A 72,089-nucleotide genomic window follows, 5' to 3' on the forward strand; every position below is an offset into this window, starting at 1 on the left:
TCTTGAACTCCTGAACTCAGGTGGTCCACCCACCTCGGCCTCCTAAAGTGCTGGAATTACAGGCGTGAGCCCCCCACCCAGCCTGGGTATTGGCTTTTTAGGACAGGACACAAACAAGTGGTCCATTAGGTGTCTGGCAGTCCACAGCAACAGTCATGTTCACAACCCATTTTCAACAGGGAGAAGAGACCAAAATGTGTAACATGATAATCACCTAGTTAAACTTATCAGCTCAGATTTCAAATGCTGTGCAAATTCTACAGAATACAGTGAGGCTTTCAGTGACCAAGGGAAACGTGGGAAGGGTGAGGTCTCTCCAGTTGGACTTTTTGCTGCCTCAGAAATCATGAGTTGCTAAGGTGAGTATCAGCTCTAACCTAGTCAATCCAATGAAGGCACATTGAATCTAATCATTTCCTTCACTTTCAATGTAGGAAGGGATGCTTTATTTAGTGCTTACTTTTTCTCTCCACTTTTGTGCTTTCACATATGTGTGTATCTAACATAATCAAGTATAATTGTCAGTTGAGATCTAATGACAAAAGAAAGACTGAAAGTGGCAAAATGGAAGTAGAAATTTCATGTAAATATTAACAAAATGAGAGCAAAAGAGGTCAAAATAATATTACACAAGCTACATCTTAAGTAAAAAACTGTCATTTTATAAAATGTACTTTAAGTCAAAACTTCAGAAAGACAAAGAAAGACATTAAACAATATATAGATTCATTCACTGGGAACCTATGACAAATTTGTTTATACACGTGTATTTGTGTGTGTGGAAAGTATATAAAGAAATTACCAACAAAATTGAATCACACAGAGCAAGCAATATAATTACAGTAGGATATTTCAATACCCCACTTTCTATAACAATAATGAAACAAGACAGAATATTAGTAAGGGAACAGAGGACTAGAAGGCAGTAAAACGCAATAATTTCTAATAAAGGTAGAGAGAACACTCCTTAACAACATCAGGATACACAGCCTTCTCAATGTCTCATACAACATTCCCCTTCATAGACCACCTGTTAGGTCAAAAACAGAGTCTTAATACACTTTTTTTTTTTTTTTTTTTTGAGATGGAGTCTCCCTCTGTCGCCCAGCCTGGAGTGCAGTGGCATGATCTCAGCTCACTGCAAGCTCTGCCTCCCGGGTTCACACCATTCTCCTGCCTCAGCCTCCCAAGTAACTGGGACTACAGGCGCCTGCCACCTCGCCCGGCTAGTTTTTTGTATTTTTTAGTAGAGAGGGGGTTTCACCGTGTTAGCCAGGATGGTCTCAATCTCCTGACCTTGTGATCTGCCCGTCTTGGCCTCCCAAAGTGCTGGGATTACAGGCTGGGATTACAGGATGAGCCACCGTGCCCAGCCAACACATTTTTTAAAACTGAAATTTTATAGGTTACTTTCTATGACAAAAATCTAATTAGAGTATAAAACAATATATAAATGATTGATAAATTTACAAATATATAGAAATTATGCAACGCACTCTTGAGCATGTACGTGCTGAAATAACTGGGCTAGGTGTGGTGGCTCATGCCAGTAATCCCAGCACTTTTGGAGGCCAAGGCGGGTCAATTTAACTCCATCTCAAAAAAAAAAAAATCAAAAATTAAATAATATTGTGAAGATAGCTATACCATTAAATGTAATCTACAGATTTAATGCACTGTTTTTCAAATGTATCATTGCATTTTTGAAGAAATAAAAACACCAAATCCAAAAGTATATGGAATCTAAAGAGAAAATAAAGTACTCAATGATCTTCAAATATATATATGTATATGTATAAATGTACATAAATACATATATGTATGTTTATTGTGTGTATATATATATTTTTTGAGATGGAGTTTCACTCTGTCTCCCAGGCTGGAGTGCAGTGGCATGATGTAGGCTCACTGCAACCTCCACCTCCTGGGTTCAAGCAATTCCCCTGCCTCACCCTCCCGGGTAGCTGAGACTACTGAAACGTGCCACCATGTCCAGCTAATTTTTTGCATTTTAGTAGACATGAGGTTTCACCATGTTGGCCAGGATAGTCTCGATCTCCTGACCTCATGATCCGCCCACCTTGGCCTCCCAAAGTGTTTGGATTATAGGTGTGAGCCACCACACCTGGCATAGAAATATTTTATTGTAAATTTTGTTATGTGTTTTTGACACATAACACACATAAAAATAAACAATAATATCTAAAGGAGATACAGAGTTATTACAGTTTTTAAATTATCTTCAAATCCAAAAGTGTTTTTCCCACACAAAAATAATATAGATTCACAAATAAATAGATGTTGAAATTAGGAGAATTTTTATGATGACTCACTTAGAATCATAAAACTGTTACAGGCCGGGTACGCTGGCTCATGCCTGTAATCCTGGCACTTTGGGAGGTCAAGACCGGTAGATTTCCTGAGGTCAGGAGTTTGAGATCAGCCTGACCAACATAGTGAAACCCCATCTCTACTAAAATTGCAAAAATTAGCCTGGTGTTGTGGCGCACACCTGTAGTCCCAGCTACTCAGAAGGCTGAGGCAGGAGAATTGCTTGAACCCAGGAGGTGGAGGTTACAATAAGCCAAAATCATGCCATTGCACTCCAGCCTGGATGACAGAGCAAGATGCCATATGGAAAAAAAAAAAAAAAAAGGATGGGTGCAGTGGCTCAAGCCTGTAATTCCAGCATTTTGAGAGGCCGAGGCGGGTAGATCACCTGAGGTCAGGAGTTCAAGATAAGTATGGCCAACATGGTGAAACCCCATGTCTACTAAAACTACAAAACAAAATTAGCCGGGCCTGGTGGCCTGCACCTATAACCCCAACTACTCGGGAGAGAGGTTGAGGCAAGAGAATCGTTTGAACCTGGGAGGCAAAGGTTGCAGTCAGCCAAGATTGTGCCACTGCACTCCAGCCTGGGCTACAAGAGCAAGACTGTCTCAAAAAAAAAAAAAAAGTATTAAAAAAATAAATAAATAAAAATACTACACGGGCTCAGGCACAGTGGCTTATACCTGTAATTATACATCTTTAGGAAGCCAAAAGCAGCCACATCACTTGAGAACAGTTAGAGATCAGCCTGAGCAACATAATGAGACTCTACGTATAAAAATACAGAAATGTTAAAATGTGTCCATTATGTTGAAGCATAAAATGATGCTGGACAGCATCATAAAAACATATATAAATATAAAGCTCTCCATCTAGAATTCTTTACTATCAAAATGATGGCACAGGCTGGGTGTGGTGGCTCATGCCTGCAATCCCAGGACTTTGGGAAGCTAAGGTGGACACATCACTTGAGGTCAAGAAGTTCCAGACCAGCCTGGCCAACATGGTGAAACTCCGTCTCTACTAAAAATTTTTAAGAAATTTAGCAGGGCATGTGGTGGGCACCTATAATCCCAGCTATTTGGGAGACTGAGGAAAATTGCTTGAACCCGGGATGCAGAGTTTGCAGTGACCTGAGATAAGGCCACTGCACTCCAGACTGGGCAACGGAGAGGGACTCCATCTCAAAATAGTAATAAATAATAATTATTACTATAATAATTATTATTTTAATATCAATAACAAACTGGAAAATATAGAGGCATAGTTTTTGTATTCATTTGAAGTTGTTGTGAGATTAAAATATATGTTTTAACTTTAAGATGTATGTAATCTCCAGTTTTCAAGATGATTACAAAGATGTAGGCCGGGCGCGGTGGCTCAAGCCTGTAATCCCAGCACTTTGGGAGGCTGAGACGGGCGGATCACGAGGTCAGGAGATCGAGACCATCCTGGGTAACACAGTGAAACCCCGTCTCTACTAAAAATACAAAAACTTAGCCGGGCGAGGTGGCAGGCGCCTGTAGTCCCAGCTACTCGGGAGGCTGAGGCAGGAGAATGGCGTGAACCCGGGAGGCGGAGCTTGCAGTGAGCTGAGATCCGGCCACTGCACTCCAGCCCGGGCGACAGAGCGAGACTCCGTCTCAAAAAAAACAAAACAAAACAAAACAAAAAAAAACAAAAAACAAAGATGTACAGAAAGTATGCAAGGGAAAATAAAATATAATCAAAGCATGGCAGTACAAAATTAAATGAAAATTAAGAAAGTCAAACAGGAAATGAGAAAAATATAACTACTAGAAACACAGAAAACAATAACAATATAACTGGTAATAACAACTTCATTCCTTTAAGCAATTATTTTAAATATGAATTAATTAAACTACTTAATAAAATGAAATGTAATCTTAGGAGTTTGCAAGGCCAAGGTAGGCTGATCACTTGATCCCAACAGTTCAAGACTAGACCAGGCAACATGACAAAACTCTGTCTCCAGAAAAAAATACAAAAAAGCTAGCTGGGTGTGATGGCACATACTTTTAACCAAGACACCTAAGAGGCTGAAATGGGAGGATCACCTGAGTTTGGGAGGTTCAAGCAGCAGTGAGCCGTGCAAATCAGCCTGGTTGACAGAGTAAGACCCTATCTCAAAAACAAATGAGGTCGGGCACGGTGGCTCACGCTTGTAATCCCAGCACTTTGGAAGGCTAGGCGGGCAGATCATGAGGTCAGGAGTTTGAGACCAGCTGGCCCAACATGCTGAAACCCTGTCTCTACTAAAAATGCAAAAAATTAGCTGGGCATAGTGGCATGCACCTGTAGTCCCAGCTACTCAGGAGGTTGAGGCAGGAGAATCGCTTGAACCCAGGAGGCAGAGGTTACAATGAGCCAAGATGGCATCACTGCACTCCAGCCTGGGTGACAGAGCAAGACTCCATCTCAAAAATAAATAAATAAATAAATAGATAAATAAATAAATAAATAAAATTTTAAAAAATAAAAAAAAAAATTGAAATAGAAAATAGAGAGTAAAGTCTGGGCATGGTGGCTCACGCCTATAATCCCAGCACTTTGGGAGGCTGAGGTGGGCAGATCAAGAGGTCAGGAGATCAAGACCATCCTGGCTAACATGGTGAAACCCCGACTCTACTAAAAATACAAAAACAAAATTAGCCAGGCGTGGTGGTGGGAGCCTGTAGTCCCAGCTACTTGGGAGGCTAACGCAGGAGAATGGCGTGAACCCGGGAGGCAGAGCTTGCAGTGAGCCGAGATCGCGCCACTGCACTCCAGCCTGGGTGACATAGCGAGACTCCGTCTCAAAAAAAAAAAAAAAAAAAAAGCTAAATATAGTCAGATGAAAGAGATATAGAAATAAAGAGTTTAATGTAGTTTAGTGTAAATGTTATTGTTCATATTTACATTTTTGTGACTTGCAGAGCAACTACTGGATCTGCAGGAAAAGAAACAAGTTGCGAAATAGAATGCTCTGCAAGCACTGGTTTCGATAGAACATTTAAAAACTAAGACCCGGCCGGGCGCGGTGGCTCAAGCCTGTAATCCCAGCACTTTGGGAGGCCGAGGCGGGTGGATCACGAGGTCAGGAGATCGAGACCATCCTGGCTAACATGGTGAAACCCCGTCTCTACTAAAAAAATACAAAAAACTAGCCGGGCGTGGTGGCGGGCGCCTGTAGTCCCAGCTACTCGGAGGCTGAGGAGGGAGAATGGCGAACCCGGGAGGTGGAGCTTGCAGTGAGCCGAGATCGGGCCACTGCACTCTAGCCTGGGCCACACAGCGAGACTCCGTCTCAAAAAAAAAAAAAAAAATATATATATATATATATATAAACTAAGACCCTACAATACACACTTTATTTTTCCCATTTTTCTGCTTTTGGGTTTCAGGAACTTGTGAGCACCAGCTCTAAAAAGGCAGCAGGATTCACCAGCCAAAACTCTGATCTCTTCTAATCAGTTCTGTGAGACAAGAGTCCAGGGTAGGGTCAGACCTAAATAAGGCCTCCAAAAAGGGTGAATCAGATCTTAAATCCCAGAGTTTCTGTAATTTTAATCTTTTCTAACTACTGCCCTATCAACTTTATACTATATATTAATACGCAATGTAAGCAAATCCCTGAAGGTTTTCTAGGGCATTTTTTTTTTTTTTTGAAACAGAGTCTCACTTTGTCACCCAGGCTGGAGTGCAGTAACATGATTTCAGCTCACTGCAACATCTGCTTCCAGGATGCAATTGATTCTTCTGTCTGAGACTCCCTAGTAACTGGAACTAGAGGTGTACACCACCATGCCCGCCTATTTTTGCATTATTAGTAGAGATGGGGTTTCACCATAGTGGGAGGCTGGTATTGAACCTCTGACCTCGTGATCTACCTGCCTCAGCCTCCCAAAGTGCTGGGATTACAGATGTGAGCCACTGTGCCCCGCCTTTCTATGGTAGTCTTATTAGAAAATAAATATGTACACTTAGCAACGTAAAAGGAATAGAAATTATACAGCCAGGCATGGTGGCACACGCATGTAACCCCCGGCACTTTGGGAGGCTGAGGTGGGTGGATCATGAGGTCAAGAGTTTGAGACAAGCCTGACCAATATGGTGAAACCCCCTCTGTACTAAAAATACAAAAATCAGCCATGCGTTGTGACAGACACCTGTAATCCCAGCTACTCAGGAGGCTGAGGCAGGACAATTGCTTGAACCAGGGCGGCAGAGGTCATAGTGCACTGAGATCATGCCATTTCACTCCAGCCTGGGGGACAGAGACTCTATCTTAAAAAAAATATATATATATATATAAAAAACAATTTTTCCATTTGTAAATATCCCTTTAGGTGCAGACATCAGAAGTCACAACAATCTAAAGTGGCCTAAATAAAGCCCAAGGTTTTGGACACATCTATATATTATACCAATCGTATGATGCATAATTCAACTATTTATCCAGTTCCTAGTCTAGACTAAAAATTTCTGAATTATAGGAACCATGACTGCTTCATGTATTTTTATAATGGCCATAAGAAATGGAAGCAACTAGTTTATCTGTTTGGGTCTCCAGATCTCCTCCTTGTTTATCATCCAAGTACCAGGAAACTGGAGGAACTCTCATCTGGGTACCAACCAAAGACACCGCTTGTATGAGGAGATGAACAAACACAGGACGACTCATTTCTCTTACACTGAGACAGAAGCAGAATTAGCCACTCTTGTCAGCCTAACACAATTCTGCTCTGGATATCCTCAAATGCCTCAAAGACACCTAGATGATTATTTATTTATTTATTTATTTTTGAGACAGAGTCTCGCTCTGTTGCCCAGGCTGGCTACACGCGCCCGCCACCATGCCCGGCTAATTTTTTTTTTTTTTTTTTTTGTAGTTTTAGTAGAGATGGCGTTTCACCATGTTAGCCAGGATGGTCTTGATCTCCTGACTTCCTGATCTGCTCGCCTCGGCCTCCCAAAGTGCTGGGATTACAGGTGTGAGCCACCGCGCCCGGCTGTTTCTCCTTTTTGTCATTAAAAAAAAAAAATCAGCTGAATTTGTCTTCAGTGGTTGAAGTGAAATATATCCTTTTTTTTTTTTTTTTTTTTTTTTTTAAATAATGGAGTCTCACTCTGCCTCCTAGGCTGGAGTGCAGTGGTGTAATCTCGGCTTACTGCAACTTCCGCCTCCCAGGTACAAGTAATTCTACTGCCTCAGCCTCCAGAATAGCTAGGATTACAGGAGACCAAAACCATAACCAGCTTTTTGTTTTCTGGGTTTTTTCTGAGACAGAGTTTTGCTCTTGTTGCCCAGGCTGGAGTGCAATGGTGCAATCTCAGGTCACCGCAACCTCCACCTCCCAGGTTCAAACAATTCTCCTGCCTCAGTCTCCTGAGTACCTGGGATTACAGGTATGCACCACCACGCTTGGCTAATTTTTTTTTTTTCAGTAGAGATGGGGCTTCTCCATGTTGGCCAGGCTGGTCTCGAACTCCTGACCTCAGCCTCCCAATAATTTTTGTACTTTTAATAGATACAGGGTTTCACCATGTTGACCAGGCTGGTCTCAAACTTCTGTCGTCAGATGATCTGCCTGCCTTGGCCTCTCAAAGTGCTGAGATTACAGGCGTGAGCCACCAACCTGGCTTAAAATTAAATATTTTTAAATTAAACTTTACTTAAGAGTATCTCCCTCCTACAAGCTCTTGAACTTTGAGCCACCCTCAGTCTGAGTCAACATACAAAACCATGTTATGTCCCCCCTAAGAACATGCTGATTACAGGGTAAGGCATCCTCTAATCTAAAATCTGATTTTCAACCCTCCATTTGCCATTCCCCTCCCACCTCATTTCTAGCCTTGTTTGCTCCTTTCTGGGAAATTTTTGGAATTCTGTTTTTTTTTTTTTTTACATAAATCTAATGTTTTTATTTTACAAAGTTTAGAAATAGTCTCAAAACAATAACAACTTCATCATCAGTAAGACTTTCCCAGTTTCCTTTCATCTTAACCTTAACTGTACCTGCCTGTGGGACCCCAGCTTTCTAGGGCTCTGTAGCTTCTCTCCGGATAAAGGCTTCTTCTATGGCTGGGTGAGCAGGCTGGGACATCTGCATGGGCGGCTCCTCAGAAAGAAGTAACTGGGACTTTTTTTTTTTTTTTTTTTTTTGAGACAGAGTCTTGCTCTGTCACCCAGGCTGGAGTGCAGTGGCCGGATCTCAGCTCACTGCAGCCTCCGCCTCCCGGGTTCACGCCATTCTCCTGCCTCAGCCTCCCGAGTAGCTGGGACTACAGGCGCCCGCCACCTCGCGCGGCTAGTTTTTTTTTTTGTATTTTTTAGTAGAGACGGGGTTTCACCGTGTTAGCCAGGATGGTCTCGATCTCCTGACCTTGTGATCCGCCCGCCTCGGCCTCCCAAAGTGCTGGGATTACAGGCTTGAGCCACCGCGCCCGGCCCAGAGGGTAATCTTAACCTAAAAACATTCTGGTAAGTTCTCTGGAAAAATAAAAGAAAAAGAGGCACAAATATTTTTTACAATACAGTGTCAGGGGATTATTCTTTGCTTTCTTCTCATGGGACATATTTAAAAACAGAAAACATATCTCTTCAATAGTGCTGTGCAATGCTTTAAGAAATGATTGAGGAACATGGGGTACACTTGAGGCCCTGCTGGGGACAAATGTGAAAAATGCCAGGGAAAATCAGTCCCTTGTGGGTTGTGAAAATAATTAAGTGGCAGGCAATTAGACTGAGAAGGCTCTACTCTTCGGATTCCGACTTGTAAAAAAAATGTAAACTCAAGTGGATTTGTTAATAAATTACTACATTTGGGGAAATAAATTGCACGCTTAAACAATTATACACTGCCAATTAAGCTCTGATTGCATAACCAGGAAATTTCCACCTTGATTGTACAAATTAAGAAGCTGCTGGGCGTGGTGGCTCACGCCTGTACACCCAGCACTTTGGGAGGCCAAGGCGGGAGGATCATGAGGTCAGGAGATCGAGACCATCCTGGCTAACACGGTGAATCCTCCATAGTCTGGTGAGAGAATTTTAAAATTCTCTGCCTCCAATACCCCCAGTTCTCCTCTTTGGTGATTGAATGGTCCAGGTAAGTGGGTCCTGCTCCCTGTGCCACCCAATTGGATGAGACCCCTCCACAGGGATCGTCAGACACCCTATACAAGAGCAATTCTACTGCCGTCAGTTTGGTGCCTCTTGAGGTCAGAGATTCCATATACATATACATATACACCAGTATATGTATCTCTTTTCCTTTCTCCTCTTCCCATTGCAATTTGCTTATTATATCAACATGCTTATTATATCAATCCAGTTATTACATTGATTTGCTTATCATATTACTTGCTAATTATATCTGCATTTCCATTTATGAGGCATAAAGCTTATTTACCCTTAAAGGTATTGTGTGTGTGTCTTTTCTTCTCACCTTGAACGTTTCCCACACAGAATATTTTTGTCGTCACAAACAGGATTCGAAAGCCAAACTGTGCTGCTTTTTGGCAGCAAGGACAGGGCTGGAAACTCGAAGAATTCCCATACCCATGGATGGGAACTCCCCAATGTCGCTGTCAGTTTCTACAGGATTGAATAAAGGGGGACAAACACAGAAATGAAGACAAAGACAAAAGATCTGTTTTAAAAGAAGGGGTTAGGTGGGGTGCGGTGGCTCACACCTGTAATCCCAGCACTTTGGGAGGCCGAGACGGGCGGATCATGAGGTCAGGAGATCGAAACCATCCTGGTTAACACGGTGAAACCCCGTCACTAATAAAAATACCAAAAAAAATTTAGCCAGGATGCTGATGGACGCCTGTAGTTCCAGCTACTCAGGAGGCTGAGGCAGGAGAATGGCATGAACGCAGGAGGCGGAGCTTGCAGTGAACCGAGATCACACCACTGCACTCCAGCCTGGGTGATAGAGCGAGATGCGGTCTCAGAAAAAAAAAAAAAAAAAAAAAAGAAGGGGCCGGAGGCTCCTCGCTTGTAGTGAGCAGAAGGCAGCCCTGAGTTTCCACAGGCCTTAGTATTTATTAGGTAGAATCAATAGGGAGGGAGAGGTAATGGTTGGTCAGCTGCTTGATTTATCACAGGTACATGTAATTGCTTCCTTCATGCAACAGGCTTCAGATGTTCCTATAGATAACCACAAGGAACACTGCGCCTGGGGCGTGACTGCCCTCAGCACCCCTTCTGGCAGCAGATGCAGTTTGTCAGTTTTCTTGACTGAGTTGGTCAGGACCCTCATTTTCTCTACCTCCAATACCCCCAGTTCTCCTCTTTGGCGATTGAATGGTCCAGGGAATCTAGCCTTTGTGAGAATTGAGAATCTAAATTAGTGCAATTTAAACCATTGACTGTGCGTGAAGTGCTGCAGAAGATTCCAGTAGGCAAAGGAGATGCTGAAGGGATCTCCCGGAGTGAATGGTGTTTGCTTACTGCTTATGAGTTAATGTATCAAGATAGGGGATAGTTGCTATAAGAGAAATGTGAGCTGGAAAAGGAAAATGCTAATCTGATTTTCAGACTGGCCCTGGCCCAATGCCAGGCCTATGTCTTGACTGATCAGGCTCAAAGCTATCAGCCTGTTGCTGAAGGTAGCAACTGTCCAAATCACAACGTGTCCGGATTACAACGTGTCTGGATTACAACGTGTTCAAGCCTTGCAATGACAGGCATTATAATGTATGGTGGTATAATTGATAGTGATTAGTGGCCTAAATGCTCCACTTAAAAGATACAGAATGGTAAGAATAGATAAGAGTTTACCAACCAAATATCTGCTGTCTTTAAGAGACTCACCCAACACATAAAAACTCACATGAAGTTAAGGTAAAGGGTTGGGAAAAAATAGTACAGGCAAATGTACCCCAAAAGCAAGCAGTAGTAGCCATTGTTACATCAGACAAAATAGACATTAAAGCAAAAACAGTTAAAAAAAAAAAAAAGACAACGAGGGACATTCTATAATGATAAGAGGACTAGCCCAACAGGAAAATATCACAATTCTAAATATATATGCACCTAACACTGGAACTCCCAATTTATTAAACAATTACTACTAGACCTAAGAACTGAGATAAATGGCAACACAATGGGGAGCTTCAATACTCTGCTGACAGCACTAGACAAGTCATCAAGACAGAAAGTCAACAACGACAACAAAAAAATGGACTTAAATTATACCCTAGAACAAATGGACTTGACAAATATTTACAGAACATTCCACCCAACGACTGCAGAATATACATTTTATTCATCAGCACATGGAACAGTCTCCAAGATAGACATATGATAGGCCATAAAACTAGTCTCAATAAATTTAAGACAATCAAATTTATATCAACTGCTCTCTCAGTCTACAGTGGAATAAAAGTGAAAGTTAACTCCAAATGAACCATGAAAATCATGCAAATATATGGAAATTAAATAAATACATGGAAATTCAATAAAAATAAAATTTAGGATCAACCTGTTTCTGAATGATTGTTGTATGAAATCAAGATGGAAATTTAAAAATTCTTTGAGTTGAACGATAATAATGACACAATCTATCAAAATGTCTGGGATATAGCAATAGTGGTGCTAAAAGGAAAGTTCACAGCATCAAGTGCCCATATCAAAAAGTTTGAAAGACCATAAGTAAACAATCTAAGATAATACCTCAAAGAACTAGAGAAACAAGAACAAGCCAAACCAAAACCCAGCAGAAGAAAAGAAATAACAAAGATCAGAGAAGAGCCCCATGGGGAGGGATGGCTCTAGTCTCTGTGGACCACCAGACTTAGCCTATCTTCCTGCTAGTTCTGAGGACATCCAGCAGCTCAGTTGAGTGGATTTCCCCCCAGCAAAACATCCCCCCCCCATCAAAGGACAGTCAAAGTGCTTCAGTAAGTGGGTTCTGCTCCCTGTGCCACCCAACTGGATGAGACCCCTCAACAGGGGTCATCAGACACCCTATACACGAGCTATTCTACCGGCATCAGTTTGGTGCCTCTTGAGGTCAGGGATTCCACAGGAAGGAGCCAGCGCTCCTCTTTGCTATTCTCCAACCTCCTTGAGTGACAGCTCCAGGCACAGGACTGAACCAGATGAATAGGGTCTGAAGTGAACCCCTAGCAAACTGCGGCAGCCCTACAGAAGAGGGACCTGACCATTGAAGGAAAAACAAACAGAAAGCAACAACAGCATCAACAAGAAAAAAATGTACCTACAAAAACCTCATCCAAGGCTGCACGTGGTGGCTCACACATGTAACCCAATACTTTGGGAGGCCCAGGGGAGCAGAGCACTTGAGGTCAGGAGTTTGAGACTAGCCTGGCCAACATGGTGAAACCTCATCTCTACTAGAAAATACAAAATTAGCCAGGCGTGGTGGTGCATGACTGTAGTTCCAGCTACTAGGTAGTCTGAGACATGAGAATCATGAACCTGGGAGGCAGAATTTGCAGTGAGCCATGATCATGCCACTGCACTCCAGCCTGAGCGACAGAGAGACTGTCAAAAAAAAAAAAATCTAAGGGTCAAGCAGCCTCAAAGATGGAAACTAGACAAATTCACGAAGATGAGAAAGAATCAACAAAAAACCGTTGAAAGGCCACAGTGCCTCTTCTCTTCCAAATGATCAAAATGTCTGTTCAGCAAGGTGCAGAACTGGACAGAGGATGAGATGCATGAATTGACAGATGTAGGCTTCGGGAGATGGTTAAGAACAAACTCTGCTGAGCTAAAGACACACGTTCCAACCCAATTCGAAGAAGTTAAGAACCTTGATAAAAGGTTAGAGGAACTGCTAACTAGAATAACCAGTTTGGAGAGGAACATAAATGACCTGATGGAGCTGAAATGTTTGGTATGAGACCCAGTCATGAGGGCCCTTTGCCAATGGGTTCAAGGAATACAAAAAGGTTAACTTGTTCTTCAATAACTAACATATAGGAATAGATTGAAAGCCAGATTTCTCTGAAACAATACTGGATGAATGCCTCGAGGGGGTCACACAACCCGTTCTGAGACTTGGTGACCATTCATTGTTTGTGTCCATGTTCAATTGGGTTCAAAATTAATATTTAACTTTTCCTCCACAAATTCCCCCCGCTTTTTTTTTTGAGACGGAGTCTTGCTCTGTCGCCCAGGCTGGAGTGCAGTGGCACGATCTCAGCTCACTGCAAGCTCCGCCTCCCGGGTTCACGCCATTCTCCTGCCTCAGCCTCCCCGCTAGCTGGGACTACAGGCGCCTGCCGCCATGCCCGGCTAATTTTTTTCGGTATTTTTTTTAGTAGAGACGGGGTTTCACCGTGTTAGCCAGGATGGTCTCAATCTCTTGACCTCGTGATCCTCCCGCCTCGGCCTCCCATAGTGCTGGGATTACAGGCGTGAGCCACCGCTCCCGGCCAAATTCCCCTGTCTTGATGAACGGGCTCTGTCTAGACCAAAGGCAAGGTAAATTCCTTAGGCTGTTACACAATCTCCGCCTCCTGGGTTCAAGAGATTCCCCTGCCTCAGCCTCCGGAGTAGCTGGGACTACAGGTGTGTGCACCAGCACACCCAGCTAATTTTTTGTATTTTTAGTAGAAATGGGCTTTCACCATGTTGGCTAGGCTGGTCTTGAACTCCTGACCTCAAGTTATCCGCCCACCTTGGACTTCCAAAGTCCTGGAATTACAGGTGTGAGCCACCGCGCCTGGTATTAAATGATTTCTATTTCCTGTAACAATTTGAAATTACTTAAAGGTTGTTTCAAATTGAGAAAAATAAAAAGAATGTAGATAAAAATATAAAAAGTTACAAAATTACAAGAGATTATGAAATATATGTGTAAATCTCGAGCTGTCAAAAGTGACAAATTTGATTTATGTATAAGGTTTTATTAAAATTAGCTTTAGTATTGGGAATACATTATTATCAAAGTAAAAGTTGATTTTCTCTTGAACCAAAATTTTATGTATTATTAATATGACAGAAAAATACTTCTGTTCACCTTTTGAACACATTGAAAAAGAGAGTAAAAAAGATATAGAATTTTCCCATACTCGGGCCGGGCGCAGTGGCTCACACCTGTAATCCCAGCACTTTGGGAGGCCGAGACGGGCGGATCACGAGGTCAGGAGATCGAGACCATCCTGGCTAACACGGTGAAACCCCGTCTCTACTAAAAATACAAAAAACTAGCCGGGTGCCGTGGCGGGCGCCGGTAGTTCCAGCTACACTGGAGGCTGAGGCAGGAGAATGGCGTGAACCCGGGAGGCGGAGCTTGCAGTGAGCCGAGATTGCGCCACTGCACTCCAGCCTGGGCGATAGAGAGAGACTCCGTCTAAATAAATAAATAAATAAATAAATAAATAAATAAATAAAAATAAAAAGAACTTTCCCATACTCTAGGGTGGGCCTGGCTCAGCTCAGGGAGGAAGCCCTGCCTGAAAAGGCTGCAGCTTTCATCCCTCAGCCCAGCATCTGATCACATCTTCTGTCACTCAGCGGCTGAGTGGGCGGGGCCTTAAGCATTATCCAATCAGGGACGCTGGGCTGGAAACCGTCCAATCAGGCAGGCAGCTGGAACAAAGAGGACGGCTTCCGGGTTTGGCGCGGCCTTTGTCTCTCGATGCATCGGGAGCTCTAGGTTTCTTCTTCGCTACTGTGTGTCCTCTGCTCCTAGAGGCGCAGCCTCTGTGGCCCTGTGTCCTGCAGGTATTGGGAAATCCACAGCCAAGATGACGGGACTCCCTGGGAGCCTAGGAATGGTGAGCGTGCCGGTTTGACATCCTGAGAGAGGGGAGGGACTGGTTGATGGGAAGTGGCTGTGACGGCACTCAGGCCTCCCCGAAGTCAGCTCCACAGTCTGCGCCCTGAGTTCTCCTGGCCCAGCTCGGCCTCAGTCCCCTCCAGTCATAAGATGGCTGCGGCGCTGTCAGCCAGTCCGGGGCTCCTGTCTCTTCCCTGCGCAGTGACTGTGCCCTGGCCTGGCACCCTCTGGGCAGCAGCTCTGCACCCGCAGCTCCGGGTCTCTCCCAGATTGTCAGGAACCACGAGAAGGTCATCAGGGGAGATCTTGACTCGGGGTGCGCGTTCACGAATGGGAAGAGCTTTGGTCCTTGGGGTTCACAGTTTCTCTTTTCTCCTGTTAAAAATTTATGGGGCCGGGCGCGGTGGCTCACGCCTGTAATCCCAGCATTTTGGGAGGCGAAGGCGGAGGGATCACTTGAGGCAAAGGATTGTCAGGCAAACTAAGTTCCTCTTCAAAGACTCAACTTCCTGGTCAGAAGTTGTAAAAGTTGGAAATCAACCCTACCCCTTCTCCCCGCTTTTCCGTTTCTCGCAAATCGCGCGTTTATCCTATTTGGAAAAAGTTTGGGTCTAGCCAACCGGGATCAGTTTAGATTGTGCGGTCTCACCCCAGCCAATAGGGGAAGGACACAAAACCAAAAACTACGTTGGGGTTAAAAACCCATTCCTGGTCGGGCGCGGTGGCTCAGACCTGTAATCCCAGCACTTTGAGAGGCCTAGGCGGACGGATCACGTGGCCAGGAGTTCTAGACCATCCTGGCCAGCATAGTGAAACCCCGTCTCTACTAAAAATACAAAAATTAGCCAGGTGTGGTGGCGGGCGCCTGTAATCCCAGTTACTTGGGAGAGTGAGGCATGAGAATTGGTTGAACCCAGGAGGAAGAGGTTGAAGTGAGCTGAGATCGCGCCATCGCACTTCAGCGTGCGGGACAGAGCAAGACTCCTCAAAAAAAAAAAAAAAAGTAAGAATCTTAAAATTTTCTTCCTTTATGTAAACACTGTGTTTAAGTAATTTCACTGGATTTTTCAAACAGTTTCAAGAACGAAGTGAATAACACTGACACGGAAATTAAAGCTTGAACCTGGTAATCCAAGCTAAGGCTAATATGAAGCCTGCAAAAGGAGGGGTTTAAAAAAATTTTTTTTTTGTTTTGACACGGAGTTTAGCTCTTATTGCCCAGGCTGGAGTGCAATGGTGTGATCTCGGCTCACCACAACCTCTGCCTCCCTAGTTCAAGGGATTCTCCTACCACAGCCTCTGGAGTAACTGGGATTACAGGCATGCGCCTTCACCCCCGCCTAATTATGTGTGTTTACTAGAGATGGGGTTTCTCCATGTTGGTCAGGCTGGCCTCCAATTCCCAACCTCAGGTGATCCACCCGCATTGGCCTCCCAAAGTGCTGGGATTACAGGCTTGCGCCACCGCGCCCGGCCAACAGGAGGTTATTAAAGGCCCAGTTAGTTTTTTCTGGGGAGCCTCCCTTGCAATTGTCCCAGCCTGCTCACCCCAGCTATGGAAGGAGACTTTATCTTGAGAGAAGCTACAAAGCCCTGGAATGCTAGGGCCCCACAGGCAAATGCCGTTAAGATTAAGGCGGAAGGAAACTGGGAGGGTCTTACTGATAATAAAGCTATTGTTTTGAGGCACTTTTTAGACTTTTTAAGATAAAAAAGTTAGATTTACATTAAAAAATGAATTAGTATTGGAACAGGAGAAAGTACCAACTAATTATAAGTTCTCTGTGGCTTACAAAAATGTAGGCAGAAAAGGGCTTGCTTTCCTAGAGAGGAGCAAACAAGATTAGATAAAAGGTGGGAGGGGAATGGCAAATGGAGGGTGAAAAAGTCGTATTTTAGCTGAGAGAATGTCTTACCCTGAAATCAGCATTTTTTTAGGAGGGTCGTAAAATGGGGTTGTATGTTGACTTAGACTGACAGAAGCTCAAAGTTCGGGAGCCTGAGGGAGGGAGATAAATAAAGTTTGATTAATAAATATTTTATTTTAGGCCAGGCACAGGGGCTTATGCTTGTAATCCCAGCACCTTGGGAGGCCTAGGCAGGCCGATCACCTGAGGTCAGGAGTTCGAGAACAGCCTGGGCCGCATGGTGAAACACGGTATCTACTAAAAATACAAAAATTAGCCGAGTGTCATGGTGGGCGCCTATAATGCCAGCTGCTCAGGAGGCTGAGGCAGGAGTATTGCTTGAACCTGGGAGGTGAAGGTTGCAGTGAGCAGTGAGTCGAGATGGCGCCACTGCACTCCAGCCTGGGCAGCAGAGTGAGACTTAATCACAAAAAGAAAAAAAAGAAAAGAAAAAAAAAAGAAATTTGACCACTGAAGACAAATTCAGCTGATTTTTCTAATGAGAAAAAGGAGAAAATGTGCAGAGTGTGTGTCTGGCTGTGTGATAGGTGAGAAAAGACAGCACCATCTAAGTCATAATGGGAAGGGTGTTTCTTTCCATGAACTGTTTCTGGAGTACACAACAAATGGAGAATTTTATTAATCACAAATATTTTCCATGATTATCTATGTATTTCATCTTTCCCCATCTCTTTCTTTGTTGTATGCATTTCTTCCATTTGGCTTTTCCTGGGCTGCATCTTATATATGAAACCGGTAAACGTAACTACAGTGTTTCATTGAGTTCTGTGAATAGCTCTACCAAACTATTGAACTTCAGGGACATTTCAGGAGTCCCCAGTTTTCAAACATTAATTCAAAAGAATAGATGGGCCCCTAGGGTTTGTGACTGGCATCTGCAGTGAGGACAATGTTGTGGGACCAAGGGTCTGTGATGACTCTGGGTGGTGTTAGAATTCAAATGTTAGACAATGAGTTGGTGTTGGAGAATTGTTTGATGTTCAGCAAACTCTACAGATATGGTGCTAGAAAAAAGTTATCATGGAGGCCCGGCCTGGAACAAAGCTCTGGGTGTTTGGGATTGTGAATCTCTGCTCTCCTGTACACAGGCTGCCACACTGCCCATTGTTCTGTGATTCCTGGTCTTCTCCCAGGGTGACAGAGGACTGAAAACTTAGAGAAAAGGAGTTCCGATTTAAGACCCCCTTTTATTGCAGCTATCACCACAGTATTCTCACCCACTCACAGACACACACACAAGACATTGACGTGTCCACGCTCCTCCCAGGACTAGGCATCACCCTCTCAGAAACTTCACCACAGCATTTTTGGTCCTAGCGTTTCTTGTGTTTCTTGTCAAGAACCCACAAGTCTCTGTAAGTCTCCTGGCATATCTCCACCCCCAGACACCAAATCTGCAGCAGCAACCTGTTTTCTCCACCAACTTAGGATCTGGGCTGCCTGTTTATAGTCTCATCTGCCTGCATGCACACAGAAATCAATCAGAGTATAGCCCCACCTGGGCCACTACCTGTAGTGAAAATCAGTCCATTCACCTACCTTGCACTCTCTTCCACCCAGGAATTATTTTTTGTCTTTTAGATTTTATTTTTATTTTTGGTTTGGTGTACACATGTGGATTTTTTTTTTTTTTTTTTTTGAGACGGAGTCTGGCTCTGTCACCCAGGCTTGAGTGTAGTGGCGTGATCTGGGGTCACTGCAAGCTCCGCCTCCCGGGTTCATGCCATTCTCCTGCCTCAGCCTCCTGAGTAGCTGGGACTACAGGCGCCCACCACCACGCCGGGCTAATTTTTTGTATTTTTAGTAGAGATTTCACTGTGTTAGCCAGGATGATCTTGATCTCCTGACCTCGTGATCCGCTTTCCTCGGCCTCCCAAAGTGCTGGGATTACAGGCATGAGCCACCGCACCTGTCCTGAAGTCTACTTCTTAAGGGATATTTGTGAACAGAATAATTGCTATTGTAATTTTTTATTTATTTATTTTTATTTTTATATATTTTTAGCAGAATCTTACTCTGTTACCCAGGCATGAGTGCAGTGACATGATCTCGGCTGACTGCAATTCCTGCCACTCAGGTTCAAGTGATTCTCCTGCCTCAGCCTCCCGAGTAGCTGAGATTACTGGCCCCGGCCACTGTGCCCAGCTAATTTTTGTATTTTTAGTAGAGGCGAGGTTTCACCATCTTAGTCAGGCTGGTCTTAAACTCCTGACCTCGTGATCCACCCTCCTTGGCTTCACAAAGTGTTGGGATTACAGATGTAAGGCACTGCACCCAGCTGTATAATTTAAATTTTTTTTAACCTTCTTTAGTGTACATATTGATTATCTAATAAAACTACCCTAGAAAACCTTAAGGGATTTGTTTAAATTGTGGATTAGTATACAGTATAAAGTTGACAGGGCAGTAGCTAGAAAAGATTAAAAGTATAGGAACTCTGGGATTTAAGTTTCTTTTAGGTGAGCTTAGAAAAAACAAAACTGGAAGTACCCCAGTTGCATAGAGAACAGAATTCTACATAAGGTCCTCACACTGCCTGAGACCTGATCAGATTCACACTTTTTGGAGGCTTTCTTTAGGTCTGACCCTACCCTGGAGTCTTGCCTCACAGAACTGATTAGAAGAGATCAGAGTTTTGGCTGCTGAATCCTCCTGCCTTTCTAGAGCTGGTGCTCACAATTTCCTGAATTCCAAAAGCAGATGAATGGGAAAAATAAAGTGTGTATTTTAGGGTCTTAGTTCTTTAAATTTTCTGTTAAAACCAGTGCTTGCAGAGACATTCTGTTAGGCAACTTTTTTTTCTATTCCTGCAGATCCAGTAGCTGCTCCACAAGTCACAGAAAAGTAAATGTAAACAATAAAATTTTCTCTAAATTACCTTAAACTCTTCCTTTCTCTTTCATCTTTCTATATTTTGCTTTTATTCTTTACAGTGTTTAAAAAAAAAGTTGATGACAGAGAAACAGAAGTAGAGATAAAAATGCTGGGCCCTTTACCTAAATCCTAAAATGTATTAAATCCTTAGTACCAGCTTTCAGGGTGTTATGAAAATTAAATCACATAATGTGTTATGCCCAGCAAAGTGCTCTGTATCATTCTCTTGAGCACAAAGTACCTGCTTAATAAACATAGCATTAGTACATGTGCACATGTTGTTTTTTAAATAGACTTATTCTGACATTGCTGCCTTCAGTTCCTCTGTAAACTGTAAAGAGCCAGCAAAGAATATAAAACTTTAGGATGGAGATGGGTTGTCCGTATTTGTATCAGAAGTATTTGGTTGTGACAAGAGTGCTGAGTGTAAGGGACCCTGTGCTGTGCCTGCTTCACTAATTAATGCTAATAATGAGCCAAGGGGAAGCAACATCAGCATTGACAGGAAACTTGTTTAAAACACCCATTCATGGACCCTTTTCAAACCTGCAGAATCACATTACATATAGTGGAGCCAAAATTACCAAGTGATTCATAAGCTCGTTAGAGCTTGAGAGGCAGTGCTTATCTTGGTGGTTATCAGCCCAGGCTTCTCATTAGGATCACATGGCCAATTTGCAGAAATCTCTTGTTCCCTCCCCACAGCTTCTGTTTATTCTGCGTGGAAGCATCCATGTTATTTTAGTGAAGGGCCTCATGTGACTCTTAAGGTGAGACCAGAATCAGGTATGAGGGCTTCAAAATACATTCATGAGAGTTAAGTTCTACCTTTGCACTAAAGGGTGGTCACAGGGGCAGTTCTGTTTGGGTTTGGTACAGACAGGTCAGTGTGGCCCATAATTCCATTACTGGAAATTGCTGGTGTCTGTGGCAGGGAGAGCACCTGAGGACAGGAAAGGAGAAACTTATATTTCTGTCTTCGTGGAGCAGTTCATTGTTTCCTGAATCTCTTCTGTTTCAAAGGATGGAAATAGGTGGGCTTTTTCTGTCTTTTTCTGCCAGTTGATGTCATGCCAGCAGGTAATCATGTGGTACTAACACCTTTTGCCGAGACCAGCTTGGTCGGGGAGACCCTAACCCAGGGGCACTAGAGGAATTAAAGACACACAGAAATATAGAGGTGTGAAGTGGGAAATCAGGGGTCTCACAGCCTTCAGAGCTGAGAGCCCAAAACAGAGATTTACCCACATATTTATTAACAGCAAACCAGTCATTAGCATTGTTTCTATAGATATTAAATTAACTAAAAGTATCCCTTAAGGGAAACAAAGGGATGGGCTGAATTAATTGCAGCAGAAACACGCCCTTAAGACACAGATGGCTCAGGCTTCTGTTTGTGGCTTAAGAATGCCTTTAAGCAGTTTTCCGCCCTGGGTAGTCCAGGTGTTCCTTGCCTTCATTCCTGTAAACCCACAACCTTCCAGCTTGGGCGTTACGGCCATTATGGACATGTTACAGTGCTGCAGAGATTTTGTTTATGGCCACATTTTGTTTATGACTTGGCTCCCAACACCTTTAAAGGCATGTTCTCAAGATGCAGGTTAATTTTTCTAGAGAATCTCATCTGAGAAGGAATTCTATTTGATTTCAAGTTTTAAATTGATCTGGTATTCATTGCAGGGCTCCAATTGCATCTAAATAGATGTGAGAGTTGAAAGACCTATAAGGGGCTTCTCTCGCTTTACAATGTCTTATTATTTATTTATTTATTTATCCTCTGGTTGATGAAATGCCAAGGTGAAAGGGATAGCCAAATGGACTAAAGCACAAGTGCCACTCTAGTTATTCGGCAGAGTGCCCATTAAAGGTCCACTACAATACCACCACACATCGCTCAGGGATGAACAAGGGCTGACTGATTGATAAGCTCTTGAAAATTCTTAAGCTCACTGCATCCCTTCAGGTCTCCAAGGAATGCTAAGTTTCCTCCCTGCGGTGAGAGACAGGAAGTGAATTTAGTGTCTGGAAGCTGGATGGCCCTCGGGGGCTGACCACAGGGACCTCGAGATACAGCAGAGAGAACCTGGCATGACGTATTACTCCAGACTGTAGAATCCTGGAAAAGAGCTACCATGTAGCTCATGCCTGGTTGACTGGAGGACCACCTTAGTGGAAGGGGGACAATCAGGGCCTCTGGCCTGCCATGTGCACAAGCATAACAATTGCTTTCGTTTAATGTGCAGATGGAATATTTGATCCATTTCAACCAGGCATTTGCATCTTGGTATGTTGTCATAATTGTCAAAGTTTGTTTTAAGTCTTTAACTTCCATGATCCTCTAGTAAAATGAATGTTTTATCACCTATTTTTATTAGTTTTTAGCCCAAAAAAGCTAAACACCATTTTATATTTAATAATGCTTTTTGTATGATTTTTATACCAGATAAGCTAAATTTTACCTTTATATTAATGTGTTATTAATGTTAAATTTAATTTTAATAAAACCTTATAGATATATTTATCCAATTTTTATGTTTGACCACAAGGTAAGATTTTATAGACTCTTTTTAACCTTTTATAATTTTTGTCAGAGCAGGTTGATGCTTTAAGAAAAACCTGTTGCATTTTTACTTTAATGTCCATCCAGTTCACAGAAAAATTGGATGATACCTTTTTAACTTTAGCTAATATGTTTATACACAGAATTTTCTTTACAATTAACGTTTTAAAACTTGCTTAAACTTTTAAAGCAATAATTTTTTTTACCTTTTAATGTAGGTAAAAATCCACATTTTTATGCCTACTTATAATCTTTTTACCACAGGTATATTTTACTTTTTTTATACACCTTGCACATAAACTGTTTTTTCAGTAGTACTCAGGAGGCCTTATTACTTTTAAATTATACAAATTTTTTGCATAAATTTTTTTTTATAACTCTTTTCTTTTTTTTTTTTTTTTTTTTGAGACGGAGTCTCGCTCTGTCGCCCAGGCTGGAGTGCAGTGGCTGGATCTCAGCTCACTGCAAGCTCCGCCTCCCGGGTTCACGCCATTCTCCTGCCTCAGCCTCCCGAGTAGCTGGGACTACAGGCGCCCGCCACCTTGCCCAGCTAGTTTTTTGTATTTTTTAGTAGAGACGGGGTTTCACCGTGTCAGCCAGGATGGTCTCGATCTCCTAACCTCGTGATCCGCCCGTCTCGGCCTCCCAAAGTGCTGGGATTACAGGCTTGAGCCACCGTGCCCGGCCTTATAACTCTTTTCTTTTACGACTTTTGCAGACAATTTTTTTTTCTTCTGTCGCCCAGGCTGGAGCGCGGTGGCTCACTGCAAGCTCCGCATCCTGGGTTCACACCATTCTCTTGCGTCAGCCTCCCGGGTAGCTGGGACTACAGGCGCCTGCCACCACGCGTGGCTAATTTTTTGTATTTTTAGTAGAGATGGGGTTTCACTGTGTTAACCAGGATGGTCTCGATCTCCTGACTTCGTGATCCGCCCGCCTCGGCCTCCCAAAGTGCTGGGATTACAGGCGTGAGCCACCGCGCCCGGCCGTAGACCATTTTTTGACATGTCTCAACTTTCTGACTTATTACAAACATTTTTTTCTTTCTTTTTTTTTTAAATTAATTTATTATTATTATTATACTTTAAGTTCTAGGGTACATGTGCATAACGTGCAGGTTTGTTACATATGTATACTTGTGCCTTTTTTTCTTTAAACAACCAGTAATTCATTTCAGGACAAGAATTTACCATATAAAATTCTTTTATATAAACCCTGCCCTCCCCCCTTTTTTCCCTTTCTTGGAATTTTTTTTTAACATAGTTCCTAGTGGGGTGGGCTTATTTGTGCCTGACCCATGCTTCTTCGAGACAATACACCACACTCACACCACACGCACACCAGAAAACAAAAAACAGGTAAAAAGGGCACATACACATTTCTGCAGTTTACACCAAACCAAAATCAAAACCAAAATCAGAGTATCCAGAAACCCAAGCCAGGTCAAAACCAAAATGAAAGTATCAAGCAATCCAAGTCAAGTCAAAAACAAAAACCAAAGTGCCGGTCCAGGCCCACCGTGGATGATCAGGCTAAGCTTCTACTCAAATGGAGAAGGCACCAAAGTGCCAATAAAGGCACACCGTGGGTGATCAGGCCACGCTTCCACTCAAATGAAGTGGGCAAGTTCCAAAGACTAGTCTTACCAAGTTTCAGATGTCCGGACTCCAAGTGCCAGTTCCTTCCCAGTGTTCAGCCACTGTGTTAATCCTCTGCTCTGGCGAGGCATTCCACTGTGGCAATTGCCTACCTGGGAGCGCGCTTTGGATGGCCTCACTCAGTCTGGCCAGAGTCCCCCACAGGGATGCTCCAAGGGCAGGCCTAAGCCTCCTAAGGGGCTGCCTCGGCCAGTGATTGATTTGAGCGACCGGGGGTACATGACAGGGGCTGCATGCACCGGTGATCAGAGTGAAACAGAACAGGGCAGGAATTTTCACAATGTTCTGCTATACAATGTCTGGAATCTATGAATAACATCAGTTTCTAAGTTATGAGTTGATTTTTTAACTATTGGGTTTAGGCCAGGCAGGCCCAGGCCTGGTTTCAGGCCTGGTGCCAGGCTGTCTGCCTTTGGTTTTACTTCTTTGCTTTTTCTTAAAACAGGTACTGAGTATAAAACAATATAAAACAATATGAGAGGGTCTCTCTCTTTGCTCAAGTGTACATATTAAAGTTTGAGAGGTGCCTTCTAACTCAACATGTCTTTTCCATCTGAAAAATATTCATAGCTGGTTCTGTATGATGTAAATATAGCACTCAAAAATGTACATGTTCATGTTCATGCCCTTAATTTTATACTTTATTATCTAGAAAAAATATATATGAACTAATGTTGTCGATCTTAGGCTGCCCTTTTTTCTCAGAGTTGGAGAATATAATAGAGAATATTTTTGTGTTGAAAATTATTTTATTGGAGAATTTTAGTCAGTTCTATAAGTAAGAACCAGTTCTTTTTACTCTCCCATTTCACCTTAAATCAAATTAAAAATTCCACCAATGGTGACATGGTAAAAACGTGTGTGTTTGTGTGTTTTTCAGGAACCATTGCAATTCAGAGATGTGGCCATAGAATTCTCTCTGGAGGAGTGGCATTGCCTGGACACTGCACAGCAAAATTTATATAGGGATGTGATGTTAGAGAACTACAGAAACCTGGTCTTCCTTGGTGAGGATAACTTAAATACATAATTCATTAAAAAAAACCCAAAGAGTTTTATTTCTCTTTTTTTTTTTTTTTTTTTTTTTGAGATGGAGTCTCGCTTTGTCGCCCAGGCTGGAGTGCAGTGGCCGGATCTCAGCTCACTGCAAGCTCCACCTCCCGGGTTCACGCCATTCTCCTGCCTCAGCCTCCCGAGTAGCTGGGACTACAGGCGCCCACCACCTCGCCCGGCTAGTTTTTTGTATTTTTAGTAGAGACGGGGTTTCACCATATTAGCCAGGATGGTCTCGATCTCCTGACCTCGTGATCCGCCCGTCTCGGCCTCCCAAAGTGCTGGGATTACAGGCTTGAGCCACCGCGCCCGGCCTATTTCTCTTTTTTGTGGAATGAATTTAGTACTTTATTCCTTGCATAAAAGAGTTTCAGATGCCCTTTTTCCAGAAAATCTTCAGAATTTTTTTATTTAGGAAAGAATTTCTTCAAGATGTTTCATCTTAATCCAAACTTTCCACATTGCTGAGCTGAGCTTTATTCTTCACTCTAAATTAGTGGTAATTTCAGAATTTTAGTGGCTTAAAACATTGTTGCCCCCACCTGAAAATCTCATTGCCACCACCAATTTTTGATTCAGTAGTACCAGCTAGTAAATTTAAAAAGCCTACATGCAGGGCCGGGCGCAGTGGCTTATGCTTGTAATTCTAACACTTTGGGAGGCTGAGGCGGGCAGATCACCTGAGGTCGGGAATTTGTGACCAGCCTGACCAACATGTAGAAACTCCATCTCTACTAAAAACACAAAATTAGTCGGTCATGGTGGCATAATCCTGTAATCCCAGCTACTCTGGAGGCTGAGGCAGGAGATTCCCCTGAACGCAGGAGGCAGAGATTTTGGTCAGTCGAGTTTGAGACATTGCACTCTAGCCTGGGCAACAAGGGCAAATACCACTGTAATTTTGATAGGAAGTTTATTGAATCTATAGATCACTTTGGATAATATGGCAATTTAAAAATCTATTTGGATCTTCTCTAATTTTCTGTTTTGTTTTTAAAGGTTTTTTACCTTAGTAATTTTTTTCTAAGAAATTTATTATTTAATGCTATAGTAAATAAGACTTTTTCCTTTCTCTATTTTATCAGATAATTTAAGTGTTTGAGACCATATACTTGTATGTTAATTTTATGTTTTGCTAATTTACTGAGTGTATTTGTCAGTTTAGAAAGGTTTTAAAGTACTGTTTATGGTTTTTAAAGTACTGTTTATGGTTTTTAAAATGTAAGACTATGATCTACAAACAGAAACTTTTTACTTATTTTACTCCATCTCCAGAAGAAAAAGAAACCTACAAGTTGAAAGTATTTCCTAAATATTTAGAAATTTGTTATAAATTAGTATTTTGGTATGAATTTACTAGAATATTTTATTACATGCTTTCTGCTGAGCACATTACTAGCTTGTAATTGGAAAATATAAGCAAGATTCATGCTATTTGTTTTTAATGAAACAGGTATTGTTGTCTCCAAGCCAGACCTGATCACCCGTCTGGAGCAAGGAGAAAACCCTTTGACTGTGAAGAGACATAAGATGACTGCCAACCCCTCAGGTAGGTGCGAGTGAAAATGAATACAACAGATGATACAGATAAGGGTCCCAAGGTCAAAGAGAGAGCTGGCCCTTAAAATGTGATCTGGAAAGCTGTGTTCCAAAGGAAATAGTTCCTGGGCAGCTGTATTGATTGATTGATTGATTTTATTTAATTTTTCGCCCACAAAGGGACATCTTCTGTCTCATGCTTTTAAATTCTCTAAGAATTCTACTATTCTTTCCGTGAGCTTCCTTCAAGTTCACAGTGAGAGCTAAATTCTTCTTTATGGTACCTAAGAAAAGCAGCTGCTTTTCCATTGTTTTGGAGACACACAAATATCTGTGATTTCGAGAAACTAAAACTTTTTTAAGTTGTCTTTTTGCATCAGATCTGAAATGTGTGAGAGTATTAGTTTTTGTTGCCTTTTTGTTCATTTTTTCTGCACATCTGTTTTTATTACCAGATAGTCTTGAAATATAGTTCGAAATTGTAAGTATGATATCCTTCTGCTTTGATCTTTTTCCTCAAGATTGCTTTGGCTATCAAAGTTATTTTAGTTTCATTTAACTTTTAGAAATGTATTAGGATTATTACTATGAATAAAATACCACTGCAATTTTGATAAGAAGTTTATTGAATCTATAGATCACTCAGAATAATGTGGCAATTTTAAAATTTATTTGAATCTTCTCTAATTTTTCATAGTTCTTTTTTTTTGAGACGGAGTCTTGCTCAGTTGCCAGGCTGGAGTGCAGTTGCGCAATCTCTGCTCACTGCAACCTCTGCCTCCTGGGTTCAAGCTATTCTCTGCCTCAGCCTCCCAAATAGCTGAGATTACAGGTGCCCGCCACCTTGCTCAGCTAATTTTTTTTTTGTATTTTTTGTAGAGATGGGATTTCACCATGTTGGCCAGGCTGATCTTGAACTCCTGACCTCATGATCCACCCACCGCAGCCTCCCAAAGTGGTGGGATTACAGGCGTGAGCCACACTCCTGGCCCGTAGTTTTTTTATTGTAAAGATTTTTTACTTCCTTGGTTAATCTTTTTCTGAGAAAGTTACTACTTAATGCTATAGTAAATAAGAATTTTTTCTTCCTCTATTTTATCAGATAGTTTAAGTGTATGAGACCATACATATGCTTGTATGTTAATTTTATATTTTGCTAATTTACTGAGTGTATTTATCACTTTAGACAGGTTTTAATGTACTATTTATTGATATTTAAATATAAGATTGTATGATCTACAAACAGCAACTTTTTACTTATTTTTCTTTAATTTCAATGGATTTTTTTCTTTGATTAATTCTTCTTTCACATGCTTCCAGTGCTACATTAAAAGAGAAACATTGACAATGGACACAACATAGTTTTGTATTGGTGCCTAAATTTGATGGCGCAAACACCTCTTCAAGTTTTTATAAACTGATTTTAGAAGGTAAAGATCTTTTGTTGGGCCCTTAGGGTGATGAGACACCCTCTGAATTTGTAGTGAGGAGGGGTTGTAGATTGGTCACAAGGCTGCTGGGTCTGCACTAGGGTCCACCTTTAGTTAGCTTGTTGCAGGGTCTTGGGACTACCCAAGAAAACTACCCAATAATATTCTCATTTTATTTTTGGACAGACTGCATGCATATCCTTCAGGGCTTTGCTCCATAGGGAAGACACTAGCGCATGTTTTTGTAGTCAGGTCTGCATATGGTGGGCCTTATGTCTGGATATCGATGAGTATGGCTTTTATTGAGTACCAGAGAGCATTCCCTCAGATAACTGGGTGGGTTTCTTTTTTTTTTTTTTTTTTGAGATAGAGTCTTGCACTGTTGCCCAGGCTGGAATGCAGTGGCACAATCTCAGCTCACTGCAAGCTTCGCCTCCTGGGTTCACGCCATTCTCCTGCCTCAGCCTCCCAAGTAGCTAGGACTACAGGCGCCCGCCACCATGCCCGGCTAATTTTTTTGTACTTTTAGTGCAGACGGGGTTTCACCATGTTAGCCAGGATGGTCTCGATCTCCTGACCTCGTGATCCGCCTACCTCGGCCTCCCAAAGTGCTGGGATTACAGGTGTGAGCCCCCGCGGCCGGCAACTGTGTAGGTTTCTATATAGGCAGAACTGACCATAAACGTTATCTTGTCTAAGTGAGTAGTCATGGAGATAGTCTTTTTTTCACCACGTGTTTAATGATGAACATATATTTCCTTTTGTGAGAGAAACGCTTCTTTTATTTGAAGGTCATTTTCAAAAAGATTTGTAATTCTGGTTTTTTTTTTTTTTTTTTCAGTTTTCTTTAAAAAAAATTGTTTTAAAAACACATAACAAGGCCGGGCGCGGTGGCTCAAGCCTGTAATCCCAGCACTTTGGGAGGCCGAGAGGGGCGGATCACGAGGTCAGGAGATCGAGACCATCCTGGCTAACATGGTGAAACCCCGTCTCTACTAAAAATACAAAAAAACTAGCTGTGCGAGGTGGCGGGCGCCTGTAGTCCCAGCTACTCGGGAGGCTGAGGCAGGAGAATGGCGTAAACCCGGGAGGCGGAGCTTGCAGTGAGCTGAGATCCGGCCACTGCACTCCAGCCTGGGCGACAGAGCGAGACTCCGTCTCAAAAAAAAAAAAAAAAAAAAAAACAAACACATAACATAAAATTTACCGTCTTAATTCAATCGTACATTTTCAGGGCCAGGCATGGTTGTGGCTCCCATCTGTAATCCCAGGATTTTGGGAGGCCAACACAGGAGGATCTCTGAAGCCCAACAGTTTGAGACTGGCCTGGGAAAGATATGGAGACCCCTCTCTATAAAAATAATTTAATAATTGCCAGGCATGGTGGTGTGCAGCTGTGGTACCTGCTACTTGGGAGATTGAGGGGGAGTCAAAGTTGTGCCACTACATTTCAGTTTGAATGACAGAGTGAGACCCTGCCTCAAAAAAAAAAAAAAAGCTATTCATTTCAGGCATGTTAAGTATATTCTCATTGTTATGTAAAAGACTTCTAGACACTTTACATCTTGTAAAACTAAAGCTCAATACCCATTAAGTAACAACTGCTCATTTTACCCTCTCTCTAGCCCTTGACAGACAAACTTTCTACTTCCTGTTTTTATGATTTGACTACTTAAGATATCTCATATAAGTGGTATCATATGGTATCGATAATTTTGTTACTGGATTAATTCAAATGACATAATATTTTTAGTGTTCATCTTAAAATGTGACAAGATTGTTCTTTTCAAGGTGGAATAATATTCCATTGTATGTATATATTACATATTTTGATATGTTTATAAATCAAGAGACATCTGAGTTGCTTCAGTCTTTTGGCTTTTGTGAATACTGGTGCAATAAACATGGATATTCAAATATGTCTTCCAGGTCCTGTGTTGCTTTTTTTTTTTTTCTTTCTTTCCTTCTTTTTTTTTTCTTGAGAAGGAGTCTTGCTCTATTGCCCAGGCTGAAGTGCAGTGGTGTGATCTCAGCTCACTGAGACCTCTGCCTCCTGGGTTCAAGCAGTTCTCCTGCTTCAGCCTCCCAAGTAGCTGGGATTATAGGCGCCCAGCTAATTTTTTATATTTTTAGTAGAATGGGGTTTATTATGTTGGCCAGGAAGGTCTCGAACTCCTGACCTCAGATCATCTGCCCACCTTGGCCTCCCAAAGTGCTAGGATTACAGGCTTGAGCCACTGGGCCTGGCCTGTGTTACATATTTTGTATATAGATATAATAAGTGAGCAACATTTATAACATTTTAAAATAATGGCTGCATGTTTGTTTTCCAGCAGCAAGCAACATGGGTTTCATTTTTATTGCAACATCAACAAATTAGGAGTTTTTAAAAAAATTTACAGTGGCCATTCTAATGGATATGAGGTGATTTTGTTTGTCATGTGTGTTTTTTTTTTTTATTTCTCTACAAATCAGTATTTTTGTGCATTCTTTCAAATGCTTTTTCCCATTTGTGTAGTTTTTTGATGATTTTTTTTTTTTTTTTTTTTGAGACGGAGTCTCCCTATGTCGCCCAGGGTGGAGTGCAGTGGCCGGATCTCAGCTCACTGCAAGCTCCGCCTCCCGGGTTTTTACGCCATTCTCCTGCCTCAGCCTCCGGAGTAGCCGGGACTACAGGCGCCCACCACCTCGCCCGGCTAGTTTTTTGTATTTTTTAGTAGAGAAGGGGTTTCACCGTGTTAGCCAGGATGGTCTCGAACTCCTGACCTCGTGATCCGCCGGTCTCGGCCTCCCAAAGTGCTGGGATTACAGGCTTGAGCCACCGCGCCCGGCCTTGATGAATTTTTTTTGTTCATTTCTATTTTTTTTTTTTTTTTTTTTTTTGAGACCGAGTCTCGCTCTGTCGCCCAGGCTGGAGTGCAGTGGCACGATCTCGGCTCGCTGCAAGCTCCGCTTCTCGGGTTCACGCCATTCTCCTGCCTCAGCCTCCTGAGCAGCTGGGACTACAGGCACCCGCCACCGTGCCCGGCTAATTTTTTGTATTTTTAATAGAGACGGGGTTTCACTGTGGTCTCGATCTCCTGACCTTGTGATCCGCCCGCCTCGGCCTCCCAAAGTGCTGGGATTACAGGCGTGAGCCACCGCGCCCGGCTGTTCATTTCTAAATCAAGTTATTCAACTTTATTGTTTAAAGAGTTGTTTATTTATTGTGATTATTAACTTCCTTCACATGAAATTTGCAAATGTTTTCATCCATTTTCTAAGGGAAGTTGCCACTTTGGAATTTTCTTTTGATGTATAGAAATTTTGATGTCTAGTGTAGTCAGACTTTTCTGTTCTTGTATTTGTTGCTCATGCATTTAATGTCGTATCTAAGAAAATGGTGCCAAGACCAATGTCGTGTCTTTTTCCTGCATTTTTTCTTTCTTTCTTTTTTTTTTTCTTTTCGGTGAGACGCAGATTTACTCTTTTTTCCCAGGCTGGAGTGCAATGGCACAATCTCGGCTCACTGCATCCTCCGCCTCCGAGGTTCAAGCGATTCTCCTGCCTCAGCCTCCCGAGTAGTTGGGATTACAGGCATGTGCCACCATGCCGGGCTAATTTTGTATTTTTAGTAGAAACGGAGTTTCACCGTGTTGCCCAGGCTGATCTTGAACTCCTGACCTCAGGTTATCTGCCCGCCTCTGCCTCTCAAAGTGCTGGGATTACAGGTGTGAGCCACTGCGCCCGGCTTTCCTGTATGTTTTCTAATAGACTTGTTAGTTATGTCTAAGTATTTTGTTTAAAATATATTTTTGGGCCAGGAGCAGTGGCTCACGCCTGTAATCCCAGCACTTTGGGAGGCAGAGGTGGGAGGATCACGAGGTCAGGAGATCGAAACCATCCTGGCTAACATGGCGAAACCCTGTCTCTACCAAAAATACAAAAAAAATTAGGCAGGCATGGTGGCGGGCACCTGTAGTCCCAGCTACTCGGGATGCTGAGGCTGGAGAATGGTGAACCCGGGAGGCGGAGCTTGCAGGGAGCCAAGATCGCGCCACTGCACTGGAGCCTGGGCGACAAGGCAGGACTCCGTCTCAGAAAATGTATATATATATATTTGTATCATTCAAGAAAATAATCCAACTGTATTTTATCAGTGTTGATATTCAGTTTTCAGCATCATTTTTTTGAAGAGATTACTTTTCTCTATTTTGTACTCATGGTAACTTTTTGAAAGATCATTTTATCATATGCAGAAGGGTTCATTTCTGAGCTCTCTAGTCTGGTCTTTCATCTGTTTATCTTTGTGTCAGTATCACATTGTTTATGTTACTGTAGCTTTTAACTGTAGGTTGTATTGACATCTGTGAAGAATAAAATTTTTTGACCCCTGAGCAAGAATATGTTGAAGAGTGTGTTTTATATTCACATATTTTTGAATTTGCCAGTTTGCCTTTTGCTTTTAATTCCTAGTGTCATTCAATGTTTGTTAGAAAACACACAATGTATAATTTTAGTGTTTTAAAATTGATTTATTGTTATTTTAAGATAAGATCTTACCAACACCGAGGCTGGAGTGCTGTGCCATATTTTTGGCTCACTATAGCCTCAGCTTCCTGGGCTCAAGTGATCCTTTCACCTTTGTTTTGTGAGTAGCTTGGACTACAGTCGTGCACTACCATGTCTGGTTAATTGTTTGCTTGTTTGTAGTGTTGGGATCTCACTATGTTGTCCAGGCTGGTCTCAAACTTTTGTCCCTAATGGATTCTCTTACCTAGGTCTCCCAAAGTGTTAGGATTATAGGCAAGATCCACTGCACCCACACCCAGTCAGTACTTTTAAATTTAATAAAACTTGGTATGTGTCCTAACAGAATATACCAGATGCAAACAAGAATATTGTGTATTATCTTGGTTTTGACTGGAGAGTTTTGCATGTGTCTGTGAAGCCTAGTTGGTCTATAATATTATTTGCATGTCCATGTTCTCCAGACCTCATGCTGCAAAATGAATCCTCAATGTTGGATGTGGGATCTGGTGGGACATGTTTGTGTCATGGAGGCAAATTGCTCATGAATGGCATGGTACATTCTCTTTGTAACCAAAACTTTACACTCTATTAATTCAGTGACAGCTGGTTCATTAAAAGAACCTGACTCCTTCACCTCACACTTCCTGTGTCTCTTACCATATAGTATGTCCAGTTACTCTTTACCTTCCATCATGATTGTAAGTTTCCTGAGACCCTCACCAGAAGCAGATGCTGGCACACACTTCTTATAGTCTGCCAAACCGTGAGCCACATAAATTATTTTTCTTTAAAAATTATGCACTCTCAAGTATTCCTCTGTATGCAAAATAATATGGTCTATAATGTTTCCTAAGTTTTCTGTTTCTCATTTTTTCTCTGAATTTTCTATTTATTATTGCAAATGGGGTCTTGATGTCTACAATTATTATGTTGCTATGTATATCTTGCTTCACTTTTGTCAGTATTTGCTTTTTATATTTTGGAGCCCTGATGCTATGTACACATATACATATAGATAGATAAATAATATAGTTACAGATTCCTGGTAAATTAACTCACTTTGCCATAATATAATATCATTCTTTGTCTAATGGTAGTACTTGACCCATAGCATATTATGTCTAATACAATCATGACCACTTCACTCAATTGTGGTTACTATTTTTATGAAATACACATTTTTTTCCTTCTGTTACTTTCAGCCTATTTGACTCAATGCTACAATGAATCTCTTGTATGCAGCATACTATATGCTTTTAAAGAAACCACCGAGGCATTCTATAGCTTTTTTTTTTAATGTATTTATTTATTTTGAGATGGAGTTTCACTCTTGTTGCCCAGGCTGGAGTGCGATGGCGTGAGCTCACTGCAACCTCCGCCTCCCGAGTTTAAGCAATTCTCCTGCCTCAGCCTCCCGAGTAGCTGGGATTACAGGCACCTGTCACCACACCCGGCTAATTTTTTTGTATTTTCAGTAGAGATGGGGTTCCACCATGATGGCCAAGCTCGTCTTAAACTCCTGACCTCAGGTGATCTACCCACCTCTGCCTCCCAAAGTGCTAGGATTACAGGCATGAGCCACCACGCCCGGCCTCATTTAATTTTGAGATAGGGTCTCACTCTGTCAACCAGGCTGATTTGCATGATTCACTGCTGCCCAAACCTCCAAAACTCAGATCATCCTTTCATTTTAGCCTCTCAAACAGCTGGGTTACAAGGATGTGCCATCACAGTCAGCTAGGTTTTTTGTATTTTTTGTAGAGACAGAGTTTTGCCCTGTTGCCCAGGCTGGCCTTAAACTCACGGGATCAATTGATCAGCCTACCTTGGCCTTCCAAAGTCCTAAGATTACATTTGATTTTATTAAGTAGTTTAATTAATTCATATTTACAATGATTAAAGAAATGAAGTTATTACCAGTTAGATTGTTATTTTACGTGTTTCTAGTAGTTATATTCTTCTCATCTCCTGTTTTACTTTCTTAATTTTCATTTAATTTTGTACTGTCATGCTTTCATTATTTTTTAATCTCCTTTTGCATACTTTCTATAAATATTACCTTTGTGATCATCTTGAAAACTGGAGATTATATACATCATAAAATTAAAACTATATTTCAATCTCATAACTTCAATTGAATACAAAAACTATGCCTCTATGTTTTACAGTTTGTTATTCATATAAAAATTATTTTATATGGTATATCTATTAGATTTATGCAGATTTACATATTGTTTCTTATATTTTATAAAATCACTTTAAAAGTTTTTATGGCCGGGCGCGGTGGCTCAAGCCTGTAATCCCAGCACTTTGGGAGGCCGAGGCGGGCGGATCACGAGGTCAGGAGATCGAGACCATCCTGGCTAACACGGTGAAACCCCGTCTCTACTAAAAAATACAAAAAACTAGCCGGGCGAAGTGGCGGGCGCCTGTAGTCCCAGCTACTTGGGAGGCTGAGGCAGGAGAATGGCGTGAACCCGGGAGGCGGAGCTTGCAGTGAGCTGAGATCCGGCCACTGCACTCCAGCCTGGGCGACAGAGCAAGACTCCGTCTCAAAAAAAAAAAAAAAAAGTTTTTATGTACCATCTTTTTTTTTTTTTTTTTTTTGAAACTGAGTCTCTATTGCCCAGGTAGTACAATTTTGCTGATGGCATTATTCCCATTTGACAGCCTTTTTTTTTTTTAAATAACTTTAGCAATATCACAGTTTTTTTCTGAGGTACAAAAATGTTTTAAATAAATTCACTGGTGTTGGGCGCAGTGGCTCATGCCTGTAATCCCAGCATTTTGGGAGCCCGAGGCGGGCAGACCACCTGAGGTCAGAAGTTCGAGACAAGCCTGGCTAACATGGTGAAACCCTGTTTCTACTAAAAAAGAAAAAATTAGCCAGGCATGGTGGCGCATGCCTGTAATTCCAGCTACTCGTGAGGCTGATACAGGAGAATCACTTGAACCCTGGAGGCGGAGGTTGCAGTGAGCTGAGGTTACATCATTGCACTCCAGCTTGGGCAACAAGAGTGAAACTCTGTCTAAAAAAAAAAATTCACTGGTTATCTTATGTGACTATGCTTATAAATGGAACATCATTATGTGATTTTTGAAATTTTGTTTATATGTGTGTTTGTTATAAATACACTTGTGTGTATCTAAGTTTGTTTATACAGTTTTTCATGTTTACATCATATTTTCTTTTAATAAATTTTTCAGTTATTTTTTGTATTTTTTATATCCACAATTTTTGGTTTTTGGTATTTTAGTATTTCTTTTTATTCTCATTTTTCTGATTTTCAGTAGTTGTCTGGGTTTCTCTTTTTTTTTTTTCTTATACCGAGTCTTTTTCTGTCACCAAGGCTGGAGTGCAGTGGTGTGATCTCAGCCAGGCTGATCTTGAACTGCTGACCTCAAATGATCCACCCACCTCAGCCTCCTAAAGTGCTGGGTTTACAGGCATCAGCCACCGTGCCTGGCCTTTTTAATTTTATTTTTGAGACAGTGTTGCTCTGTTGCCCAGGCTGCAGTGCAGTGGTACAGTCTCCACTCACTACAACCTTCCCCGCCCAGGTTCAAGCAATTCTACTGTGTCAGCCTTTCAAGTAGCTGGGATTACAGGCACATACCACCATGCCCAGCTAATTTTTGTATTTTTAGTAGATACAGGGTTTCACCATGTTGGCCAGGCTGGTCTCAAACTCCTGACCTCATGTGATTTTTCTCACCTTGATCTCCCAGTGTGTTGGGATTACAGGAATGAGCCACCAACACTGGGCTGTTCAATTCATTTGGAATTTTAAAAATTACTTTATATACTTTTTGTGGATGCTTTTGAAAATTTTATAATTTTTTTGATGGGGCCATGTTGTTTTACTATTTGGTATACATTACAATCTTTGATAGAGATTTGGAAATTAACAAAAAGCTACCTGTTACAATCTTTATAATATAGCTTTGTCCTGGTGTAGTCTGAAATCAATTGTCTTGGCTAGAGATTCTGGGAATTTCTCAAACATGTTTTTAGGATGAATCTTGTCTAAAATTTTGTGTTTATTGTTTAGTTAAATCAGCTTATTTGTATTTCCTCTTAATAGTCAGTAATCACTTGCTATCACTTGCTACACCCATTCCCTGTTTGGGGTACTGCAGTTTCTCTGCTTCTCTATAATTTACCTTTAGACGCAGCAAACTGTCATTCCAATGTATATCACCATTGTTTTCAGCATTTTATGTCATGGGACACATTATCTGGTGTCTAAAAAAGCCCCTAGAAGACAGAAATAAAGATGTATGTACCAATGTACATACACTGTTTTTTAAAAAGGAAACCAGGAGTTGGCACAATTTACATTTTTGTGTGTGTGTGTGAGACAGAGTCTCACTCTTACCCAGTCTGGAGTGCAGTGGCATGATCTTTGCTCGCTACATTCTCTACCTTCACAGTTTGAAACAATTCTCCTGCCTCAGCCTCCAAAGTAGCTAGGATTACAGGTACCTGTTACCACGCGTGGCTAATTTTTTTTGTATTTTAGTAGAAATGGGGTTTTATCGTGTTGTTCAGGCTGGTCTCAAACTCCTGACCTCAGGTGATCCTCCTGCTTTGCCCTCCCAAATTGCTGGAATTACAGGCATGAGGCATGAGCCATTATGCCTTGTTGGCAATTTATTCTATTATTATTATTATTATTATTATTTTGAAACAGAGTCTCGCTCTGTCGCCCAGGCCAGAGTGCAGTGGTACAATCTTGGCTTACTGCAACCTCCGCCTCCTGGATTCAAGAAATTCTCATGCCTTGGCCTCCTGAGTAGTTGGGATTACAGCTGCCGATGACCATGACTGGCTAACTTTTTGTAATTTTAATAGAGATAGGTTTCACCATCTTGGTCAGGCTGGCCTTGAACTCCTGACCTCAAGTGATTCACATCAGCCTCCCATAGCACTGGTATTACAGACGTGAGGCACTGCACCAGGTTGGCAATTTACTTTTTTTTTTTTTTTTTTTTTTTTTTTTTTTGAGACGGAGTCTCGCTGTGTCACCCAGGCTGGAGTGCAGTGGCGCGATCTCGGCTCACTGCAAGCTCCGCCTCCCGGGTTTACGCCATTCTCCTGCCTCAGCCTCCGAGTAGCTGGGACTACATGCGCCCGCCACCACGCCCAGCTAGTTTTTTGTATTTTTAGTAGAGACGGGGTTTCACCATGTTAGCCAGGATGGTCTCGATCTCCTGACTTCGTGATCCACCCGCCTCGGCCTCCCAAAGTACTGGGATTACAGGCTTGAGCCACCGCGCCCAGCCGGCAATTTACTTTTAAAGGCACAGTGTTATGCTGGGGAGCAAGAAGAGCTGTTGCATATAAGTAACAGACTTTTCTTTATCTTGTTTGTGACTGTTTGCTTTATGCTCACCCGGGGCCTTTCACACACTTAACTCATTTATAAATTTTTCACAAATGTATTTTGGGCAGTATGCTTTTGTTACATTTATATGTCCAGGAAGAAATTACAGCTTGAGGTATTTTGCTATGTCATCTTGCTTATGTAGTTTTTATAACTTTATAAGTTAGATTTGTAAAGTGTATTTATCTGAGTCTACCAATTGCAGTAATGTGTTTTTGTTGTTTCTTTCAGTTATGTGTTCTCATTTTGCCCAAGACCTTCAGCCAGAGCAGAGCATAAAAGATTCTTTCCAAAAAGTGATACTTAGAAAATTTGAAAAATGTGGACATGGCAATTTACAGTTTAAAAAAGGCTGTGAAAGCGTGGATGAGTGTGAGGTACACAAAAGAGGTCACAATGGGCTTAACCAATGTTTGACAACTACCCAGAGCAAAATGTTTCAATGTGGTAAATATGGGAAAGTCTTTCATCAATTTTCAAATTCAAAGAGACATAAGAGAAGACATACTGAAAAAAAAACTTTGAAATATGTAGAATGTGACAAAAATTTTAACCGGTCCTCAACCCATACTACACATAAAAAAATTGATACTGGAGAGAAACCCTACAAATGCGAAGAATGTGACAAAGCCTTTAAGTACTTCTGTACCCTTACTACACATAAAAAAATTCATACTGTAGAGAAACCATACAAATGCGAAGAATGTGGCAAAGCCTTTAAGTACTCCCATACCCTTACTACACATAAGATAATCCATACTGGAGAACAACCCTACAAATGTAAAGAATGTGGCAAAGCTTTTAACCATCCTGCAACTCTTTCTTCACATAAGAAAATTCATACTGGAGAGAAACCATACAAGTGTGATAAATGTGGCAAAGCCTTTATTTCATCCTCAATCCTTCGTAAACACGAGAAGATTCATACGGGAGAGAAACCCTACAAATGTGAAGAATGTGACAAAGCCTTCACCCGTTCCTCACACCTTACTATGCATAGGATCATTCATACTGGAGAGAAGCCATACAAATGTGAAGAATGTGGCAAAGCTTTTACATGGTCTGCAGGCCTCCATAAACATAGGAGAACTCATACTGGAGAGAAACCCTACAAATGTGAAGAATGTGGCAAAGCCTATACTACATCCTCAAATCTAACGGAACATAAGGCAGCTCATACTGGAGAGCAACCTTACAAATGTAAAGAATGTGGCAAAGCTTTTAACTGGTCCTCAGACCTTAATAAACATAAGAGAATTCATATTGGACAGAAACCAAGAATGTGACAAAGCTTTATTTTATTATTATTATTCATTTATTTTTGTTTGAGAGCGAGTTTCGCTCTTGTTGCCCAGGCTGGAGTGCAATGGTGCAACTTTGGCACACCACAGCCTCCGCCTCCTGGGTTCAAGCGACTCTCCTGCCTCAGCCTTCCTGAGTAGCTAGGATTATAGGCATGCGCCACCACACCTGGCTAATTTTGTATTTTTAGTAGAGACGGGGTTTCTCCATGTTGGTCAGGCTGGTCTCAGACTCCTAACCTCAGGTGGTCTGCCTGCTTTGGCCTCCCAAAGTGTTGGGATTACAGGCATGAGCCACTGTGCCTGGCCGACGAAAGTTTTTAAGGAAGTTCTTAACCCTTATTACGCGTAATTCATACTGGACAGAAACCCTACAAATGTGAAGAATGTGGCAAAGCCTGTAACAAGTTCTCAGTTCTTTTATTTTTATTCATTTATTTATTTTTTGAGATGCAGTTTCACTCTTGTGACCCAGGCTCGAGTGCAATGGTATGATCTCAGTTTACTGCGACCTCTGCCTCCTGGGTTAAAGCCATTCTCCTTCCTCAGCCTCCTGAGTAGCTAGGATTATAGGTGCCCACCACCACGCCCAGCTCGTTTTTGTATTTTCAGTAGAGACAGGCTTTTGCCATATTTGCCAGACTGGTCTTGAACTCCTGACCTCAGGTGATCCACTCACCTCGGCTTCTAAAGTTCTGGGATGACAGGCATGAGCCTCAATTCCCAGCCACAAGTTCTCAATTCTTAAGAGACATGGCGATAATTCATGCTGAAGAGGAACTCTACAAACCTGAAAGATGTGACAGTGCTTTTCCCAACACCTCCAACTTTTCTACGCATTAAAAAAAATTATACTCTGTGAAACCATAGAAATGTATGAAATGTGACAGAGCCTTTATATGGTTGCCACACTTTATTGTAGGTAAGGTAATTCATACTTCCAAAACATGCACAAGTATGAAGAATGTGGCAAAACTTTTAATCAGTGCTTACACGTTATTTCATAGGAAAGCTATTATCCTTGAGAAAAATTGTACAAATATAAAGAATATGGAAAAGCCATTAATGCCCATCACATCTTAGTCAATGTAAGATAGTTCATAGTTATTAAAAATAAAAGAGAAATTACTGTGGAAAAAAATCTTTCAGAAAATATAAGCCTTTAAGGTGAAGAAGAGTATTGATTCTGAAGACAAGCATTACAAATATAAAGGGGTCTGTAGTACCTTTGCTTGTATTACAGATCTTTTTTTTTTTTTTTTGAGACAGAGTCTCGCTCTGTCTCCCAGGCTGGAGTGCAGTGGTGGGATCTCGGCTCACTGCAAGCTCCGCCTCCCGGGTTCACGCCATTCTCCTGCCTCAGCCTCCCCAGTAGCTGGGACTACAGGCGCCCGCCACCTCGCCCGGCTAGTTTTTTGTATTTTTTAGTAGAGACGGGGTTTCACTGTGTTAGCCAGGATGATCTCGATCTCCTGACCTCGTGATCCACCCGTCTTGGCCTCCCAAAGTGCTGGGATTACAGGCTTGAGCCACCGCGCCCGGCACTGTATTACAGATCTTGTTGCACGCATTTTGTATGAGAAGGAAACCCTAAAGCGGTTGCCAAGCTTTGTTCAACATCGGGGAATGTATATTGAAGAAGATTCCTGCAAATGTAATGAATTTGGAAACACTTTTTAGATAATTATTTGTGACCGGGCACGGTGGCTAATGCTTGTAATCCCAGCACTTTGGGAGGCCGAGGTGGGAGGATCACCTGAGGTCGGGAGTTTGAGATCAGCCTGACCAACACAGAGAAACCCCATCTCTACTAAAAATATAAAATTAGTCATGCGTGGTGGCACATGCCTGTAATCCCAGCTACTCAGGAGGCTTGAACCTGGGAGGCAGAGGTTGAGAGTCGAGATCATTGCACTCCAGCCTGGGCAACAAGAGTGAAACTCCGTCTCCTAACAAACAAACAAAAACTATTTGTGTATAACTAAAAGTAGATTTTTAGAAGCATTGTAATTACATTAAAAGTATACTTGTTCCAGCCGGGCACGGTGGCTCACACCTGTAATCCCAACACTTTGGGAGGCCGAGGCAGGTGGATCATGAGGTCAGGAGTTCAAGACCTGCCTGGCCAAGATGGTGAAATCCTGTCTCTGCTAAAAATACAAAAATTAGCTGGGCATGGTGATGGGCGCCTATAATCCCAGCTACTTGGGAGGCTGAGGCAGAGAACTGGAATTGCTTGAACTTGGGAGGCGGAGATTGCAGTGAGCTGAGGTCACACCATTGTCCAGCCTGGGTGACAGAGCAAGACTCCATCTCAAAAAAAAAAATAAAGTATACTTGCTTCCTTAAAAAATTTTTTCTGAAAAGTGAATAATGATGTAATCCAGCTTTCAAATTACTTTATGCTATTATTTTGTTCTTACTGTATTCACATGTGAAAGCATATGTTCAATTTTTGCTGCATCAGATATATTAGCGATACTTTTTTATTAGTTGGGCGTTTATGACCTTTTCTATACAAGTAAGGACATTAAAATGTAAGATGTATGATGAAAATATAAGTGGAGAGGCTCTTTGTAGTTAACCTATATTAAGTAATGTATAAGGTAGGTGTTCAGAGTAATCCTTTTCTACATTATAGTGAGAAATAATTATAGAGAAAAGTATATTAAACTAAATTAGTATATTGTACTTGTACTTTTATGTAACAAAATGCAGTACATTTAAAAATTGTTAGATTATGAGTGAACTTAATTTAATTTGATGTTCTTTTACTATGTTAAGACTATTGTGCATTTAATGAAGCATTATTATGCCACTAACTAACCTATCCCACCTTACTCAAAGGTGTAGGTAAAAGATGGTAGCAATATACTATTTGGTACATAATAAAGTAATATCTTTACTAATCACTTTGCCAGTGGCTTTAAACAGCAAATGAATGTAAGAATATTGTTCCTATAGGTTAAATTTTTATTTTCAGGAGAAAAGAACAATTATTGGAACAAAACAAATTATTTTAATAAGGTGGTTAATAAAAAACTAAGCACCTCCAGAATGCTGAAAGCAAATCTATGCTTTCTGCTTTGTCTTTTATTTATTAATGTAAAATTTTATGGCTTATGTGTCAAATTTTTTTCAGAATCTGCCTATTAAATTATAGGCAGCTTTGTCTCCAGAAACAACACTCTTAAGTATAACAATAAAAGCCCTCTTCAAACAGAAAACAAATAATCATTGTTAACACTTATTTTAATGAAAATTCAACCAAAATCAAGTAATTGGATATATTTTTATTATCCTATGTGTGTGAATGTATAAAATGATGCATAAAGGAAAAATAATTTAAGCCAGAAAAAAAGATGTTAAATAAAAATATTTGTAATGAATAAAACTCTAAATTAGTTAATTATTATTTGCAGGTGATATCTTTGTTTATGTAGATAACAAAAGCAGCAGAAAATTTTCACGGAGTCTCTATCGCCCAGGCTGGAGTGCAGTGATGCGATCTCAGCTAACTGCAAGTTCCGCCTCCTGGGTTCACTCCGTTCTCCTGCCTCAGTGTCCCCAGTAGCTGGGACTACAGTCGTCTGCCACCACGCCCAGCTAAATTTTTTTTTGTTTTTTGTAGAGACGGGGTTTCACTGTGTTAGCCAGGATGGTCTCGATCTCCTGACCTCGTGATCCGCTTGCCTCAGTCTCCCAAACTGTTGGGATTACAGTCGTGAGCCGCGACACCCAGCCGTGAGAAGCTTTTAATAAGCATTTAAAAGAAACTAGGGTTACTTGTTATGTTTAAAATATATGCTATTCTCACACAAAATGAAACTGCTGCAATCCAACTTGAGAAGCCAAGTTTTACATTGTTAAACACAGAAAATATAAATGTATACTTTGCAGAATAGGGTTAGGCACTCTGATATGTGAAAGAAAATATTAGGAAATAAACTATGTTATTCTTTAGATATAGGCTGAAGAAAGTAGATGAAAATCCTGTAATTCCTTCTTGCCTGCAGCAAACTTAAATTTATAAGTAACTATTTGGGTAAATATAGAGTGCCTATTAATTATGTAATTTACTTCAGGCATAACATGCAAATTCTAACATATTGTCCTAAATATGTAAATCTAAAATTACAGACAAATTTGAAATAGAAAACAGAAGGTATAGGGAGAGTGACATCAGTAAGATGAAAAGATTAAAAATGCCCTATTTTGATATCCCCTTACAGCAAAAAAATAATCAGCCATCCCTGACAAAAATGCCTTTATTGGCTGGGCACGGTGGCTGATGCCCTTAATCCCAGCACTTTGGGAGGCTGAGATGGGCAGATCACGAGGTCAGCAGTTTGAGAAACAGCAGCATGGCAAACATGGTGAAACCCTGTCTCTACTAAAAATAAAAAAATAAAAAAAAAATAGGCGGTTGTGGTGGCACACGACTGTAATCCTAGCTCCTCAGGAGGCTGAGGCAGGAGAATTGCTTAAACCCAGGAGGCAGAGGTTGCAGTGAGGTGAGATGGCGCCATTGCACTCCAGCCTGAAGGAGAGAGTGAGTCTCAGAGAAATAAATAAATGCCTTTATTAGAGAACCAGGCATTATGGCTCACACTTGTAATGACAGCTACATGGTACATCAATGATGGAGAACAGCTTCAGGCCAGGATTTCGAGACCAGCCTGTGTTATGTAGCAAGATGTCATCTCTAAAATAAGTGCCTCTATGAGAGATTTGAGATCCAGGGATGGAGTTGTGAAACTCTGTTAAAGCTTAAGGTTGAGAAGTGTTCTATTCAGAAGGCAGGCCCTCATTCAGATGGAAAACTACCTGACCACTGTTCTTGGCTACAGACCAGGAAAGGGTTCACCCAACTTGGTCCCACTAAGAATTCTGAACTTACTCTGTAATCATCCGAAACTCCTCCCAGCCACAGTCTGGCAGACGTCTTCCCATTCCAAAGACCTGGAGGAAGGCACATATTTATAGCCATGCAGGCAGGCCTGCAGACCTTGGCCTGTACAGGGGTCCCTGAAGTGGTTCAATTACTCAGTTTCCGCAGACCCAGCAGCCTTGTGACCAAGCTACAACCCCTCTTCACTACAAATTCAGAGGGCATCTCATCACCCTAAGGGCCCAACAAAAGACGATCTTTATCTTCTAAAATCAGTGTGTGAAAACTTGAAGAGGTGTTTGCTCCATCAACTTCAGACACCAATACAAAGCTATATTATGCCCATTGTCAATGCTTCTATTTTAATGTAGCACTGGAAGTATGTGGCAGAAGAATTAGTCAAAAAATGTTTTTAAATCCATTGAAATGAAAGAAAAATGAGTAAAAAGTTGCTGTTTGCAGATTATACAATTTTATATTTAGAAAACCATAAATAGTATATTAAAACCTGTCTAATAAATACACTCAGTAAATTAGCAAAATACAAAATTAACATACAAGTATAAGTATGGTTTCATTTACTTAAACTATCTGATAAAATAGAGAAACAGGCTGGGTGTGGTGGCTCATGGCTGGAATCCCAGCAGTTTGGGAGGTCGAGGCGGGTGGATCATCTGAAGTCAGGAGTTTGAGACCCCAGCGTGGCCAATAAGGTGAAACTCTGTTTCTACTAAAAATATAAAAATTAGCTGGACAAGGGGCCAGAGATTATAAGGGGCCTAGAACGGTCTTAAGAGGACCCAAGCCTCCATCTGGAGGGCCAAGGCCCTCAACTAATAAGCCCCCTAAGGAGTACAGGGGGGCAAGGGCAGAGAATGCTAAGATTGAGAAGGGAGGACAAGATGTTACCAATGTGGAAAAAACACACCACTTCAAGAGGGAGTGTCCTGAACTAGAGAGAGAGAAACTCTCACACTCAGGACTTTTGAGGAACAATAGGGGAGTCAGGGGCCCCACCTTTTTTATTTTGAGTCCCACCAGGAGCCCTTGATAAATTTGGAGGTGGGACCTAAATGTGAATTTATCACCTTTCTTGTCGATTCAGGGGCTTCACCCTCCTCTGTTTGTTTCCCTTCACCTGGTCTCACCTGCTCTTCCAAAGAACTTTTAATCTCTGGGGTAAAAGGAGAAGGATTTACGCAAAAAAATTTTAGAAAGCACAGAAGTCAGATATCAAGATTGATTTACCCATATTCAATTTTTATTAATTCCTGAAGCAGGAACTAATCTACTAGGAAGGGATTTAATGTTAAGGCTAGGCATAGACCTTCCAGTGGGCCCTAAAGGAATCCTCACTTTCACTACACTTAACTGCTGTGGATGAGAAATATATTCATCCTGATGTCTGGTCAAAGGAAGAAAATAGAGGGATGCTCTAAATCCCTCCAATACATATCAAACTAAAAACCCCTGGGGAAATAGTAGGAGAAAGCAATACCCCATTCCTTTAGAGGGCAGAGTAAGGCTGAAGCCTGTAATTGAGGGTCTCGTTAAAGATGGGCTTCTTGAACCCTGTATGTCTCCTTACAATAACACCAATCCTGCCTGTCAAGAAATCAGATGAATCATATCAATTGGTGCAAGAACTTAGAGCTATTAATCAAATAGTCCAGACCACTCACCCCGTTGTTCCCAACCCTTACACTATTCTTAGCAAAATTCCATATGATCATCGATGGTTTACAATGACAGATTTGAAGTATGCCTTCTGGGCATGCCCATTGGCTTAGGATAGCTGAGATATATTTGCTTTTGAGTGGGAAGACCCCCTATTCGGGGCAGAGACAACAATATTGATGGACGGTCTTGCCCCAGGGTTTCGCAGACTCCCCCAACCTGTTTGTTCAGATCCTAGAACAAGTACTAGAAAAAGCCACAGTCCCTAAACAAATATGTCTGCTTCAGTATGTGGATGATCTTCTTATATCTGGTCAAGTCGTAAAAGAAGTAGGTGACTACACATATTCTCAATCACTTGCAGTGTGAGGGGTTGCGGGTTTCAAAAGGGAAACTTCAGTATGTAGAACCTGAAGTTAAATGCTTAGGCTACCTAATCAGTGCAGGTAAATGAAAAATAGGACCTGAAAGAGAATTGTTTCCCTATCCTTGCCTCAAACTAAACAAGAACTCAGGACATTTTTAGGACTAATTGGATATTGTCATTTATGGATTTGACTCATATGCATGAAACAGTAAAGGTTTTTTTTTGTTTTGTTTTGTTTTGAGACGGAGTCTCGCTCTGTCGCCCAGGCTTGAGTGCAGTGAGGCGATCTCGGCTCACTGTAAGCTCTGCCTCCTGGGTTCAGGCCATTCTCCTGCCTCAGCCTCCCGAGTAGCTGGGACTACAGATGCCTGCCACCACACCCAGCTAATTTTTTGTATTTTTAGTAGAGACAGGGTTTCACTGTGTTAGCCAGGATGGTCTCGATCACCTGACCTCGTGATCCACCCACCTCGGCCTCCCAAAGTGCTGGGATTACAGGCATGAGCCACCGCGCCCGGCCGAAACAGTAAACTTCTATGAGAAACTTGCCCAGTGGAAGCCTGATAATTTCATCTTTCCATGTTCAACAGCCACAAAAGGAACATTTTTAATATTGCACATCATAAATCCTTGCTGGGAATCCTGCATGATATATAAGAGCTATGACATAGAGAATGCAGAGATGGCTCTGGAATACAGGAAATAATATTTTTCAGAGACACTTGACTATCATAAGAATTTTAACAAGTAGTTAAATCAAACTTATTAGGGAGGAAAAAATATATGTAGAAAGGTAAAGGTTTGCGAGTACTAAAAGCAAGGCAGTCCAGGAGGCAGAGTGGACACAGCTCTTCATCTGAGACATATTTACCTGAAGAAAAGCCTTTTTTTTTCTATCTCCTACTTCTCTGGAATTCCTTCTCAGATGAGATTTTCTGGGCAAATTACACCTGCATCTGAAGGATACGCCTTTAAAGGTGTCAGTACCACATGTCCACCTGCTAGCATGACATCAACTGGCAGAAAAAGACAGAAAAAGTCCACCCATTCCTGTTCTTTTTTTTTTTTTTTTTTTTTTTTTTTTGAGACGGAGTCTCCTCTGTGGCCCAGGCTGGAGTGCAGTGGCGCGATCTCGGCTCACTGCAAGCTCCGCCTCCCGGGTTCACGCCATTCTCCTGCCTCAGCCTCCCGAGTAGCTGGGACTACAGGCGCCCACAACCGCGCCCGGCTAATTTTTTGTATTTTTAGTAGCGACGGGGTTTCACCGTGGTCTCGATCTCCTGACCTTGTGATCCGCCCGCCTCGGCCTCCCAAAGTGCTGGGATTACAGGCGTGAGCCACCGCGCCCGGCATCCCATTCCTGTTCTTTAAAACAGAAGAGGTTCAGGCACAATGACATGCTACATGAAGATGAAAATATAAGTTTCTCCTTTCCTGTCCTCAGGTGCCCTCCCCTGCCAGACACCAGCAATTTCTGCTACAGTAAAGGAAATATGTGCCACACTGACCTGTCCCTACCGAACCCAAATAGAACCAGCCCTCTGACCATCCTTTAGTCCAAAGGTGGAACTTAACTCTCATGAATGTATTTTGAAGCCCTCATACCTGATTCTGGCCTCACCTTAGAGTAACATGAGGCCCTTCATTAAAACATGATAGATGCTTCCATCGAGAATGATAAACAGAAGCTGTGGGGAGGGCACAAGAGATTTCTGCAAAATTGGCCACGTGATCCTAATGAGAAGCCTGGGCTGATCACCACTAACCTAAGCATTGCCTCTCTAGCTTTAACGAGCTTATAAGTCACTGGTAATTTTGGCTCCACTTTATGTATGTGATTCTGCAGGTTTGAAAAGGGTCCATGAATGGGTGTTTTAAACAAGTCCCCTGTCAATGCTGATGTTGCTTCCCTTTGGTGCATTAACAACATTAGAGAAAGCAGTCACAGCACAGGGTCCCTTACACTTAGCACTCTTGTCACAACCAAATACGTCTGCTACAAATAAGGACAACTCATCTCCATCCTGAAGTTTTATATTCTTTGCTGGCTCTTTAAAGTTTACAGAGGAAACAAAAGGCAGCAATGTCTGAATAAGTTTGTATTTAAAAAACAACATGTAAACATGTACTAATGCAATGTTTATTAAGCAGGTACTATGGGCTGAAGAGTAAGATACAAAGCACTGTGCTGGCCATCCCACATTATGCAATTTAATTCTCATAACACCCTGGGAGCTGGTACTAAGGGTTTAATAATTTTTAGGATTTAGATAAAGGGCCCAGCATTTTTATTTCTTCTGTTTGTCTGTCATGAAAGGTAAATAATAAGGCTAAATATAGAGAGATGAAAGAGATATAGAGTTTACCGTAGCTTAGAGAAAATTTTATTCTGTTTATATTTACTTTTTTGTGACTTATGGAGCAACTACTGGACCTGCAGGAATAGAAAACAAGTTGCTAAAGAGAATGTCTCTGCAACCACTGGTTTTAATAGAAAATTTAAAAACTAAGACTCTACAATACATATTTTATTTTTCCCATTTATCTGCTTTTGGGTTTTAGGAAATTGTGAGCACCAGCTCTAGAAAAAGGCAGCAGGATTCACCCGCCAAAACTCTGATATCTTCTAATTAGTTCTGTGAGGCAAGACTCCAGGGTAGGGTCAGACGTAAATAAGGCCTCCAAAAAGGGTACATCTGAACGGGTCTGGGACGAGGTGAGGACCCTATAGAATTCTGTTCTCTATGTCACTGGGGTACTAACAGTTTTGTTTTTTGTAAGCTTACCTGAAAGAAACTTAAATCACAGAGTTTCTGTAATTTTAATCTCTTCTAGCTACTGCCCTGTCAAATTTATACTATATACTAATATGCAATTTAAACAAATCCCTTCAGGTTTTGTAGTGTAATTTTATTAGAAAATAAATACCACGCACTTAACAACATAAAAGAAATACATTTTATTTGGCCTGATGCGGTGGCTCATTCCTGTAATCCCAGCACTTTGGGTGGCTGAGGCAGGTGGAACACAAGGTCAGGAGTTTGAGACCAGCCTGACAAAGATGGTGAAACCTCGCCTCCACTAAAAATACAAAAATTAGCCAGGTGCAGTAGCAGGTGCCTGTAATACTAGCTACTCGAGGGGCTGAGGCAGGAGAATTGCTTGAACCTGGGTGGCAAAGGTTGCAATGAGCCAAGATTGCACCACTGCACTCCAGACTTGGTGACAGAGTAAGACTCCATCTCAAAAATAAAAAAGAAATTATAATAACAATTTTTCTATTCATGAATATCCCTTCAGGTGTAGACATGAGAAGTCAGAACAATGTAAAGAAATAGCCTAAATAAAGCCTAAGATTTTGGGCATATCTATTTATTGTACCAACCATATGATGCATAATTCAATTATTTACCCAGTTGCTAGTCTAGACTAAAAGTTTCTGGATTGTAAGAACCATGACTACTTCATGGCTTTTTTTTTTTTTTTTTTTTTAATGGCCATATGAAATGGAAGCAACTAGTTTATCTGAGTCTCCAGATCTTCTCCTCGTTTATCATCCAAGTACCAGAAAACTGGAGAAACTCTCATCTGCGTACCAACCAAAGAAACCTCTTGTATGAGAGGATGAACAAACACATGATGAATCATTTCTCTTACAATGAGACAGAAGGAAAATTAACCATTCTTGTCAACCTGACATAATTCTGCTTGGGACATCCTCAAATGCCTCAAAGGCACCTAGATGATCATGAGAGAATTCCCAGTGACCAGGGGCTGATGGCCCAATGATAAGCCAGGCTAGAGAGACTCAGGCTGATTCTAAGTAGAAAATGGAACGTCCTGGTGGAGCTCCAGAAACTAGATCACCTGTTCCAATTTGCCAGCTCCATGGTATAAAACCTTTTTTTGGAACTTTTTAAATTTTTTGAACTCTTGGACATCTGAATTTTGCATACTGTATGCACTTGAAAGCATGTTTATGGGTGAAAATGCAGAGGAGGGAAATATGTTATAAAAAATCCATGAATGAACAAGACCTATGCAACAGAACAGAGAGCCCAGAAATAATACCACCCTCTTGCAACCATCAGATTTTTGCCAAAGCTGACAAGAGGAATGTGGGAAGAATTCTCTGTTTCATAAATGGTGCTGGAATAACTACCCAGCACTATGTAGAAGACTGAAATGGGACCTCCTCATTACACCATATACAAAAATCAACTCAAAATAAATTAAAGACTTAAATGTAAAACTTAAAATTATAAGAAACCCTGCAAGATGGCCAGGCGCGGTGGCTCAAGCCTGTAATCCCAGCACTTTGGGAGGCCGAGACGGGCGGATCACGAGGTCAGGAGATCGAGACCATCCTGGCTAACACGGTGAAACCCCGTTTCTACTAAAAAATACAAAAAAAAACTAGCCGGGCAAGGTGGCGGGCGCCTGTAGTCCCAGCTACTTGGGAGGCTGAGGCAGGAGAATGGTCTAAACCCGGGAGGCGGAGCTTGCAGTGAGCTGAGATCTGGCCACTGCACCCCAGCCTGGGCGACAGAGCAAGACTCTGTCTCAAAAAAAAAAAAAAAAAAAAAAAAAAAAAAGGAAACCCTGCAAGATAACCTAGGAAATACCATTCTAGACATACAAACTGGCAAAGACTTCATGATGAATCTATCAAAAGCAATTGCCACAAAAGCAAAAATTGACAAATGGGACCTATTTAAACTACCGAGCTTCTTCACAGCAAATAAACTATCAACAGAGTAAACAGACAACATACAGAACAAGGAAAATATTGGCAAACTCTGCCTCTGACAAAGGACTAACATCCAGAATTTATTAAGAGCTCAAACAAGTTTACAAGAAAAAAACCAAACAACCCCATTAAAAAGTAGAAAAAAAATGAACATATTCTTTTCAAAAGACAAATGTGCAGTTAACAAGCATGTGAAAAAAATGCTCATTGCTAATTATTAGAGAAATTAAAAGAAAAACCACAATGAGGTACCACATCACACCCATCAGAATGGCTATTTTTTAAATGTCAAAAAATAACAGATGCTGGTAAGGTTGCAGAGAAAAGGGAATGCATATAGTCTGCTGGTGGCAGTGTAAATTAGTTCAACAACTGTAAAAAGCAGTGTGGCGATTCCTCACACAACTAAAAACAGAATTATCATTTGACCCAGCAACCTCATAATTGGGTATATATCCAAAGAAAATATAGTATGGTTAGATGTTGTGGTTCATGCCTGTAATCCCACCACTTTGGGAGGCCATGGCAGGTGGGTTGCCTGAGCTTAGAAGTTTGAGACCAGCCTGGACAACATGGCAAAATCTTATCTCCACGGAAAATATATACATATAAAAAAAATTGGCCAGGCGTGGTAATGCACGCATGTGGTCCCAGCTACAAGGGAGGATGAGGTAGGAAAGAATCACTTGAGCCTGGGAGATTGTGGCTAAAGTAAGCCAATATCATGCCCTGGCACTCTAGCCTAGGCAATAAGCCTGTCTCCAAAAATAAAATAAAATAAAAGATTTAGTAAAAACAAAATACGGTACGGAAACATTACAAAATACTGGATAGCTATTTTTAAAAATCATGTCCTTTGCAATAACACAGATGAATCTGGAAACCATTATTCTTAGAAAACGAATGCAGAGGCCGGAAGTGGTGGCTCACGCCTGTAATCCCAGCACTTTGGGAGGTTGAGGCGGGTGAATCACCTGAGGTCAGGAATTTGAGACTAGCCTGACCAACATGGATTAACCCCGTGGTGGCTCACGCCTGTAAACCCAGCACTTTGGGAGGTTGAGGCAGGTGAATCACCTGAGGTCGGGAGTTTGAGACTAGCCTGACCAACATGGATTAACCCCGTCTCTGCTAAAAATACAAAGTGGGCTAGGCATGGTGGCGCCTACCTGTAACCCCAGCTACTCGAGAGGCTGAGGCAGAAGAATCACTTGAACCTGGGTAACAAATGTTGTGATGAGCCAAGATGGTACCATGGCTCTCCAGCCTGGACAACAAGAGCAAAACTCCTTCTCAAAAAAACAAAACAAGACAAAACAAAAAACAACAACAAGAAAGAAAACTAATGCAGAAACACAAAAACAAATGCATGTTATTATTTTTAAGTAAGAGCTAAGCAATAAGAGCACAGAACACAAAAAGGAGAACAACAGACACTGAGGCCTAGCTGAGGCTGGAGGGTGGGAGGACTCAGAGGATCAGAAAACATAATTGTTTGGTGTTATGGGTAGTACCTCAGTGACAAAATAATCTGCACACCAAACCCCCATGACATGATTTTAGCTGTAAAACAAACCCACATGTGTACACTGAACCAAAAATAAAAGCTAAAAGAAAAAAAAAAAAAATCCCCTGGTGGGAGAGAGTGCAATGTAAGTGAATGGACAGATTTTTGCTACAGATAGTGGCCTAGGTGGGGCTGTACTCTGATTTATTTCTGTGTGCATGTAGGCAGATGAGATTGTGAAAAGGAGGGCCAGAACCCTAGGTTGGTGGAGAAAACTGATTGCTGCTGCAGATTCGGTGTCTGGGGATGGGGATATGCAAGGAAACTTATAGATACTTTTGACTTTTTGTCTAGAAACGCTTGGATCAAAAATGTCATGGTGAAGTCCCTGAGGGTGGTGCCTAGTCCTGGGAGGTGTGTGGACACATCAATATCTAGTGTGTGTGTTTGGGAGTGGGTGGGAATCCAGTGGTGGCAGCTGCAAGAAAAGGGGGTGCATCATCAGAGCTCCTTTCCTCTAAGTTTTCAGTCCTCTGTCATCCTGGGAGAAGACCTGGAATCACAGGACAATGGGTGGTGTGACAACCTGGGTACAGGAGAGCAGAGTCTCCCATTCCCAGACACCCAGAGTTTTATTCCAGGCCAGGCCTCCATGGTATCTTTTTTCTGGCATCGAATCTGTAGAGTTTGCTGAACATCAAACAATTCTCCAACACCAACTCGTTGTCTAACATTTGAATTCTAACACTACCCAGGGTCAGCACAGACCCTGATTCAGGGCTCGGTCCCACAATATTGTTCTCACTGCAGATGCCAGTCACAAACCCTATGGGCCCATCTATGGTTCTGAGCTACCGTTTAAAAATTGGGGACTCCTAGGCCGGGCGCGGTGGCTCAAGCCTGTAATCCCAGCACTCTGGGAGGCCGAGGCGGGCGGATCACGAGGTCAGGAGATCGAGACCATCCTGGCTAACACGGTGAAACCCCGTCTCTACTAAAAAAAATACAAAAAAAAACTAGCCGGGCGAGGTGGCGGGCGCCTGTAGTCCCAGCTATTCGGGAGGCTGAGGCAGGAGAATGGCGTAAACCCGGGAGGCGGAGCTTGCAGTGAGCTGAGATCCGGCCACTGCACTCCAGCCCGGGCGACAGAGCGAGACTCCGTCTCAAAAAAAAAAAAAAAAAAAAAAAATTGGGGACTCCCATAACCTCCCTGAAGCTCAATAATTTGGTAGAGCGCCTCACAGAACTGAGCAAAACACTGTAGTTATGTTTACTGGTTTCATACATAAGATGTGGCCCAGGAAAAGTCAAATGGAAGAAATGCATAGAACAAAGAAAAGAGATGAGGAAAGATGAAACACAGAATTATGAAAAATATTTGCGATTAATACAATTCTCCTTCCTTTGTGTGCTTCAGGAAGAGTTTATGGAAAGAAACACTCTTCCCATTATGATTAAGATGATGCTCCCTTTTCTTACCTATCACACAGCCAGACACACACTCTGCACATTTTCTCCTTTTTCTCATTTAAAAAAAAAAAAAAAAAAGCTGAATTTGCCATCAGTGGTCAAAATCAATCTTTTTTTTTTTTTTTTTTTTTTTAGATGGAGTCTCGCTCTGTCACCCAGGCTGGAGTATAGTTGGGCCATCTCGGCTCACCGCAACCTTCACCTCCCAGGTTCAAGCAATTCTCCTGCCTCAGCCTCCCAAGTATGTGGGATTACAGGCACCTGCCACAATGCCCGGCTAATTTTTGTATTTTTAGTAGACACAGGGTTTCACCATGTTGGCCAGGCTGGTCTTGAACTCCTGACCTCTGGTGATATGCCTGCCTCAGCCTCACAAAGTGCTGGGATTGCAGGCTCGAGCCACCGCAACCGGCCTAAAATAAAATATTTCTTAATCAAACTTAAGTTTATCTTCTCTCAGGCTCCTGAACTTTGAGCTACCCTCATTCTGGGTCAACATACAATCCCATTTTATGTCCCTCCTAAGAACATGCTGATAGCCGGGCGCGGTGGCTCAAGCCTGTAATCCCAGCACTTTGGGAGGCCGAGACGGGCGGATCACAAGGTCAGGAGATCGAGACCATCCTGGCTAACACGGTGAAACCCCGTCTGTACTAAAAAATACAAAAAAACTAGCTGGGCGAGGTGGCGGGCGCCTGTATTTAGTCCCAGCTATTCGGGAGGCTGGGGCAGGAGAATGGCATGAATCTGGGAGGCAGAGCTTGCAGTGAGCTGAGATCCGGCCACTGCACTCCAGCCTGGGTGACAGAGCGAGACTCCGTCTCAAAAAAAAAAAAAAAAAAAAAAAAAAAAAAAAAAAAAAGAACATGCTGATTTCAGGGTAAGAAATTCTGTGATCTAAAATCTGACTTTTTCACTCTCCATTTGCCGTTCCCCTCCCACCTCCTTTCTAATCTTGTTTGCCCTTCCTTAGAAAAGAAAGCCCTTTTCTGCCTATATTTTTTGCAAGCAATAAATTATATTATAGTTATTTGGTGCTTTCTTTCGTTGCAATACATTTTTGGAATTTTTTTTTTTTTTTTTACCTGCATCTTGAGAACATACATGCCTTTAAGGGTGTCAGTACCACATGTTTACCTGCTAGCATGACATCAACTGGCAGAAAAGACAGAAAAAGTCGACCCATTTCTGTCCCTTAAAGCAGAAGAGATTTAGAAAAATGTGCTGCTCCATGAAGATAAAAAAGTAAGTTTCTCCTTTCCTGTCCTCAGGTGCCCTCTCCTGCCACAGACAGCAGCAATTTCTGCTACAGAACCTGCAGAGATAAACAGAAGAAATTAAAATGCTGGACACTTTTTTTAAATTCTGGAAATTATTAAATCCTTAGTACCAGCTCCCAGGGTGTTATGAGAATTAAATCACATAATGTGTTATGCCCAGCACAGTGCTCTGTATCACAATCTTGAGCACATAGTACCTGCTTCATACAGTAATACAAATATGCACCACTCTGACCTGTCCATACCAAGCCAAAACAGAAAAGGTCCTGTGGCCATGCTTTAGTGCAAAGGTGGAACTTAATTCTCATGAATGTATTTTGAAGGCCTCATACCTGATTCTAGCCTCACCTTAGAGTCACATGAGGCCCTTCATTAAAACACCATGGATGCTTCCACCCAGAACAATAAACAGAAGCTGTGGGGAGGGGACAAGAGATTTCTGTGTATTGGCCATGTGATCCTAATAAGTCTGGGCTGATAACCACTGAAGCTAAGCATTGCCTCTCAAGCTTTAAAGAGCTTATAAATCACTTGGTAATTTTGGCCCCACTTTAGGTAATGTGATTGTGCAGGTTTGAAAAGGGTCCATGAATCAGTGTTTTAAACAAGTTCCCTGTCAATGCTGATGTTACTCCTCCTTGGCTCATTATTAGCATTAGTTAAAAAAGCAGGCAAAGGCGTTTAGCACTGTTGTCACAGCCAGCTACTTCTGGTACAAATAAGGACAACTCATCTCCATCCTAAAGTTTTATATTTTTTGCTGACTCTTTAAAGTTTGCAGAAGAAACAGAAGGCAGCAGTGTCTGAATAAGTCTGGATTTAAAAAACATGTACTCATGTACTAGTGCAATGTTTATTAAGCCGTTACTATGTGCTCAAGTATGATACAGAGCACTGTGCTGGGCATAACACATTATGTAATTTAATTCTCATAACACCCTGGAGCTGGTACTAAGGATTTGATAATTACCAGGATTTAGAAAACAGGCCCAGCATTTTAATTTCTTCCGTTTTTCTGTCATCAACTTTTTTAAAAAATTGTATAGAATAAAAGCTAAGTATAGACAGATGAATGAGATATAAAAAGAAAAATTATTTTATTTTATTTTTTTTTATTTTTATTTTTTTTTTTTTGAGACGGAGTCTCGCTCTGTCACCCAGGCTGGAGTGCAGTGGCCGGACCTCAGCTCACTGCAAGCTCCGCCTCCCGGGTTCACACCATTCTCCTGCCTCAGCCTCCCGAGTAGCTGGGACTACAGGCGCCCGCCACCTCGCCCGGCTAGTTTTTTGTATTTTTTAGTAGAGACGGGGTTTCACCGGGTTAGCCAGGATGGTCTCGATCTCCTGACCTTGTGATCCGCCCGTCTCGGCCTCCCAAAGTGCTGGGATTACAGGCTTGAGCCACCGTGCCCGGCCTAGAAAAATTATTTTAGAGAAAATTTTATTCTGTTTATATTTACTTTTTTTGTGACTTATGGAGCAACTACTGGATCTGCAGGAATAAAAAACAAGTTGCTAAATAGAATGTCTCTGCATCCACTCGTTTTCATAGAAAATTTAAAAATGAAGACCCTCAAATATATACTTTATTTTTTGTACTTATCTGCTTTCGGATTTCAGGAAATTGTGAGCAGCAGCTCTAGAAATGCTGCAGGATTCACCAGCTAAAGCTCTTATCCCTGCCAATCAGTTCTGTGAGGCAAGACTCCAGGGTAGGTCTGGACCTACATAAGACCTCCAAAAAACGTGAATCTGAACAGGTCTGGGGCAGGGTGAGGATCGTTTGTAGAATTATGTTCTCTATGCCACTGGGATACTTCGTTTTGTTTTTCTAAGCTTACCTAAAAGAAACTTAAATCCCAGAGTTTCTGTAATTTTAATATTTTCTAGCTACTGCCCTGTTAACTTTATACTATATGCTAATATGTAATTTAAACAAATCCCTTAAGGTTTCCTAGGATAATTTTAGTAGAAAATAAATATGTAAAATTAGCAAGGTAAAAGAAACTGTACGGCTGGGCGCAGTGGCATTCCAGCATTTTGAAAGGCCAAGGTGGGTGGATCATGAGGGCAGGAGTTTAAGACCAGCTTGACCAAGATGGTGAAACCTCGCCTCTACTAAAAATACAAAAATTAGCTGGGCACCATGGCTGTGGCCAGTAATCTTAGCTACTTGGGAGGCTGAGGCAGGAGAATCACTTGAACCCAAGTGGCAGAAATTGCAGTGAGCCAAGACCGTGCCACTGCACTCCAGCCTGGGCAACTGAGTAAGATTCTGTGTGTGTGTGTGTATATATATATATACACACACACATATACACAAACAAAACAAAAAACAAAAAACTGTAACAATTATTCTGTTCATAAATATCACTTCAGGTGTAGACATCAGAAGTCAAAACAGTATAAAGTGGTGTAAATAAAGCCCAAGATTTTGGACACATCTATATATTGTAGCAACCATATAATGCTTAATTCAACTATTTATCCAGTTGCTAGACTAAAAGTTTCTGGATTGTAGGAACCATGACTGATTCATGTTTTTTTTTTTTTTATCATTATGATTATTTAATGATAAATTGTACCTGTAAGGGATTTTTTTTAAGAGGTTCATTTTAAAATTTTATTTATATATATATGTGTGTATATATATATTTTATTATACTTTAAGTTCTAGGGTACATGTGCACAATGTGCAGGTTTGTTACATATGTATACTTGTGCCCTGTTGGTGTGCTGCACCCATCAATTCATCAGCACCCATCAACTCGTCATTTACATCAGGTATAACTCCCAAAGCCATCCCTCCCCCCCATGTATTTTTTTAATGGCCATATGAAATGGAAGTAACGAGTTTATCTACTTGGGTCTCCAGGTCTCCTTTTTTATCATCCAAGTACCAGAAAACTGGATAAATTCTCATCTGAGTACCAACCAAAGATACCTCTTGTAGGATGGGATGAACAAACAAAGGATGACTGATTTCTCTTACACTGAGACAGAAGCAGAATTCATCACTCTTATCAACCTGACACAATTCTGCTCTGGATATTCCCAAATGCCTCAAAGACATCTAGGTGATTGTGAGAGAATTCCAAGTGACCATGGGCTGATGTCTCAATGATAAGCCAGGCTGGAGAGACTCAGGCTGATTTTAAGTAGAAAATGCTCCAGAAACTGATCACCCATTCTGATTTGCTAGCTCTTGGGTAAGAGAAAGAACAAAAATACTCTACTCCAGTAACACATTTTACAGGTAAACATAGTTGTGGTCATGGCTCTGGATATTTTGTGGCCTTGATCTCTCAATCCTAAGATGCTTATTTACACTTACAGATTCTGCCATCAGATTCTATTTCCTCCTGGACACTCTCACATAACTATAGCAGGTCAATGAACAAGATGAGAAAAATCTGAGCCACACTCCCAAATGGGGGCTGTAAGATGTTTATGTTGACATCTCACAATGCAGAAAATACCTTTTTTAGTTTTCTGTACATTTTTTTTTTTTTTTTTTTGAGACGGAGTCTCGCTCTGTCACCCAGGCTGCAAGCTCCGCCTCCCGGGTTCACGCCATTCTCCCGCCTCAGCCTCCGAGTAGCTGGGACTACAGGCGCCCACCACCACGCCCGGCTAGTTTTTTTGTATTTTTAGTAGAGACGGGGTTTCACCATGTTAGCCAGGATGGTCTCGATCTCCTGACCTCGTGATCCACCCGCCTCGGCCTCCCAAAGTGCTGGGATTACAGGCTTGAGCCACCGCGCCCGACCTCTGTACATTCTCTATCCAAAGTCCGATGCTTTTTTGTAAAGCCCAGGCTTATCTGCAGATTCTAGGTAGGATCCACCTGGCTCTGCATCCTTTGGTGTTACAGCAAGTGGAGTGCAATCAGAGAAGAGATTCCCTAATAGCACATTCTAAGTAATAAGTCTCTATGGAGAAAAAAAAAAAAAGCTGACACAACATGAATATAAGTAGACAGTTTTTTTGGGTCAAGTTTAAGGATTATAACATGGGAGCAAAGACTCAAGTTGCCTGGAATCTAACTTTGATTAGCAGCAGTTGCAAGAGGAGTTGTAAAGACAAAAACAAAGGGACAGAGAGTGGACTGATAGTTGTTTGTCAGAAATTTTTATTTATTTTTTATTTAAAGAAATAACATTGGTTATTGATTAGATATATACCATTATGGTTTAGGGTACGAGATAGTGTCCAATGTGGTATTGTTAGTTTTATATATATCTACCTGTGGCAATAGTGAACAGTTTCAAGAGATGAATACATAATTCAAAGGGGGAGAATGACATAACAGCACTTTCAATGTCTGAGTTTTATAACCAAAAGTACTTGCATGTTTTAGATAAAAATTTTCCATTTCCCAAATCTCGAGACCTGGATACAAAATGTAGAGCTGCAGATTTAGGGCCTGAATGGCTGGAGTAGCAGCAGGTCTTACCTGCACATTTGTGATCATTTTACCAAGAGAAAAAAGGGGAAAGTGGAGATTCTCATGTCTACATGTGTACTCAATGAATACATGTTACTCTGATTAGGTTTCTGGGCCCTATGGTCTCTGAATCAGTTTCAGGTCTGAAGATAACAAGAATCATTGAGGGAGATAAAATGATTGTTGCCCGGTGAAGTTGGTAGAAATTTGGTCCAGCCTCTGTAGAATTGACTGTAGAGGACTATAGATAACAAACAGGCAGAAACACAATTCTGCCTGCATATTTAGGGGACAGCATGCACTTTGTTGCACAAGTGTGAGTTGACCAGAAGTCTGAGGGAAAGTCCCCCCTATAGTAAATTCTGGTTGGCACCTTATATGTTTATATCACATCTGGTAATTACAGACAGTGTTTGGAAAAAATAATTAAATGAAAAATTTTCTCCAGCCCCAGAAAAATTCTACAATAATAAACAGAAAGAAAACTGTTTTGTTACACAATCAAACTTGAATGTGACATGCATTATAGTCAATCTGCTTAAAAGACTGCAGAGACAGAAAGATGGTCACCAAAATTAGTCCACAAATATAAGAATTTCCAGCACCATGTCATAGTTCATCCTAAATTCACCTGGAGATTGAAGAGGCTATCTGTGTATGCTAATTGTTTATATTCAATGACAAATAAACTTTTCACATCTTCATAACAGGAGGTAGTTTAGCAGTTTGAAACCAGGTACTTGCTGAAGGTAGGCTTTCACTCTGCTACAAAAATAGTTGAAAAGAGTTCTATCCTTTTGGCTACTTACATTTTAGAGCAGTGGCTCTGCGCTCTATGGCATTGGCTACAGCACTCTTGCTTGCTTTTTCCTGGTTGCCAGTGTCCTCTCTTGACCTCTATCATCTGCCACTGAGGCACAGCCTTGAGCACAGCTCATAGTTTATGTGAACCACAATTCCCACAGCAGCACTCTAGTGTCACATCAGAGAGGAAAGCCTGAGCTGCAGGAGGAGACCCTGGAGGCCTCTTGAGTGGAATTGCACCTTCACAATAATGGGAATGTGACCAGTGTTTCAGCCCCAGTTTCTAATTATGACGACATGGAAAAAATTTAGATGCATTTCCAGCATGAGTCCAGATAGAGATAGCTCCAAAAGTTCTCACGGTGACAGCCTACCTCATTCAGACACCATGGGATACTAATAGGGCTCTGAAACAGACACCCAAATTATTGGAGAGAAAAACAGATCTCCACCTGAGCAAGATAATTTTGAGAGAAAAAAGTTAAAAAGATCTTAAGAAAAAGCTCAGTTTTGATATAAGATTGATTAAGTCAACCAGAAAATATTCCCCTAAAAGCATTTTCTCTCTAAACACCCAAAGTGCACAATTACTCTCAGCATGTGAAACATGAGCATTATGAAGAAAGGGGGCAGAATTTCATAAGAATTTTATAAAGCTTTTTTTCCCATCTCTGCTGCTCTCTCATTTCCTAGCCATTGAAGGGGTGTTCTATATTGAAATACATCTGACAACTTCCAACACTTTTTGATGAAGAAATAGAATCTAACTGTGTTCACATTGTGGAATATATTAAACTTCCAACATAGTTAACTGAAGAGCTATCATGGTTTTTGGGTGACCACATCACCTGTCTTTATTTCATTTGTAATAGCAGCATTCCAATTTAGTGAAATAAAAGATACTAAAATTGTGTTTACTTATAATTATCCCTATTGAATAAAGTAATAAACATGTCAGACTAATATCTACTGTAATAATTTGTAGTACATTTTTTGGGGTATTAGATACAAATATCTAAGTATGAATAATTTTAATAAACTAGTAGTAATGCATGTAGCATTTAAAAAAATTTTAACTATACTTCAAAGTTTATATTTCAAAAGTGTAAATAACAATATTAAAATAACCATATAAGGGATTCATTCAAAGTAAGTATTGTGGCTTTATATTCATAGTATTATAAAAAATACTGTTTATGGCTCACACCTGTAATCCCAGCACTTTGGGAAACTGAGGTGTGTGGATCACCTGAGGTCAAGAGTTCACAATCAAGCTGGCCAACATGGTGATACCCTATCTCTACTAAAAATACAAAAACTTAGCCAGGCATGGTGGCATGTGCCTATAATCCCAGCTACTCAGGAGGCTGAGGCAGGAGAATTGCTTGAACCCAGGTCCCAGTGGTTGCAGTGAGCAGAGAGCAAGCCCTTACACTCCAGCCTGGGCAAGAGTGAGACTCTGTCTCAAAAAAAAAAAAAGAAAATACTGTTTAATGTATATGAATGTATTGTTATGTGTAGTGTCTGCAAACGCTACACATAACTATGCTAATTATTCTGAAGTAATTAGTAGAAATCTAGGTACAACTACAGACTCTACTGTTCAGTTTATGCCCTGAACTGTTTTTGCTTTGCTGTGTAAGTACTTCAGCCTGCAAATTTTGGATAATTACCTTGGCTAATCAGGTTTCTTTCAAAGAAACCATCTTTTAGTGTTTATCACTCTGTATAGCTAAATTTAATTTTATGTTTCTGCTAAGCTTCCGTGTGCTCTTAAAATGAGCTTTTATCTAAACACATTTGTGTTTACTTTAAAAGACTAAAAATGGGCCAGGCATGGTGGCTCACACCTGTAATCCCAGCACTTTCGGAGGCTGAGGCAGGTGGATCACTTGAGTTTGGGAGTTCGAGACCAGCCTATCTAGTAAAAATACAAAATTAGTTGAGTGTGGTGACACGCGACTGTAACCCCAACTACTTGGGAGGCTGAGGCGGGAGAATCCCTTGAACCTGGGGGGCAGAGGTTACGTGAGCCAAGATCATGCCATTGCACTGCAGCCTGGGCAACAAAAGTGAAACTCCATGTCAAAAAAAAAAAAAAAAAAAAAGTCCTAAAAAGGAGAAAAATAAACTTTTTAAAATTAGAAACAAAACAATAAATCAGAAGTACCAGATAAGATAATCGAAAGTAAAAAAAAAATCACAGAAAGTTTATTTGTTAATATTGTTTACAGATATTTCAAGAAAGCAGACAAAAATATCTAGACATAATCTAAATCCTTTAAGGAAAAAGAATAAGAAAAAAATTTTGTGGAACTTTTTAAAGAGTTTTTGAACTCTTGGTGACCTAAGTTTTGCAAATTGGATGCACTTGAAAGAATGTTAGCCTGGGCACGGTGGCTCACACCGGGAATCCCAGCACTTTGGGAGGTTGAGGTGAGCAGATAACCGAGGTCAGGAGTTGGAGATCAGCCTGACCAACAAGGAGAAACCCTGTCTCTACTAAAAAATGCAAAATTGGCTGGCGTGATGGCGCATGCCTGTAATCCCAACTACTCGGGAGGCTGAGGCTTGAACAAAGGAGGTGGAGGTTGTGGTGAGTCGAGATCGTGCCACTGCACTCCAGCCTGGGCAACAATAGCCAAAGTCCGTCTCCAAAAAAAAAAAAAAGAAAAAAAAGAAAAAAAAAGAATGTTTATGGGGGGGGAAGCAGAAGAGAGAAAGATGTTATAAAAAATTCATGAGTGTTCATGAGTGCACAAGACCAATGCAAAAGAATAAAGAGCACAGAAATAATGCTACCCTCGGCCGGGCGCGGTGGCTCACGCCTGTAATCCCAGCACTTTGGGAGGCCGAGGCGGGCGGATCACAAGGTCAGGAGATGGAGACCATGGTGAAACCCCGTCTCTACTAAAAATACAAAAAATGAGCCGGGCGCGGTGGCGGGCGCCTGTAGTTCCAGCTACTCGGGAGGCTGAGGCAGGAGAATGGCGTGAACCCGGGAGGCGGAGCTTGCAGTGAGCCAGGATAGCGCCACTGCACTCCAGCTTGGGCGACAGAGCGAGACTCCGTCTCAAAAAAAAAAAAAAAAAAAAAAAAAAAAGAAATAATGCTACCCTCTTGCAACCATCAGATTTTTGACAAAGCTGACAAAAGAAATGTGGGAAAAATTCTCTATTTAATAAATGGTGCTGGAATAACTAACTTGTACTATGTAGAATACTTAAACTGAACCCCTTAATTACACCATATACAATAATCAACTCAACATAAAGACTTAAATGTAAAACATTATAAGAAACCCTGCAAGATAACCTAAAAGCTACTGTTCTAGACATAGAAACCTGCAAACACTTGAGGATGAAGCTACCAAAAGCAATTGCAACAAAAGCAAAAGTTGACAAATGGGACCTATTTAAAATAAAGAGCTTCTTCACAGCAAAGGAAACTATCAACAGAATAAACAGACAACCTACAGAAGAAAAGAAAATATTTGCAAACTTTGCCTCTGACAAAGGTCTAATATCCAGAATTAATAAGAACTTAAACAAGTTTATAAGAAAAAAAACAAACCTCATTAAAAAGCAGGCAAAAAACATGAACAGATGCTTTTCAAAGGAAGACATACATGTGGCTAACAAGCATATGAAAAACAAAGCTCATAGGTGATCATTAAAGAAATTAAAAAGAAGCTGGCACGGTGTCTCATACCTGTAGTCCCAGCACATTGGGAGGCTTAAGCAGGCAGATCACAAGGTCAGGAATTTGAGACCAGCCTGTCCAATATGGTGAAACCTTGTCTCTAATAAAAATACAAAAATTAGCCTGGCATGGTGGTGGGCACCTGTAGTCCCAGCTACTCAGGAGGCTGAGACAGGAGAATCGCTTAAACCTGGGAGGCGGAGGTTGCAGTGAGCCGAGATCGTGCCACTGCACTCCAGCCTGGGTGACAGAGTCAGAGTCAGTCTCCAACTCAAAAAAAAAAAAAAAAAAGAAAGAAATTAAAAGAAAAACCACAATGAGATACCACCTCATATCAGTCAGAATGGCTATTTTAAAAATGTCAAAAAATAACAGATGCTACCAAGGTTTCACAGAAAAAGGAATGCTTATACTCACTGGTGGGAGTGTAAATTAGTTCAACAACAGTAAAAATCAGTGTGGCAATTCCTCACAGAACTAAAAAGAGAATTATCATTTGACTCAGGAACCTGATAATTGGGTATATACCCAAAGAAATATAAATTATTATAAAGACACATCCGCATGCATGTTCATTGCAGCACTATTCACAATAGCAAAGACATGGACAGGCCCTATATGCCTATCAATGGTAGACTGGATAAAGAAAATATGGTATGGTCAGAAGCGGTGGCTCATGCCTGCAATCCCAGAGCTCTGGAAGGCCGAGGAAGGTGGATTGCCTGAGCTTAGAAGTTTGAGACTGGCCTGAAAAAAATAGCAAAATCTTGTCTACATGGAAAATACAAAAAGAAAAAGTGGCCAGGCATGGTAATCCACACTGTAGTCCCAGCTACTTGAGAGGATGAGGTAAGGGAGAATTGCTTGAGCCTGGGAAGCTGAGACTAAAGTAAGCCAAAATCACATCATGGCAATCTAGCCTGGGCAATAAGCGAGACCCAGTGTCCAAAGATAAAATAAAAGATTTAGTAAAAAAAACAAAATATGGCACATAAACATCATGGAATACTCTGTGGCCATTAAAAAAAAAAAAAATCATGTCCTCTGCAATAACATCAATGAAGCCCATTAAAAAAAATCAGCTCTGATCTTAGTTATTTCTTGCCTTTTGCTAGCTTTTCAGTGTGTTTGCTATTGCTTCTCTAATTCTTTAAATTGTGATGTTAGGGTGTCAATTTTAGATCTTTCCTGCTTTCTCTTGTGGGCATTTAGTGCTATAAATTTCCCTCTACACACTGCTTTAAATGTGTCCCAGAGATTCTGGTATGTTGTGTCTTTGTTCTCATTGGTTTCAAAGAACATCTTTATTTCTGCCTTCATTTCATTATGTACCCAGTAGTCGTTCAGGAGCACGTTGTTCAGTTTCCATGTAGTTGAGCAGTTTTGAATGAGTTTCTTAATCCTGATTTCTAGTTTGACTGCACTGTGGTCTGAGAGACAGTTTGTTATACTTTTTGTTCTTTTACATTTGCTGAGGAGTGCTTTACTTCCAACTATGTGGTCAATTTTGGAATAAGTGTGATGTGGTGCTGAGAAGAATGTACATTCAAGATTTGAGGTGGAAAGTTCTGTAGATGTCTATTGGGTCCACTTGGTGCAGAGCTGAGTTCAATTCCTGAATATCCTTGTTAACTTTCTGTCTCATTGATCTGTTTAATGTTGACAGTGGGATATTAAAATCTCCCATTATTATTGTGTGGGAGTCTAAGTCTCTTTGTAGGTCTCTAAGGGCTTTATGAATCTGGGCGCTTCTGTATTGCATGCATATCTATTTAGGATAGTTAGCTCTGCTTGTTGAACTGATCCCTTAACCATTATGTAATGGCCTTCTTTGTCTTTTTTGATCTTTGTTGGTTTAAAGTCTGTGTTTTCAGAGACCAGGATTGCAACCCCAGCTTTTTTTTTTTGTTTTCTATTTGCTTGGGATATCTTCCTCCATCCTTGTATTTTGAGCCTATGTGTGTTTCTGCACATGAGATGGGTCTCCTGAATACAGCACACTGGTGGGTCTTGACTCTTTATCCGATTTCCCAGTCTGTGTCTTTTAATTGGGGCATGTAGCCCATTTACATTTAAGGTTAATATAGTTATGTATGAATTTGGTCCTGTCATTATGATGTTAGCTGGTTATTTTGCCTGTTAGTTGATGCAGTTTCTTCCTAGCATTGATGGTCTTTACAATTTGGCATGTTTTTGCAGTGCCTGGTACCGGTTGTTCCTCTCCATGTTTAGTGCTTCCTTCAGGAGTTCTTGTAAGGCAGGCCTGGTGGTGACAAAATCGATCAGCATTTGTTTGTCTGTAAAGGATTTTATTTCTCCTTCGTTTATGAAGCTTAGTTTGGCTGGATATGAAATTCTGGGTTGAAAATTCCTTTCTTTAAGAATGTTGAATATTGGTCCCCACTCTCTTCTGGCTTGTAGAGTTTCCGCTGAGAGATCTGCTGTTAGTCTGATGGGTTTCCCTTTGTGGGTAACCCGACCTTTCTCTCTGGCTGCCCTTAACATTTTTTCCTTCATTTCAACTTTGGTGAATCTGACAATTATGTGTCTTGGAGTCGCTCTTCTCGAGGAGTATCTTTGTGGTGTTCTCTGTATTTCCTGAATTTGAATGTTGACCTGCCTTGCTAGGTTGGGGAAGTTCTCCTGGATAATATCCTGAAGAGTGTTTTCCAACTTGGTTCCATTCTCCCTGTCACTTTCAGGTACACCAATCAGACGTAGATTTGGTCTTTTCACATAGTCCCATATTTCTTGGAGGCTTTGTTCATTTCTTTTTAGTTGTTTTTCTCTAAACTTCTCCTCTTGCTTCATTTCATTCATTTGATCTTCAATCACTGATACCCTTTCTTCCACTTGATCAGATTTGCTACTGAAGCTTATATATGCATCACGTATTTCTCGTGTCATGGTTTTCAGCTCCATCAGGTCACTGAAGCTCTTCTCTACACGGTCTATTACAGTTAGGCATTTGTTGAACATTTCTTCAATGTTTTTAGCTTCTTTGTGACGGGTTCGAACATCCTCCTTTAGCTTGGAGGAGTTTGTTATTACCGATTGTCTGAAGACCTGAAGGAGACAGAGACACAAAAAAAAAACTTAAAAAAAAAAAATCAATGAATCCAGGAGCTGCTTTTTTGAAAAGATCAACAAAACTGATATACCACAAGCAAGGTTAATAAAGAAGAAAAGAGAGAAGAATCAAATAGGTGCAATAAAAAAAGATACAGGGGATATCACCACGAATCCCAGAGAAACAAAAAATAGCAACAGAGAATACCATAAAAACCTCTACACAAATAAACAGGCTCTGAAATTTAGGCAATAATTAATAGCCTATCAACCCAAAAAAAGTCCAGGACTAGACAGGTTCACAGCTGAATTCTACCAGAGGTTCAAAGAGGAGCTGGTACCATTCCTTCTGAAACTACTTCAATCAACAGAAAAAGAGGGAATCCTCCCTAACTCATTTTATGAGGCCAGCATCATCCTGCTACCAGGATGGTAGCTTGGCAGAGACACAACAAAAAAAGAGAATTTTAGACCAATATCCTTGAAGAACATGGATGCAAAAATCCTCAATAAAATACTGGCAAACTGAATCCGGCAGCACATTAAAAAGCTCATCCACCACAATCAAGTTGGCTTTATCCTTGGGATGCAAGACTGGCTCAACATATGCAAATCAATAAACGTAATCCATCATGTAAACAGATCCAAAGACAAAAATCACATGATTATCTCAATAGATGCAGAAAAGGCCTTCAACAGAATTCAACAGCCCTTCATGGTAAAAACTCTCAATAAACTAGGTATTGATAGGACGTATCTCAAAATAATAAGAGCTATTTATGACAAACCCACAGCCAATATCATATTGAATGGGCAAAAACTGGAAGCATTCCCTTTGAAAACTGGCACAAGACAGGAATGCTCTCTCTCACCACTCGTATGCAAAATAGTGTTGGAAGTTCTGGCCAGGGCAATCAGGCAGGAGAAAGAAATAAAGGGTATTCAATTAGTAAAAGAGGAAGTCAAATTGTCCCTGTTTGCAGATGACATGATTATCTATTTAGAAAACCCGGTTGTCGGCCGGGCGCGGTGGCTCAAGCCTGTAATCCCAGCACTTTGGGAGGCCGAGACGGGCGAATCACGAGGTCAGGAGATCGAGACCATCCTGGCTAACATGGTGAAACCCCGTCTCTACTAAAAAAATACAAAAAACTAGCCAGGTGAGGTGGCGGGCGCGTGTAGTTCCAGCTACTCGGGAGGCTGAGGCAGGAGAATGGCGTAAACCCGGGAGGCGGAGCTTGCAGTGAGCTGAGATCCGGCCACTGCATTCCCGCCTGGATGACAGAGCCAGACTCCGTCTCAAAAAAAAAAAAAAAAAAAAAAAAAAAAGAAAAGAAAACCCGGTTGTCTCAGTCCTAAATCTCCTTAAGCTTATAAGAAACTTCAGCAAAGTCGCCGGGCACGGTGGCTCACGCCTGTAATCCCAGCACTTTGGGAGGCTGAGATGGGCGGATCACGAGGTCAGGATATCAAGACCATCCTGGCTAACACGGTGAAACCCCGTCTCTACTAAAAAATACAAAAAACTAGCCGGGCGTGGTGGCGGGCGCCTGTAGTCCCAGCTACTTGGGAGGCTGAGGCCGGAGAATGGCCTAAACCTGGGAGGCGGAGCTTGCAGTGAGCTGAGATCGGCCACTGCACTCCAGCCTGGGCGACAGAGCGAGACTCCGTCACAAAAAAAAAAAAAAAAAAAAAGAAACTTCAGCAAAGTCTCAGGATGCAAAATCAATGTGCAAAAATCACAACCATTCTTATACACCAATAACAGACAAATAGAGAGCCAAATCATGAGTGAACTCCCATTCACAATTGCTTCAAAGAGAATAAAATACCTAGGAATCCAACTTACAAGAGATGTGAAAGACCAAGGAGAACTACAAACACTGCTCAATGAAATAAAAGAGGACACAAACAAATGGAAGAACATTCCATGCTCATGGATAGGAAGAATCAATATTGTGAAAATGGCCATACTGCCCAAAGTAATTTATAGATTCAATGCCTTCCCGATCAAGCTACCAATGACTTTCTTCACATAATTGGAAAAAATACTTTAAAGTTCATATAGAACCAAAAAAGAACCCGCATTGCCAGGACAATCCTAAGCAAAAAGGACAAAGCTGGAGGCATCACACTACCTGACTTCAAACTATACTACAAGGCTACAGTAACCAAAACAGCATGATACTGGTACCAAAACAGAGATATAGACCAATGGAACAGAACAGAGCCCTCAGAAATAATACCACACATCTACAACCATCTGATCTTTGACAAACCTGACAAAAACAAGAAATGGGGAAAGGATTCCCTATTTAATAAATGGTGCTGAGAAAACTGGCTAGCCATATGTAGAAAGCTGAAAGTGGATCCCTTCCTTCCACCTTAAACAAAAATTAACTCAAGATGGATTAAAGACTGAAGTGTTAGACCTAAAGTCATAAACAACCTAGAAGAAAATCTAGGCAGTACCATTCAGGACATAGGCATGGACATGGACTTCATGACTAAAACACCAAAAGCAATGGCAACAAGAACCAAAATTGACAAATGGGATCTAATTAAACTAAAGAGCTTCTGCACAGCAAAAGAAACTACCATCAGAGTGAACAGGCATCCTACAGAATGGGAGGAAATTTTTACAATCTACCCATCTGACAAAGGGCTAATATCCAGAATCTACAAAGAACTTAAACAGATTTACAAGAAAAAAAATCAAACAACCCCAACGAAAAGTGGGCAAAGGATATGAACAGACACTCCTCAAAAGAAGACATTTATGCAGCCATCAGACACATGAAAAAATACTCATCATCACTGGCCATCAGAGAAATGCAAATCAAAACCACCATGAGATACCATCTCACACCAATTAGAATGGCGATCATTAAAAGTCAGGAAACAACAGGTGTTGGAGAGGATGTGGAGAAATACGAACACTTTTACACTGTTGGCGGGACTCTAAACTAGTTCCACCATTGTGGAAGACAGTGTGGCAATTCCTCAAGGATCTAGAACTAGAAATTCCATTTGACCCAGCCATCGCATCACTGGGTATATACCCAAAGGATTACAAATCATGCTGCTATAAAGACACATGCACATGTATGTTTATTGTGGGACTATTCACAATAGCAAAGATTTGGAACCAACCCAAATGTCCATCAATGATAGACTGGATTAAGAAAATGTAGGCCAGGCGCAGTGGCTGACGCCTGTAATCCCAGCACTTTGGAAGGCCGAGGCGGGCGGATCACAAGGTCAGAAGATCAAGAACATCCTGGCTAACTCCGTCTCTACTAAAAAATAGAAAAAATTAGCTGGGTGTGGTGGCAGGCGCCTGTAGTCCCAGCTACTCGGGAGGCTGAGGCAGGAGAATGGCATGAACCCGGGAGGCGGAGGTTGCAGTGAGCCGAGATCGTGCCACTGCACTCCAGCCTGGGTGACAGAGCGAGACTCTGTCTCAAAAAAAAAAAAAAAGAAAAAGAAAATGTGGCACATACACACCATGGAATACTATGTAGCCATAAAAAAGGATGAGTTAATGTCCCTTGTAGGGACATGGATGAAGCTGGAAACCATCATTCTGAGCAAACTATTGCAAGGATAGAAAACCAAACACCGCATGTTCTCACTCATAGGTGGGAACTGAACAGTAACAACAGTTGGACACAGGGTGGAGAACGTAAAAAGCCAGGGCCTGTCGTGGGGTGAGGAGAGGAGAGAGGGATAGAATTTGGAGATATACCTAAAATAAATGACGAGTTAATGGGTGCAGCACACCAACAATGGCACATGTATACTTATGTAACAAACCTGCACGTTGTGCACACGTACCCTAGAATTTAAAGTATAATAATAAAAAAATTAATAATAAAAAAAAATCAGGTATTTGCAATAACATCAAGGCACGATGACTCACGCCTCTAATCCCAGCACTTTGAAAGCCGAGACGGGTGGATCACCTAAGGCTGAGAGTTTGAGACCAGCCTGACCAACATGGAGAAACCAAGTCTCTACTAAAAATACAAAATTAGCCAGTTGTTGTGGTGCATGCCTGTAATCCCAGCTACTCAGAAGGCTGAGGCAGGAGAATCGCTTGAACCCACGACGTGGAGGTTGTGGTTAGTGGAGATCAAACTGTTGCACTCAAGCCTGGGCAACAAGAGTGAAACTCTGTCTCAAAAACCAAAACAGTAACAAAAAACAAACCAAACCAAAAAGAAAACTAATGTAGAAAAAGAAAACCAAATACATGTTATTATTTATAAGAGCTAAATAATAAGAACACATGAACACAAAGAGAAGAACAACAGACACTGAGGTCTAGTTGAGGGTGGAGGGTGCAAGGATTCAGAGGATCAGAAAACATACCTGTTTGGTGCTATGGGTAGTATCTCAGGGACAAAATAATCTGCACACCAAACCCCTGTGTGCAGTTTTTTTTGGCAAAAAACACTTGGATCAAAAACGCTGTGGTGAAGTTCCTGATGGTGGTGCCTACTCCTGGGAGGAGTGTGGACACGTCAATATCTAATGTGTGTGTTTTGGAGTGGGTGGGAATCTTGTGGTGGTAGCTGTGTGAAAAGGGGGGTCTGTCATCAAAGCTCCTTTCCTCTAAGTTTTCAGTCCTCTGTCACCCTGGGAGAAGACCTGGAATCACAGGACAATGGGCAGTGTGACAGCCTGTGTACAGGAGAGCAGAGTCTCTCATTCCCAAACACCCAGAGTTTTATTCCAGGCAAGGACTCTGTCATATCTTATTTTTGGCACCAAATCTGTAGA

The 72,089-nt window shown here is 41.4% G+C and overlaps 1 protein-coding gene across 1 annotated transcript; it reads left to right on the forward strand.

Annotated features, from left to right (window-relative positions):
- The first annotated feature begins 14,968 nt into the window (after positions 1 to 14,968).
- Positions 14,969 to 43,680, forward strand: LOC105489711 (zinc finger protein 486). Its single transcript, XM_011754718.3, has 4 exons — positions 14,969 to 15,096; positions 24,999 to 25,125; positions 26,625 to 26,720; positions 38,271 to 43,680. Exons 1-4 carry the CDS (start codon positions 15,067 to 15,069, stop codon positions 39,323 to 39,325), a joined length of 1,308 nt encoding a protein of 435 aa, XP_011753020.3. The 5' UTR covers positions 14,969 to 15,066; the 3' UTR covers positions 39,326 to 43,680.
- Positions 43,681 to 72,089: the final 28,409 nt, after the last annotated feature.

The sequence above is a fragment of the Macaca nemestrina genome, chromosome 20, assembly GCF_043159975.1.
Source record: "Macaca nemestrina isolate mMacNem1 chromosome 20, mMacNem.hap1, whole genome shotgun sequence".
In the NCBI taxonomy this organism is placed as follows: domain Eukaryota; kingdom Metazoa; phylum Chordata; class Mammalia; order Primates; family Cercopithecidae; genus Macaca; species Macaca nemestrina.

Excerpts from the sequence above, each read along its gene's own strand:
- LOC105489711 (XM_011754718.3), top strand. The coding sequence starts at position 15,067 with ATGACGGGACTCCCTGGGAGCCTAGGAATG. Across the intron at positions 15,097-24,998 it reads TCCCTGGGAGCCTAGGAATG|GAACCATTGCAATTCAGAGA; the intron begins GTGAGCGTGCCG and ends TGTGTTTTTCAG. Across the intron at positions 26,721-38,270 it reads GATGACTGCCAACCCCTCAG|TTATGTGTTCTCATTTTGCC; the intron begins GTAGGTGCGAGT and ends TGTTTCTTTCAG.